Below are 72,089 nucleotides of genomic sequence, written 5' to 3'. Positions count from 1 at the left end.
TAGATAAGTCAGGTACTTTAGAGATTTTAAACGGTAACAACGATGCATTTTGAGTAATTTGTACAGTGTAATTTATAGTTTGTCTAGAGAAATTGACTAGAGTTACTTTTAGCCCACGCGCCCAACCTCACTTTGTTATTCATTTGCTCAGTTAGAGTAATTTTTCCTATATAATTTCTTAGTGAATGACTAAGTGGGTGAGAAGAGAAAATTTTTGCCAAGTTATATTTTGTTTTTCTTTTTGTTAGTACATAAGAAGTGATATTTACATTTTAGTGTTGGATATATATACATAGTAGTGTAAGATATTTATTATAAGTGTGATTTCGAAAATAACAATAATGGAGAATACTAGTGCTATATTTTCTGAGTTAGATCGTTTAGTAGAACCCGCCAAATTGAACGAGTCAGTTCAGTCATTTTTTAGTCATTTTGAGGATTTTTCTGTCCTTCATAACCTACGTGATGTACAGAAGCGTCATTTGTTGCCGTATTGTTTAGAAAATGGGGCTCGTGCTTATCTGTTAGCTTTACAATCAACCGCAGAATATGACAATCTCATGTATGCACAGATTAAGAAGAAATTAATAGATGCTTATGAAGATAGCGTAGTTTAGCAAGTTTTTAACAAGACATGAGAAATAGGGAACAGTCTGATTCTGAATCTGTCCGAGATTACAGATAGTCCTTGGCAATAACAGACGAATACAATATACATCCTGTTGGTAATAATGCTCTAGAGCAAAAAGAAAATATATTACATGTCAATATATTGAGAACGCAAATGAAACTCTAAGTCAGCATGAAGAAAAAATACATTGATAGCTCAGTTAGACGATATCAAAGTCCAGTTACAAGATCTGGTTCAACGAACTGCGCTTGCAAAAGTTTCTCACGCACACAAAGGAAAAGCTGTGTGTATACAATCTTATGAGCATTCGCGCTTGGAGCGAAGAAATCCCATTCATGCATCCTTCGCTCACTCGCTGCCTCCTGCTTCTGTCAATGCAGTCAATGTAAATGAGAATATTAAATCGAATAATAGGAATAAAGTAGACAAGAATATGTGTAATAATGTTAGAAATAGTAAGCGATACTATGTGCCTATTCAATATGAAGCTGATTTGCCGCATGTGAAAGCAAATATTGATAATAAGCTGCATTTATTTCTATTGGATCCAGGCAGCACTGTCAGTATAATTTCTGGTAATAGTTTAAGTAATAAGCATAAAATACTTAAAGAAACGACTTTTATTCGTGGCGTCACTGGAAATTCTCAAGAAAGTGATCAAATCGCTTTAGTGAAATTTAAATTAGGAGGACAGTATTTTACGTATCCTTTTCGAGTGTATAAAGATTTTCCGTATAATAGCATAATTGGCCAAGATTTCTTAAAAAATCATCTTGCAATGGTTGATCTCAATAAAAATTCTTTTAGTTTTGTTAAATTTGGTATGCCTCCAAGAGTTGAATTGCCGCCATACGTATATTTCGATGAAATTTCTAACCATATAGCGAAATTGTATAAACCTCAGTTTTTAGTTGCTCGCTTTGTTGTTTTGCCTCGTAATTCAAGTGTTCAAGTTACATTAAAAAAGATAAATGATCTTGCAGGAACTCGCAATTTATTAGTTCCCAATGAGTTAATAGATACGCAGGCAGAAATTTTTGTGCGTAAATCACTTGTAGACGAAATTCATCCGGTAATTTCTGTAGTTAATCCTACCAAAAGTAAACTTTACTTGAAAAAAGATGTTGTTTTTGGTTCTACCGAACGTGTTATCAGTGACACGAACTTCAAGAAACAAAATAGCACTAATAATAAGGTTCATCAAGTCAATGCAGTAGATACGAAATCTTTTCCTGAAGGTTATGATAAATATCGAGTAAATCTTATCCCTGAATTGTTGCCACATCAACAACACAATTATATGACTTAGTAGAGGAATTTTATTCTAGTTTTTCTTGGAATGAATTTGATTATGGTTGCGCTAAAGGATATAAGCATAAAATTGAATTAGTAGACAATATCCCAGTAAATGGACCCAAATTTTCGATACCATTTCATCTACGGGATGAGATCAAAAAACAAGTAGATATTCTATTGAAAAGTAAGATCATTGAGCCTAGTATTAGTCCATATAATTCTCCGGTAATGCTTGTTAAAAAGAAGAATGGACAGTATCGATTTATAGAAGATGCGAGATATATAAATAAAAAAATGCTTCCTGACAGTTTTCCGGTTACTCCCATCCAGGATATTTTGACTAATTTGGCAGGACGCAAATATCTATGTTCTAGCGACGTTTTTGGAGCATTCTTTAATATTCCCCTCACTGAAGAATCAAAACTTATTACAGCCCGATTCCGGGTGTTGGAGCGTACCATTTTAATTTTATGCCACAGGGGTCAAGACATTTACTAGTGGTATGAATAGGTTAGTGAAACTCACTTTAGAAGGTCTTCCACAAGATAAAATATTTGCCTATGTTGATAATTATTTTTGGTCTAGTGATAGTTTTGATGAAATTGTGCAGTTAACTCGTATGTTGCTTCAAAGAATAAATGAAATTGGTTTAAAGCTTTCCCCAGAAAAAACAAAATTGGGATATTTTTCATTAGAGGTTTTAGGTCACACTGTTAGTAAAGATATTTGTCTATTTCGAAACGAATAATTAACTCAATTTCCAACTATCAACGTCCGAAAACAAAGAAACAGGTCAAAAGTTTTTTAGGGTTGACTTCTTTTGTTCGTTCATATTTACCGAATTTTAGTCAATTAGCAGAAGCGTTACTTTCTTTGTTGAAAAAGACGCTCCTTTTCATTGAAAGGAAGCACAGGAGACAGCATTCAATAATGTCAAACAAGCCATCGTTTCAGCACCTTGTTTAATGAGATACAAGCCTGATTATCCTCTGTATCTCTATTTTGATGCCAGCAAGGTCGCTCTTTCTGGACTAATCAAAGAAAATCAAAATTTACCTGACGACACAAATCTAGTTCCCATTAGTTATTGTAGTCGTGCAACGTCTCCTAGTAGGAAAAAATTACACCCATATAAGCTTGAATTACTAGCATTATTGTACTCATTACGTTCATTTAGGTATGTTTTCTTGGGACGTAATTTTTATTTGAAGACAGATTGTCATAGTTTACCTTATTTGAAGCAAACAAAGGATGTAAGTAAAATTTCCAGATGGTTGAGTGAAACTGAATCGTATAATTTCATCATTTCACACATCAGTGGCTCCAGTATCATATAGGCAGACGCTATTTCACGTTTTTCTAACCCCGCTAGAGATTTGGAAGATGAAAAAAAGAATCAAGAAGATCCGAAAATTTTGTTCACTCGGAACACAAATTCATTTTCAATTTTAGATTAGCCAAATTCGGCAACAGAACAGCTTAAATATCTCTTTTTTAAGATAATTTTTCTTGGTTGGAACAGAAAGAAGATAGAAATCCTAAAATAGAACGCCAAGCATTATATTTTATTATTATGGATGGAATTTTGTATAGAAAACAGAAAACTTCTCAAGGTATAAAATTTTTAGTTACAGTTTCTACTTCTTTGCGTTATAAAGTTTTTAATGCTTGTCATACGTCTGCATTAGGATCATCTCATTCCGGTTATTCTAAAACCTATGATATGTTAGTAAAACAGTGTATTTCCCCAACATGAAGAAATATATATATCAGCAATGTAAAGAATGTATGATTTGTAAAGTATCGAAATCGAAAATTGGTTCTCCGTATGGAACATTGCTTACTTATCCCTCAGTTCCCCCTTTCTATCGCATCCACATAGATGTAGCTGGGAGTTATCCCCCAATAATATGTTAAATCACAAATATTTGGTAGTTGTAGTAGACAGTTGTACTAGATACATAATTGCAGATTCCCTTCCTGATGTTATAGCAAGTACTTTGGCTTCATTTCTTTATCCCAAAGTAATTGTAAAATTTGGAATTTTCTATGAAATTTTCTGACAAAGCAGTGCATTCACTAGTGGACTATTTAAAGAATTATGTGCTATGATTAGTGCTAACATGTATTTTGTAAATGTACATGGGCATTATAGTAATGGTGTTTGTGAAATTAGTATTAGAAACATAGAAGAACGAGGAGAACAGAAAAGAAATAGGATAGAATTGTCAACTAACAGTGTATTTCTTTACATGTATAGTAGGAAAAATACCTAAAGGTAAATGTACATTTCAGTAGAATAAAATATATCCATCGCTGTTCAACGATGAAAATGTAAATTGAACGAAATCACTTAACTATTGTTTATTTTGTGTAGTTAGTGTAGTACTTCAGTCTGTAAACCGAGTACCTTATTTTTTTCGTCCTCTTGTGGCCTTGTAATGAAACTAAAGGACATGTACACTCGATAAACAAGGTTACACAGCTATCCATAAGTGTAGGTCGTAGGTTATTATTTAGTGTCAATATCAAACCAAGGTCATCCAAAAGACAACGTAATATTTATTTCAAGTAAAATCAGTTAATGTAAAGCGGAACAATAACAAATATAATGAATTGTAATTATACATCAACACAGATGTACACTTAAGAATTTCAGAAACGTTGCTCATTACGTAGTATCCTTTACCAATACACTTTATTAGTTACATGTGAAACACCATCCATTTTACACTTTTAAATAGAATACAAACAGCAATATGAATCACACGCCTTGTTTTTGTTTTTAAAAAAAATTACTGCAGCTACAATAACCATAATTTGCACTATTGTTAAGTAGGACTAATAATGTATAATTGGTTCGTTATCCCAGAAATAGCGTTGGTAGAAACGCAGTAAAATAATTGAGTCCAGGAACTTAAGAATCGCACTGTGCATAATAGTACAGGAAAACCTGTCTTTAGAGGAATCGAACGGGACCCGAAAAAATTTCCGTTAAAAATAGGCTTCAGGTTAATAAAGTAAACCTATGCAAAAAAATGCCTGAATATAATGAATATACTGAGATAAATAAGATGTACGTACATTGGTCAATTTACAGTATTTATTTCTACTACAAATTGACACACGCAAAATTTACAATGAACAGAAAAATATTTTACACATGTTAACTGAATTTTTCTGATAGTCATAGAGGGTTTTCTATATGTACGGTTTCATTACCAAGTCTGCTTAACTTTCCACAGAGACTTCATACCAGTGTCATTTCGTGCGAGGTAAGGCAAATATTGCACTTCCTTTAACCTTTTGACAGAATCTTGATAAGTATTTAACCTACACTGTCCTCCCAACTCAATGCCTTATTCCTCTTCTTCAACCACCTTCTTTCACACTTTCATTAGAATTCTCAATTAAAGCATGCATATTTGTCGTGTATGCTTCGGCTTGCACATCACTGTCTGTTTCGCTAAAAATATTTCTAAACTTTTCATAGGATGTGTAAACTCTTTCTAAATGGTGCACTCCGAAACTTGAAATTTTCCGTTGAGATGCTTGTTTTGATTTCCGTTGTCCATGTAATACAGTTTCCGTATAATTAAGAGAATTTAACACGATTTGCACCGGTAAATTCATCGGAACGTGAAACATTTCCGTCTAATAAAGTGTCCGTTAAAAACAAATTTTATTGTATAAATTCTTATATTAGGTATAGCATGTATTTTTTTAAAAAAAAAGATAATATTTGCAATAACCCATCTATGTTACACGACATTTTCACAACTTTCTTTTAGTAAAGTGTTCAATTACTTATTTAGTAATTGTGTAGGGGAAATGGAAAAGGCTGAAAGTGCCAAAAAATAAAAAATCGATTTTTGCATGGAATTTGTTGTAAATGACATCGCCAATAACCTAGAGAACGTCCAAAGTGCCAGAAAAATTCCTACTAGTTTCTAGAGCAGTTGCAAGGAGCAGCACCTTAAAAAATAAAGTACAGTTTTAGGAAGTTTTTATTGAATACTGGAATTTTACTTTGTGGCACTTTCAGTCTTTTCCATTTCCATTACACAATTAGAGTTGAAAATATCCTTCGCAATTTTAGTTTGGAGCTTTAATTTCTATGTTAGCTATTCATTTTCTTTTTACTAACATTTTAAATATGTTCTTTCAGAGTTTCGTCTAATAACATACGATAATGTTAAAACTTAACCGGTTTATTTTCCTATTTTTTTAAACGTAAATGAATGAGTTACTTACTTGAAGATACCTGTGAATGTTAACATCTTACTTATGCATTCAGTTATCAACATTCTACCCTAAACTTTTATAATCCTGAAAATGAAAGTACACCGTTATTTTAGTGTAATAGCACCTATGCTGAATGAATATCTTTAAGTCAAATATAGGATAAGGGTAACGAAGAAGATAATTAATGGACTATATAAGCTTTCAACAAAGGTACACTAATTAGTGTTTGTATAAAGATATTGTATAGTATTTGCTCCATATGTTCCAAATTGCGAATTCTTCGAATATTTCAATATAAATAACTATATTAGTCGTTCATTACTATATCCGAAATGCACTTGAAAACATTATGTATAGTGATGTTTTGACACCATATGTTGTGTTACTATTCTCACATATTTTCCATTCTAGTTCTCGTTTATCAAATGACTCATTGTACAAACTATTTAAAAAAATTTTGTGACGTAGCTGAACATTTCCGATATGGGATACTAATACCCAAAATTATCAGAATAATTTTTGATCTTTCTTAGAAATTCACTGGTGCACGCATACTAGACAAAGAGTGCAACTGGAAAGAGAGTTCAACAAGAACACTGTCTCCCTTCAACATTATTTAATATGTGAACAGGTCTTCTCGGGCTAGCAGCCAGGTAAACACTGTTATATCTGGCGACGTTTCGAGGTCTGACATCATCCTCATCTTCAGGCGAATATGATGATGCAATTGAGTGTATGGAATATATATACTCATGTATGTGTGACTGAACTCTTCTGATTGGTGGTTGAAATGGCGGCTTCTGTTTGGTGCTTGAAATGGCGGGATATGATTGGTGTCCATGTTTTACTCAGTTAAAATCCTGTGTCTGTGTTAAGGTTCGTTTTTTCTTGTGTGATTGCAACGGCTTCTTTTATCCTCCTGTCTCAAACTCTTGAACATTTTGCTTTTATTTCGGCATCTGTGAACAAAATCTTATGTTGCTGTTTGATGCTATGTTCTGCCAGTCCGGATTTTTCTGTTTGGTTTAGTCTGATGTAACTGTTGTGTTCTTTGCATCTGGCTCCAATGGTTCGTCCTGTTTGTCCTGTTCACAATACGTCGCCAGGAAAGCTTCAATAGATACATTATTTTATATCTCTCTAGAAGAGATAGTGAAAAAGACCGAACAGAAGAAGGATTAGGTAGAATTAGGTAGAAGGTAGAAGGATTAGGGGCATATGGTTCGAAGATAATATGACTCTTGTTGCAGAACGGGTAAAGAAAATCAACATGTTACAAAACTTGAGAAAGGGCTGTGAAGAAGATGGGATGAAAATAAATGCTATAGAAAGACAGAAGCCATTATGATTGGAACGAAGGGACAAGTGTCAATTATAGCAGTAGGAGGGGAGAAAATATAACAGGTGACTAGTTCTTCATATCTCGGTAGTATTATTAGTGATTATATGAAATATGAACTTGAAATAAAAGCAAGGATAGGGATGGCGAAAGAAGCTTTAGGAGGAAGAAAGAATGTTTTGTACGACTTTGAATACTTTGAAAATGACTCATAAAGTCTTCGTGCGAAGTATTGAACAATATGGAATACAAACATCGAAATTACACAAAAATGATGAAAATTTATTTTAAATGTATTCGAAATTTCGGTGTGGAAAAGAATGGAGAGAATTAACATAGAATAAGAGAATGTTACAAATGGTGGGGGAGGAAAAAACAATTTTATATCTTATTAAGAAGAATTTTAGATATTATTATTAAGAGGAAGAGAAATTCCTTGGGACATTGGCTAAAAAGGAACTGTATCATGAGGGATGTGCTAGAGGGTATGGTAGCAGGAAAGAGAAAGAGAAGGCAAAGGAGACGACAATTGATGGACTATAGCAAAACAGTCAAATTGGACATGAAGAAGAAGAGGTTGATGGAGAACTGTGGAGCATGAAATTTCTCAGTTGCGGCAAGTGACCAGCAAATAATAGCAGAAGATGGTGACAATTGAGTAAAAGTGATAAATTGGATTCTTTATAGCGTATTTATTTCCCACTATTATAATTTCTGAGTAATTCTGCAGAAATATAATTTTATATTTAAATTGTGAGTCACGAGATACGTTAAAGATGAAAATGCGCTGGAATATGATAAAAATGGAATTTAAGACTCCTAACTATTAAGTACGCTTAGAAGCAAAGAAAATCTTATATTCACGAAATTTCGCTATATTGCTAATTTAATTTTGCTATTATTTCGAACAAAGGTTAGATATATTTCAGTGGATAATTCACGTCGAGATAAATAGAATGACACCTTGAGCGATGAATCATCCTCTCTAGTTTTCGAGGAAGAGACAGCAGAAACGAATTTTTGAGGGGGTTAAAATGAATGTATATCATTTGTAGCAAACCTTATGTATTGAGAGTTCTATTCTGCTGGGAAAGTTTTATCATTATTACTATTATTAACCCTAGAAAGACCGAGGTCTTTTTCATTTAGTTCATATTGGTTAATATACATTCACTGTTCTCTGTTTTTTTTTTTTTTTTGTTCCTTCTGATGAAAAATTTATTTTAGCTTTTCTGCAACTGAAATATACTGCATTGCTTATTTGTAAAAATAATAATTCATGTTCTGCAGGCCGATTTGATTCTCATTGGTGATAGTTGCTACCCATCTTTGTTTACCCCAAAATTCCTTCCATTTATTTCTCTTATATCTAAAACTTGTATTAGTTTTTAAAAATATTACTTTTCTCCTTTATAATGGATAAACACTCAGGTTTTCATAGAACGACTCGAGTGTTAGATATAATACTATTTCTCTGTATAGTATTATACGAAATTTGGTATAATATATAAGAAGTTTTAGGCAATATATTAACCCTACTTTGCAGATAGAAAGCACAATTTGTTGAAATTTAAAAAAAACAAATTTCAATTCAACACGTTAACTCAAATTGAACAAATATACTCTGAAAGCTACTTACAAACAGCGCGGGCAAATTTGACCTCCCCTGGTCCTTCACGTAGCAGATGCGAGCACCGACTTTCAAGGGTTAATTTATTTATCATGTAGGAAAATATAAAACGATTAGTAGTAAGTAGCAATTACTGTTGCCTAATCTATTTTAACTGTATGTACACATTATTTATAGCAGCTTATTATTACCTTGACGTATTTCTATTTTATCATTTAATACTATTGTTTTTGTTTGATTCTCATTGGAGTACTAATTTCTGGCATAATATTTATATACTTTTCAATTTTAAATTGCATTCTCTATCTTAATGTGCTTGGACAGCTTTGCAGGCAGTCAGTGCTGCTCTCTTAAACGTAACGCGTTGATAATATCACGTATATTTTTCTGAATATGGCCATGATACGTTAGTCAAAATCTTACCTTATTGCGACACTAATTAGAAGTAAATGGAATCTGAAATTGACCTATAGTGTACAAGTTTCGAGTTACTTATTGTTTGCCATACTTATCTTAATTGTGAAGAAATATATATTTCTAACATGCAGAAATCAAATATTAAAAGGCCCGCTGTGGCTCAGTGATAGAATGTTCACCTCTGGTGCATGAGGTCCACGATTCAATCCCAGTGAAATTTGTGTTGGACAAACATCGTATGTTTGGGCTTTCTCGGGGTGCTCCCGTTTCCTCCCACTTTCTTCATTCCACCATTTTCTCCACTTATCATCATCGTCTTCTTTCTTCTAGCCGGTATAAGTGTGGGACGTAAAACTTACATTTTTCATTTCATTTTTCTGGAATAATTCGAATTTCGGCCACTAGTGTACTTTACTCATCACAAAGAATCAAGTTATTAACACTATTGTAATATTTTCTCACCTGGTAGTGTAAATACAGGATATATCCTTCTGAAATATCTTCGAGACACTCAGCAGTCCTTATTGATATGTTATATAAAAGCTACTGACTAGTTATTCTAAAATAACTAAGACTATATATTACAATAACGTAACAGCAATGCTTGAGAAGACTATGTGGCGACGTACCTATGCGATAATAATCAAAAAAGGATAAAGATAAAATATAGTATCGTTAGGAAATAAAATTCTGTAGAATCGGCATTGCGTGTAGTAACAGAACGTCAATAACGAAGCACGTTTAATGAGTATTAAACCGTTTCCCTCCCTCTTCCCTGAAGTACGTAATATCTACTACGTGTACATTTGATATAGTTTCAAGCCTCAGTGTGAAACCTGAGCAAATTTTAATTTTACAATAATTTATTTTCCTGTCTCCTTGAGCCTCTAGGGTATAAGCTTGGAACTGAAAGGAACATAGTTTATTTCTTGTGTTTGATAATTTTGTTTCCAGAAAATTCTAAATCAATGACAGACTGAATGCGATAAATGAGTGGAAAAGTCTACTACTTACAGAAAGAGCAGGTCATTAAATTTCAGGTAGTAGCTTATTATTGGCTTCATCATATAAATTGCCTTTCTTCTTTTACGATCTACAATTCTTCTGACTAATATCGCATTTATTAAAAAAAACACATTTCGATGTATATTAGTTAATCGTAGTAAACAGTTTCGATATTAGCTGTCGCTATGTGGACTAACTAGCATCGATAGATATGGCTAGACTCCACATATAGTACACTGCCATTAGGTTTAAAAACGAACATTCCAAAAACAAGATAAAACTTTTTCTAAAATTATCGTTATACTCTCTTCAGTAAAGTAGAGAAAGTCCCAAAAATTTCCCCGTCAGGTTTGATCACTATGGCCGCCATATTGGGTAGTCGATTTCCAAGGCCGTGTGTTTTCGTGGAAACCATAGCATTTATTTTAATTGAGTATAATATACGTTGTAAACTCGCAGAGATATAAGCCATAGCTCGTTGAAAAAAAATATTCAATTAGTTGTTCTTATTGTGTGAATATTAAGCAATTCACTTTTGCGAGAAAGGAAGAAGGGAAATTTCACAAAATTTATTACAACAGAAGCTAAAATTTGAGTTTTAGGAATTCTATTGCAACAGTGTAGGCAGCAGAAACATAAAATATGTTCAAATTGTCGGCTAAACCGTTCTCAGTAAAACATTAAAAATATATAATATTAACGTCTGATAAAGCTGGGATATTTTTATTATGTATACGTAATGCGTTAAATTCTGTCTTGACCACATATTGTAGAATTTTCACCTTTGAATCCACAAGTTTGGAGTGAAATTATCAATGGATAGGCATTTGAAAGGTTTCAATATCTCTTACAAACCCCGATGATGACTGTTTTTGTGAAGCAAAAAAGGTAAAAACCCAGATGATTGAGGTTTTTTTTTTTTTTTTTAAATAGAATGTTCTGTTCTTAGCATGCCAGATTAATCGAAGGAATTTGACATGTATTCAAAATTCTTGAAAAGAAATCATTCTTAGTAGCGTTATATGGCGTAATGTTTGAGCTACGAAAAGTCCAAAAGACTAATTTGTTTTATTACGTAAATGTTTCAAACGTAGATAATTTTCACTTAAAACTAACTTACTTTTACTTGAATCACGGTCTTTTCCAGACGAGGATGTTTGGAATCTTGGAATGTCTCTTCTTGGACATCACTGGCATCTTCCTTTTTGGAAACTAGCTAATCTCCATCACTTCCACTTTATCTTCTACGTCAGTGTTGGTATATCAATGCCCTACGCTGTACAAACACATAGTTGAGTATTTTAACATACCTATTCGCCACGTACAACTTCCATCATACTCATTGGTGCAGACACAGGAGATAAGATGCACCAGATCTTCAGGAGAAGCGGGTTTCGAAATTGGTATGGAACGTAGCAAACCATTGACTATCTTACAACCCAAGCGTAAAGGGTCCAAGTTAACAAACACCACACCATTGCTGCCCCTTATGAAAGATTCGGAGTAAATGCTCGGGAGTGATTGCTGTTGTAGGCGTAATTAAAGTTAAGTTAAACTTTAAATGCATAGACTGTTTGACAATTGTCTTCACATATAGTTCGTGATGTAAGCTGAATTGAAATACATAGTTTCTTTCTGAATTCCCTAATAGTCCGTAACGTTTTGTGAGCAGAGATTTTGCCTTTTCGATAAATTGACGAAACTAAATCGCATCCTTTGAAACACCAAAGAATTAGAAGAAAGTCCTTCATATAACCTATATCAGCTTGATTAGCCCCAATGTGAAGAATCAGTTCTGGGCGTGTTCCTTGCATCATCATTTTCAAAGATGTGTCTGTTAGAGCAAGGGTAGATAGAAGAACCAAAAAATCTGTCTTCACTAATCAAAATAACTCCAATGCCTTTCTTGGCCTCTGTAACATTACATCAGCACATTAGCATCTGCCTTGATCGGAGTACCTTGCAGCTTGATTTCTGGAGATGCTAACTAAAAAGATAGATGAATCTGTTACTTAGGAGAAATTTAGTCTATCCTACAGTAACAGTAATATTATCTTCTATTTCCACATCTTTTGTGCTTGAACCTTAGCCAGATCCATGAAAAACGATGAAAGCTTTTCCATAATCTGTAACAATGTATGCAGCATATTACTGACATATTTCTTTGAACGTGACTGGTCGTTGCCATACAACATAATACAGAAGATGCCCACCATCAACTATGTAGGATACAGCTTGTCTTGAAGCACTTGTTGTTTTTTTCGGAATGTACACTAGTTTGAGGACAAAACTAATATTTTCAATAATGTTATACCTTTTTTGATTACACCACTTTCAAACAAGAAGTGAGAATAGGCAGATCGTTCATATTTGTTCATCCTACACTCGACTCGATGGTTCTTTATTTGTGACCCTACCACATCGTTACCACACGAAGTCCCAAAAGATATATAATTATATATATTTTACGCTTTACTTTGACTTGTAGAATAGTGCTCAGGAATCCGTGGGCTCCATATATATGCGTGTGTGTGTGTGTGTGTGTGTAGGGGGGACATAAAATCGCTTTTCCTAAAACTAGTAAGCATAGAAAAGAAATACGAGGAATATAAGCAAGCGTTTTCTTGTACTAGAACTGGCACTACTGTCTCCTAATGTGGCTGGGATTTGTAACATTATTTACGGACGTGTTTTTTTTTTTTTTTTTTTTTTTGTTTCAAAGTTATTTGCTAAGTGATGTTATACCGAACAAATTATGTGTTGGGATGAATCGAAAAATTAACATACGAACAGCGTGCTTTCGTGCTATAAGCTTGGTGGAAATACAGCAAAAACACACATGTGATGACAACAGAATTTATTAGAAAATTTCTAGATGTGGAATGACCATCACTTCAAGTCATGAAAAACCAGAATCAGCTACTTGAACACGTGACCTGGGAATTATGCGTTTTTTTTTTTTTAACGAACATGTTAAAGGATTTGAGTAGGAAAACTTACCGGTCAAAGCTTCTACACAAGTTGCATGAATGACAATCAGGCCGGCATGTTGAGTTCTGTGTGTGGTTCCTAATTCACAACGAAGCAGATAAACAATTCTAGAAACGCATGTTGTGGGCTCATAAGACCTCGTTCAATATGAACGTTCGCGTAAACAGACACAATTGTGTTTATTGAAGTCATAACCACACGAAATTGTGACAGAAGTGTTCATGGTGTTTATCACTGTCTGGAGTGATCTTTTAGAGTAGTAACGTTATTGAACCATCTTTTATTTAATAGATTGTAACCACTGACACAATGTTCAGATGTTGCAAGAAGTAGTGTTTTCTAGAACTTGAAAATAACCTTTGTTACGAAACATTCAATTCACGTGGCAAACGATGGGGCAAAGCCTCGCTTTGGCGTTGTTGTCAAAGATTTCTTGGATAAACATTTCGATGAACGGATTGGTTGTCTTATATGGCACACTGGATGCCCGGTTCATCTTATCTTACAGCATATATGAAACTAAAGTAAAATTATTTCCAGCAATTACACATATGCAACGTATATATCAATCAACTCGTATTGACGAAAGCAAGCGTTCAGTTTGGATTTTTTTACTTCCTTCACCTATTTTCTGCTCTTAATACTCTTCGCGGAAAGAAAAGTAAATTAGTTACCGTGTATCTGAAGTGCGTAATCATATGTGACCAATTTTTACTGCCGATCGTTTACTTTGTCAAAGCGAGTTGACTGATTTATTGCCTCGTATGTGTAAAGTCAATAGATATAACCCTCTCCTGAAAGAAACGTCTTAGGTACCATATACTAAATCTGATGCCGACCACTATCTTTCGTCAAAAGTAGTTGATTGGTATATAAGTTGAACGTTTACAATCGTTGGAAATATCCCATCTCCGGAAACTGTATTGGATGATTTTAACACTTCTTCGGTATCCTGAAATATTAATAGCGAATTTAATTTTTTCAGGACTTCAATTTTACGCATGTTTCTACAAGTCAGAACCATTACGATCACCATCTCATCACTCTTTTTGAAAAATTTTGAAACCAATATTCATGATTCTCATTAGATTATTCCTTTAGTTTGTGCATGTTAACCAAATTGTTTACATATGATAAATAGAGTCTAATATCAGATTTAGATGAATCGTAAAAAAAAATTGTGCAAAGAAGATAATTGTATTCGTGAAATAAAGTGCTTTACAATTGAGTTGTCGAGAATATTGTTTGAACATTTAATTTGTACTAATGCAAGTTTAACATAATGTGATATAATGTGATAAACAGGAAAATAAATTAACAAAAATAAATATTTTAAGTAGTAGATTATATTATCGACTATGACAAACATTAGAAACAGTGCGTTAGAACCAACGTGCATGTAATTTCAATTCACTACAATGGAATAAAATTATATAATACTTGTTTCAAAAGTTACTGGTGGCTGTAAGTTTTCGAACACTCAGTATAACATATATAGATAATCCACAGTCGCCATGCTTGAAGAACTACCTCCTAACATCACAGTTTTCTTCTGTACCAACTTTCAGCCACATCAGATAATTTACACGAAGTATTTTACCTACATTTCCATCAACACATATATACAGAGTGGCCCAAAAGTAGGCATACCGTCCCGTACTGATCAAGTCATTGCTTATTATTATCGATCAGGTAGACTTCGTTTTTGTTATTAATTGTTCTTAATGTGTGTTACTTATATTTTAAGCTCGGAAGAGCCGATGCAAATAAACCTATAAGCTACAACGTTACACTTGATCAATGCAGAAGCGTATAGCTATTTTTGGGAGGATGGATGTGTAGATAATTCAGATAGTCACATCTCTAATTTTACTGTGTAAATTTCCTTTCAAATAATAAATATTTTAAACTTAAATATTGAGAAGACTTTCCGCTTGAAAACATTTGAAGACACTAACTTTACGATGAAGTTTCTGAGTATCTGAACTTTAAGATTTTCATAGTGCATTTCTAGGTAATCACTAAAAGAATAAGTCCACATACATCCTGAATTATTTTCTTATGAAATCACCCTAAAATTCAAGTACCAATACGAATTACTACTAACAAATTTAACATTTGGCAACGGTAAGGGATTGATCATTCCTTTACAAATTCCAGTCAATTCTCAGTGCGCATAGCTGGATGATGGTCGCCATGGGCGCTGATAGCACGAGGGCGCTGAACGAGCAAGAAGAAAGGAAAAGTGTTGAAAATGAGTAAACGACGCGTCGTCCGGAAAGGTATTAGCGCTCTATCAAATCAATATTGTTGTCGGCTTGTAAAGAAATAGATCTGTTAAAAATTTACTTGCTCGCTCCAGTAAAAATTTACTTCGTAACTTCCAGTGTCGACTTGAAAGCAACGTACCACCATTAACCCGCCGCATTTGCTCTTCTCTGTTGCATTTAATCCTCTACAATTAAGTTTGCCAACAATGTGTTTATTGGTGTTTATACCCTAAACGTTCTACACCAATACATGATTAAAACACACTAACTACCGCTTTAACGTATTTGTATGTTCACACCAAACACAAGGCCTTCCGAGCATATCAGAAGTATCATCAGTCATCAGTCGTCAGTCAGTGAGAATTTTTAATTATATTTTATTTTTGCACGAGCGATGCTTTAAGCAGAATATTTGACTTTTTGCCAAGTAACAAATAACGTAACATGTTCTGCTGCAATCGGTCATGAAAATTGTTCTGTAGGGCCTATGAACCGTCTGAAAACAGTTACATTTGTAGCAATGCTGCCACGTGTTGCTCTTATGTACTAGCACATAAAAAGCAGATGAGAACACCAGGCTGCAGAGCAGATCTCAGCGGACGTTACCAAGATCTCACCATCATTCAGCGGTCATTCGTCAAAAAGTCTCTAGAACACCGCCTGGCGGAAAACTACAACGGCTATCTAACTTTACAACGACGGCAGCCGCCTCATTTCCTCTTTCGTGGCTTTTCGCTAGGAACCGGAAGCGGACCGATGCCGGCAGTCATTTTTCCTTCACTTCGGCGGCTATCCGCCAAATGCCAATAGCGCACAGATGATAGCTGGTGGCACTTTGCACGCGGTTGTGAAGTGAAATAGAGACAGCCTCTAATAGCATTGCAGAAGTGACAAGATAACAGATGCTTTGTCCTTTAGGAAGGTGATATCACTAAGCTTGAAATCAATGTTCTTTTTCACAGAATTTGTTTTGAAATAATCTACGTGAGTATCTCAAAACTAATTCGGTGAAAAAGAATGTTGATTCAAGGTCAGTGATATTACCTACCTAAAGTCAAAGCATCTCTTATCTTCGTAGGAAGTTTTTCAAGAACATTCTACGGGATCGAACTGACGGAATTTTGATCCGTCAGCGATTCAGCAAGCTTTGTCCAGGGTTCACTCCAATATTTGGATCCACATACGTGTAACTTTGTTTTCGTGTTGTTTTAAAATGTGTATGTCTAACTAATCCTGAAGTCTCTCCCTCTTCCTCTTCATAAGGAAGAATTAATAGTGGATACTGCTATATATTAAGTCAAAATGGTTCCTACAATTTTGCCGTACTATCGTCTCCATAAATGGATATAAAACAATCATTTCCACGATCGCCATGTACTATATATAAAAACAAAACATTTGAAACTTAAACAAAAAGCTGCCTTTTCCTAGGCTATTGTTGCTTAGAGAACCAATCTGAAGCTTCTAATCTCTTCTAATGTAAATAAAATAAAGAGTTTGATTGTGTGTATGTATTCGTCTGTCTGTATCTTTGTGGTCTGGGGACCAGACTATTGGAACGAGAGTTACCAAAATTTGGTCATGGGTGTCTTGATACAGGGCCCACATCAAGACGAAGAGTCTTTTCTAAATTCGAACCATGGAGATCTCACGGTTTTGTATTTACGAGGACATGTAAAAGTAGTAGAAAGTGGTCAATAATAGTGTCAAATTCATAGTTGGCGCGGTTGCTGAGATCAATGGTGAAACTCCGTTCGTATTAACTTCCAAATTCACCTCATTCGGATGCGGGCCGGGGGTCACTTACGGATGGAATAGAGAAACATGTGAAACTATTAGAAAATGACCGATATTAGTGTAAAATCCATAGTTGAGATGAATAGTTACAGTTCCATTAGCGATGACTTTGAAATTGAGCTACCATTGTATGTGGGTCGGGGATCATCTGGGGGGGGTTACTGACACACTTAAAAGTAGTTGAAAGTGAGCTATATTTTTCGCTTCAATTGTCCAGTTTGCTTACATAGATATTTTATCTGACCCATTGCGAAGAATTGGTATTTCAACTAGTATAAATATTTTACACATGAGTTACTTGACTTCCTTCACATTCACCACGTTTGTTACTTTATCATGGTTATACTTACTTAAAACATGATTTTAATCCAGTATTGCAGTACGTTTGTTTCTCCTTCATGAATCATTTAAGTACAGTACCGTAAGATGAGACATCAAGTTTTCAAGAACATATAATCACACAACAGAAACTTAACTAACTCAATGGCCTATGGAACCCGGAGATTCAATGCCGCGTTCACAAAAGCTCTCCATTGACTTCTATCCTTATCTATCCTTCTATCTAAAATTTTGTATTCGTATTTCTGAGAGATCAATCTTAATATTGTCCTCTCATCTGTGCCTAGGTCTTCCTAATGATAATTTTCCGGTTGATCTACCAGTCATGGCTTTGAAAGCGTTTCTACTTTCTTCCATCCTAGTTACATGACCTGCCCACCTAAGCCTCTTAGATTTGATGACAATAACAATGTTTGGTAAACCGTATAAATTATGTAGTTCCTCGTTATGAAGTTTCCACCATTCCTCATTTCCGTTCCTCTTGGGTGTGAATAAAAAATGCAAAATTTTAAAAGAATTGTGCGAAAACTTTCAGGAAGTATCAGATACTACTGATTTTAACTTTAATTTATGCGGAAGGGCAGGATGGGTAAATCGTATAAATTATATACTTCCTCGTTATGAAGTTTCCACCATTCCTCGTTTTCGTTCTTGTTGGGTCTAAATAAAAAGTGTAAACTTCTAAAAGAATTGTGTAAAAACTTTTTATGAAGTATCGGAGACTACTGATTTTAACCTTACTTGTGGCGGAAGGGCAGGATGGGTAATGAAAAATGTGATAAACTGGAGTCTTGTAAATACCTATTTCTTACTCCCACCATACAATTAAAACACAATTTTTATACCAAAACCCGCTCTTTCTCATATCATCTGACCTTTAATATCACCGGGATTCATGTAGCATCCAATGGGACTATATTTTTGGTTCCGATGTGATACTTGTAAACCAATGATACATCCACCATGATGATAATGAACCGGAGTGTTGGATCGTTCCCTCTCGTTTTTACCGGTGACGCGTGTATCCTTCTGGTCCTCAATAAGAATCATGAACCTAATTTTGCTTATATGTGCTGCTACATCATTAGTTTTACGTGTAGCATTTGGTGACATGAGCTGACAGAAATATTTAACTATTCCACAATTTCACTAATCTACAAAGTGCAGCGATCTGGACAGTTTTTCCTTATTCTGAACCTCAGTCGTGCCACAGCATGGGCTCATTCTTCACTGGTATTCTTTCAGATTGGGGACGTTACATCAGGGTAAGATAAATACGACTAATTGGTGCATTACCAACTTCTAGTACCAGCACTCTGTGTTGTCGTAACTGATTATTCTGATTTAAAACAAAATTTAACGAGATTGGATGATCCCTTGGATCACTCATTATAAACTCTTACATGTATCAAACCCATCGTAAGCTATCACGTTTCAGTAACAATGAGTGGGCTCAGATGAACGGTGACATTATGGTGTTATCATGAGGTCTCGAACTGCAATTCATAATTTAAAAAATAATATTTGAAAAAGAGGAACACGCTTTGCATATTAATATTAACGAGGGTTATTTTTAAGTAAGATCCAATTGTCATTAGAAACAAAACTTGTACAGATATTGTGATACATTTTCGAATATTTCCTTTGAGAATACTAAGCTACTTTTCTATAGAGTTACAATTTTTGTTTATACATTTATAATTGCGTTCGACAAATTTATGTATGCCCACGTCATAGAAATCATCAATCTGTCACCGAAGCCAATCCTCAACAGTTATTTTCACTTCCACATCGGTGTCAAACCGCTTACAGGCGGAAAACTGGCATTTCGACAGACACAACTTAAGTAGCCAATAGCAGAGTAAAGATAACTTTTCAAAATTGGCTTTGGTCATAGCAGATTGATTTCTAAGACATGAGCATACAAAAACTTGTCGAACGCCATGACAAACCGATGGAGAGGTCGATTTGTTATGGTAATTGATTTCTCCATTAGAAAAGTCGTTCACGTTCAACTAATCTCCAACTTTCTGAAACTTTTTTGTCTTCTGTAAAGTAGTGTTTTGTTTTTGATATACGACGTAGCTGTAAAGTACCGTCGAAATGTTTAAACAAACTTGGCAACTATGCAAAAATTTAGGTTATTATGCATAGAAAAAATAACCAAAAACGTATGACATTATCTTTACTAGTTTGTTTCTTTTGATATCAGACTTTAAAAAATAGCTCTCGTATTTCAGTATTCACTATACACTATAGAAACCACTATTATTCTGTTTCGCTTCTTTTTTTTCTGACTTATAACCAGCGTTATTTGCTTAACTTACACTTAATGATGTAAAAATGATATATACAGCCTACATCCGTTTCATGTATATTTTTATCGGAAATCGGTAAAATATTTCGTTTTGAAAAGTAAGTAATGTACAATTCAAATATAATTTCTATTTCTAGTCAATTTCGGAAACATTTCATGTAACATAGTTTTATTTCTTAAACATATCAAACTAATAAATATAAAAGGTGTGTGTAAGTCATGTAATGATTTCGTATGAATGCTGCTGAATTTCTGAGTCATATATGAAGACGCTATTTGTTATATATTGTTTATGTGGTGCTGTAATAACCATTAATTTGTGTGTTTCGATTGAAATGGGACATAGAGGCATTTTTGACCTCCCCCATGTTCTGTAGTGTCGTGTGCAGTTACAATATGAAGACACATTCCAATATTGAAATTGAAATTGATGATTCAAACGTCTGACTACCACCTTACGTGCATTACGAGTGTAGTTGTTCATGGAACTGAAGTGAACAGACATTTTTTAAAGAAGGTATACGAGGGTTGCACTGAAAGGTTCGGGAATGATGTACTGGGAACAACGTTAGGTTTTGTTGTTGTTATGAAGTGTCACCTTTGTTCACTGTAAATGCAAAACCGTATGTAACTCGAAATCTCTGTCGTTGCCAGTTTGAAGTGAGGTAGTCGTAATCAAAAATGAGCATGACAAGAGAGCAGTTTTATGCCATGATTAATTACGATTTTCACCAAGGCTTAACACAGCAAGAGTCTGTTCGTCGGATGACTCCTACTTTCCGTAATGAAGCCCCTTCCCAGAAGACAATTTACAGGTGGTTTCAGCAATTCAGGTTTGGTCGGATCAGTCTGAGTCATGAGGATCGTGCAGTTTATCAATCGACAGCTATTGTATCTCAAAACATTGAAGTTGTTCGTGAATTTATTAATACTGATCGACATGTGACTTGTCGTGAAATTCATGGGACCTTAGGCATTGGCATGAGCCAAATACAAACAATATTGCATGATCATTTAGATGTGAAAGCTTTGCGCTCGTTATATTCCACACAATTTAACTCAAACAGAAAAAAGACACCCGTCTTAAGTGATGAAAAGATATCTCTGAGAAGCAATATACTTATGCATAGTACTGTGGAACCTATTTCTAAAATACTTTTTCCCGATGCTAACATTGTTTTCTACTTGGGAAAAAAACTTAAAGTTAAAAAAAATCCTTCATATGTTTGTCATTGATTTCCAGTCTGACATTATTTATGAATTGGAGTTATACTTAGGTATTTACAATCTCTTTTTCCACAATATGCAGTGATTCATTGGTCTCAAATATCATTGTCTGTAGGATACACTTTTGATAACTGTATAGTATATATCTAGGCTGACTTTTTACTTATATTTGCATTCCTTCAAATTACTATTTATGGAACTTTAATACATAGAAACCCGAATGTAGTTTAAATGAAAATTTAATAATGGTACCCTGTTCTTTCCAATCACCTACATGAGAATCCGACACGGATCACATAACATAAGACATGCAAACACGTCACATTTAACAGCGTGAGAGTACAGTAGCAATAACGCTCTAATATCCATCAATAGTTTTTGCTACTTGTACTTGTGATGAGAATTCTAACCTATAGTTGGTACTTTAGGAAATATATATATAATATGAATCAATTAAATACCTAGTGAAGAGAAAAAAGTGACTCTGTACTATGAAAAACACGTAGATTAATGTTTGTTAATGATGTTTGAGAGTCTTATTATTATTAAATCCAAAAAGTGTAATCTTTTGGTGAATGTCGCTATGGATTCTATGGTCACTCTCAAGATGTGTTGACATCTTGCTTATCACTCAAACAATTAATAGAATGATACACGGAAATGTTACAAAAATTCTAAGTCCAAATTAATAACAAACTCTTGCCCCGTTTTCTTATGCAATCCAGAAATACATGTCTCGATCGATTAGTTATTTCTTGTCTTCAATCCAACTCTGTGTATGTCTCTGCTGCTCTGAATTGTCATAAGCTCCTATTCAAATGTAAGACATAAAATGTAATTAAGTAACGTATAACATAGAATACAATATATATAGAAAATATGTTATTATAAATAAGAAATGCAGTAGAAAATAATTATAAAACATAATGTTGAAGGACAAGTTTTTTTTAAACAATCATACTTGAATGTATAATATACTTTTAAAACAATTTTCCATTTATACAAGGCTACAAGCAAGTGTGGAGTGTCATCTGGTAGCCACTATTCATCTCTTTAAACCAGAGAACTATGAATTTGACACCAATATATTTTGTATTCTATTACTTCTTTTTTTTTTACTTATAACCCTTTCCCCTCCCTGGAATGGTTTCAGTGTCTTAGCCGCTACACTAGATTGCTGAGATTACAACAGTATGTTGTATATTCTACTTGTAATACTTGTAATTTACTTGTACTTTTGGGCCATAATGTATTTTAAATATACACTGGGCAGATTTTGCTAATAGTGGAAGAGAAAGACAAAGAAATAATATATTTATAATGTTAATATATAAAAAATATTTAAGTGTTTCTAGGTAATCTAATCCTGACGTGGTCGTCATGACAACAAAATAAATATAGAGAGTTATTCAGTTGGTTATGTAGACATCTTGAAAAATTTGTGTAGAAATGAACTGTGTAAGCTTCTCTTTTATAATTATTAAACGAAGTGTGCAAAAGGTAAATTGTGTATTTAATGGCTCAGTATTAACGTTTAAGAACAAGATATATCGTTCTATCTTGGTGCCAAAACCCCGGAAGAAAAAAGGTTGTGTCGTTTAGATTAGTAAAGCGGCCAACATTGAGCCTAATATTAATTTTATTATTTACAGAAGTGGCAAAGTAATAAATAGGAATGTTGTGAGTGCTACTGATAGTGATGTAACCGATAATCAAACTATCCATACTGAAATGAATTCTTCAGAGAACATGATAGACGTCTTAAGGGAAATATCCCATTAAATTAGGGATCAAGCTCAACGAAGTGATGAAATATTCCAACAAATTAGGGATCAAGCTCAACGAAGTGACGAAATATCCCAACAAATTAAGGACCAAGCTCGACGTAGTGATGAACAGTTTGAAAATTTAGACCAAAAAATGAATCAAGCTCAACATTTTGACGAAAAGTTAGAGCAATTGCAGCAACGTAACGATGGCAAATGGGACCAAGTGCAACAGTTAAATCAGATAAATCAACAAATTGCAACCAAATTTGAAAGCTGCGATGAAGAAATGGATAAGTTAGTACAGAAATTCACCGAGGTTCAAGACTCTGTAGATATTATAGAGACAGCGGTAAATGAACACGCCAATCAAATTAAGCAGTTTCATGATGAAGTGAACTCTATTAATGAAAGGTGTATTCACGAAAGTGCAGAGCGAAATGGTGGGTACACGAATGCTGTAATCCTACATCTATCAGTTGGGAATCTACGCGTCATCTCAAAACAACTTTTGAAGGTAATGAATCTTCGAGTTGTAATGAAGATAGTACCGATGGAGAAAGAGGAAGGGGGAAATCATCCCGTCAGAAACGTAACTACCACAAATATTTGAAGGTTAATACAGGTAAACCATTACGGTTCAGTGAAGTAAAATCACTTACTAAATTTAGTGGTGTACCGGAAGACATATCTGCGAGGGTGTTGCTTGAAAAATTTGAGGATGAGTGTGAGTTAATGGGTGTAGGTGAGTCTCAATTTTTAAAATTACTACCACATATATTATTGCCACCTTGTTTAACCTGGTTTAAGGCCATTAGGAGTAGTCTTCGTAACTATACTGACTTTAAGAACGCCTTACTATCTAATTATGAAACTGGTTTTATGAAAGCATATAGGGATGTCTTATTGAGAACGAAACCATTCAATCCCAAGATCCATAAAAGCGTTACAGAATTTCTGGTTTCTACATAAAATGAGTTAAGATCATTAAATCCGAATCATCCCCAATCCCGAATCATTGCTTCCATTCGAATTTTATTACCTTTCAGATTACAACAATTATAGTGTCTGCGCAGTGTATCAATTTTAACCATTTGATTATATCTTGTTCAAAATTATGAGAGTCAATCTGCAGTGCAAAATTGTAATAGAGGGGAAGATAGAGGTCAGGGTAATTCTGGCCGTAACCATTTACAATATGCTCCTGTTCGCAACTTGAATATACAACCTGACAATACTTATAACTCGTATTGTTTCAACAGTAGAATAAATGGTCACAATGTTACTGGTAACACTGTTCAACAACGAAAATGTATATTGAACAAAATCAGCTAATTCTTATTGATTTTGTGGTGCTGGTCACGAATTTGAAAGTTATTTTCGAATATTAGGTCTACTTTTTGTTTTACAGGCATGTCTAATAATAACGCTTTAAAAATAAATATATTTGCTTCGTTTGGGGTAAAATGTTACATTGATCCGGCAACACTGGAGAAACTATATGGACGCTTGGTTTCATTGTGTTCCTTATCTCAGTAGTGTTCTGCTATTGTTAGAAAAGACAGGTTTAGTGCAGTTATCAGCGTTTTGGGTGTGACGTTTGTGTAGTGCAAAACATAAAAATAAAAACTACAAGTACGCAAAAATACTGGTATTTCGAATGTATATTTTTAAATAGTTGTCTGAACTATTTCAAGTGACATTTTGAGGATTTCAATAAACAAAAATGCCGCGAAATTGTGTAAACAGTGCGGATAGCTTCTGTTACGTGTGTGGGGAAGTGACATTTGCCTTACAAAAGCAGACTATAACACCACTCATAAGGAAAGCCTATCAATATTACTTTGGTTGTAAAATTGGAGACCAAGATAAATCTTGGGCACCCCACATTATATGTAACACTTGTGCCAGCAATCTAAGAAATTGTATTAATGGGAAGGGGCGCTCAATGCCTTTTGCAGTGCCCACGATTTGGAGGGAGCCAAGCGACCACATCAGAGACTGTTATTTTTGTATGGTTCCTTCCGTCAAGAAGGGAATTTCCACGAAGAAGAAGCGGGCCTTGATCTATCCTAACATTCCTTCTGCAATGCGCCCTGTTCCACACAGAGAAGGACTACCTATTCCTGACCCACCTAAAGAATACGATCTTTTTTCTGATGATGATCAAGAAGTTGAAGCTCGTGAATCAAGTACTTCGAAGGACCCTACGTTTGTTGTAGAAGAACCTCCATGCGAACCACATATACTTACTCAAGAGGAACTAAGTGATCTAATCAGAGACTTGGACCTCTCGAAAAGCAAAGCAGAAATTTTAGCTTCACGCTTAAAGCAATGGAATTTATTGCAGGAACAAGTAAATATTTCAGTGTATCGGAATAGGGAGAAGATGTTCACTTCATTTTTTACTATGGAAGAGACACTTGCGGCATGTACAGATGTAAATGGTCTCATGAGGGCACTTAAAATTAATTACGAACCTACGGAGTGGAGGCTCTTTATAGATTCGTCCAAGGTGAGTTTAAAGGCAGTGCTTTTACATCTTGGAAATGAACTTCCTTCAATTCCTGTAGGTTACGCAGTTCATATGAAGGAATCTTATGAAAACTTGAAACGTTTACTTCAAGCCATTAAATATTACGATTTTCAGTGGCTCATTTGTGGTGACCTTAAAGTAATAGCACTGTTGCCAGGTATGCAGTTAGGGTATACAAAGTATTGTTGCTTTATATGTGAATGGGACAGTAGAGATCGTGGATCTCATTACCGCAAAAGTGATTGGAGTACCAGAGAAACTCTTCAGCCGGGAGTGAAAAATGTGCACCATGAACCACTGGTAGATCGTTACCGATTTTGCTTCCCCATCTACATATTAAATTAGGTCTTATGAAAAGTTTTGTTAAGAGCATGAACCAAGAGGATGAGGCCTATAAGTACTTAAGAGGACAATTCCCTCTATTAAGCGATGCCAAAGTTAAAGAGGGTGTCTTCATAGGGCCACAGATTAGGCAACTATCCAAAGATCACAAGTTCGACGAAATTCTCCAAGGTGAAGAGAAAGCTGCGTGGGAAAGCTTGAAGAGTGTTTGTTCACAATTCTTGGGAAGACACCGAGCAACAAATTACAAACAACTGGTAGCAAAGTTGTTATTGTGCTACGAAAATCTTGGTTGCAATATGTCTCTGAAACTCCACTTTCTTCATTCACATCTAGACTTCTTTCCCGAAGATTGTGGAGCAGTAAGTGACGAACATGGTGAGCGTTTCCATCAAGATATTGCAGCCATTGAGAAGAGATATGAGGGAAAGTGGAGTTCTAACATATTGGCCAACTACTGTTGGACTATTGCAAGGGATGCTCCAGATATAACCTACAAAAGGCAAGCCAAGCAAAGACGCTCAAAATAAAATAAACATAATCCTGTACAAGGAATCACTTGAAACTTTTGTCTACATTTCAGTGTAGTTCTTGCACAAAAAGGTATTTGTACATAATTTTCATGTTTTAATTTTAATATTGATTTTTATTACGGAATTGTTAATGTTTAACTTGACCACGGTTAGTTTATTTTCTGTATCGCTGTGAAACTGGTATTTGCGCAATTTTGAAAAGGGAAGTACAAGGGTATAGAAAGCTATAGGTAAGGGTATTTCTTAGCTCCCCAGCTTATCACATCACAGTGAAATAGATAAAAAAAAAGGGTAGGTTTTTACAAGGATTTTGCTTAAATGTTCTATAAATATTAACACATTTGTATATATACAGCTACTGTTGTACAAGGGCGTTTTTTTTCACAAACTGAGCTAAGAAAATTCTTCTATTATCATTTCCTTTCATATTATGCTTAAATGAATGTAAAAATCGCAATTTCAAAGAATTTACATACTTTCGATCAAAATTTGTTGGACAGTGTAATCAGACGCAACCTAATCGCATAAATGGAAACAGGAATTTTAGAAACAGTACCCGGAATTTCAATAGGAACAATAATCATCGCCTGTTTACACAAAATCAATTTACAGATGCCAGTAATTACACTAATAGAAATCCGAATGCTGTAACAGTGCATAATCGCCAAGAAAGTACTCAAGATTGTGGGATGCAATTTAATTTAACTTAAGCTATGAGTCAACGAAATTAATCCTAAAGTGTTTGAACTTATGGATATAAGAACTGGGTAAACTTTTAGGATTACGAAATATTGATGAAAATTAAGTTATGGCAGCCTACCGAAAACCCTAGAAAACGGTTGGATTTAGTCAAAACTTTAGTCCTCCTGAAGTTATAACGAAAGCTAATGTAAAGAACACTTAACACAGGGAACTTAGTCTTCAAAAGAGAAAAAAGAAGTATTTTATGGATATGTAACTTGGTTTAAGGTATTTTACTTTAAGTTATTTAATCTTTGAGTTTATATCTAAAATAGTAATTAAGCAATTTATGTCGATATATGTCTTAATGTTGTGCGTTTTATTTGATATTCGTATTTCATACTATTCGTGTATTTTCCTATGATTGCAGAACGCAATATTAATCGCATTATTCGTGTTTCATGTTATTGAGTATATTTGAAAGCATTTCTGTAATGCGAGAATACATATTAAAGTTAATAATTTATGTTTCCTCTAAGAAATTCGTATTTAAGCAATTCTTGCTTTTGTGTTTTTGTTCTATTTGAATTTTATGCAAATAATATAAATATTAAAGAATAAAAGAAGATATTTTTAATGTAAACGTACGAAAGTAAAGACAGTTATGTAAAATTGTTGTCACGTATTTCATAGAAGAATTACGAGTAATGAAAATCAAATTTATACTTTTTCCAAAGAACCTTGACTTTATATGTTATTATGGATTCAATCTTAATTTATACTTTCTTTCATATATTCATGTTATGATTACTTTTTGTTTAAAATAATGAAATTTTCTGCTGTTCAATTTCTCTGATTACATTTGCCTAGATATGGCATATATGGATATTAACATCTTTATTTATTATGCCCAAATTAACGATTTAAAATTGTTATTAAGTAACATCTTTATATCCCATAATGGACTTGAATTAAGGTATTGACCGTATTTCTTTAACGTGCCTTGTAATCGACGATTATAGAGTTAATAATGAAGAAATATAATTAATAATGTTCTTTTATGTAAAAATATTGAAATATATGTGAATTATGATATGAAACATATATTGTATATACGAGGGGCACTCAAAAGGTATGTAAACGTTAACGGTCCAGAGTTATTTTTTTTTCTTTTATTAAATAATTAAATAAAATAAAAGTCCGTCGAGCACCATAATATATAACAGTATGTTCTATATTCTACTTGTAATACTTGTAATTTACTTGTAATTTTGGACCATAATGTATTTTAAAAATCACACTAGGCAGATTTTGGCAAGAAGAGAAAGACAGAGAAATAATATATTTATAATGTTAATATATAAAAAATATTTAAGTGTTTTTATGTAATCTAATCCTGACGTGGTCGTCCTGGCAACAAAATAAATATATAGAGTTATTCAGTTGGTTATGTAGACATCTTGAAAAATGTGTGTAGAAGTGAACTGTGTAAGCTTCTTTTTTATAATTATTAAACGAAGTGTGCAAAAGGTACATTGTGTATTTAATGACTCAGTATTAACGTTTAAGAACCAGATATATCATTCTAAGATGGTAATTTATACGTATAGTAAATTCGTTTGAAATTCCTCCAAGAGTCAATGTAGCACTGTACGTTTTCTTCTGAGTCAAACTTTCTAAATATATATGCATACATTACAGTAAGAACTGAATTTTGTATTAACGCCTGCCTGTCGTTGTTGTGCAAACATTCATGATGATATGCTGTAGGGAAATGTGTTATATTAAGGTTGTAAGATTTAATATGAAGTTTGAAACATCGCAAGTTAAGAAACGCATATAATAACAAATATCATATTTGAAAATAATTTCGAATTAAACTAGCTGTTACTACATTACTTCAAAATCGAATTTGTGGAATGCACAGTGTTAGCGTAGCTCAAAGGAGTAACTTACATTAACCATTCACCTAACAGACGATGACGCACAGGGTTTGGCAGTCTTTTATCAGATGGTTCTATCAAATGTAACCTAATTAACACAATAGTAACAAATTTTATTGCCCTAAAAAGTGTTCTGAACAAGGAGAAGTTCATTATGCACATTGTAACTAAGTTACAAGAGGTTTATATCCTATCAGAATGGCGCAACCACCAAGTCAACTTTTGGAATATTCCATTAAATTAGCTTTCAACGTAGCTAAAGGAAACGTATGTGCATAAGTACAGAGTTCTCCGTAGCAGAATGGATAAAGTCATGGTTCGATAACTACAAGGTTCATGGTTCGAAACCAGTCTCGCAAGCTGCAGATTTTTTAAATTTTCAATTCCTCAGTTCTCATGATCTTTCTCTTCATTCGTAATCATCTGATGCTTTCAAAATGTTCCACACCTTAATTCGACAACTGTGTCATGTGATCATCGCAGTTCGAAACCTTCCCATCTTCTCTTTCACAAAATCACAATTTTCGTCATAATACGAATGCTGTCCGATCATATTTCCCCAGTTCTAAATCTGTGTATATAAATCATTCCTCTCTCTATCCATATTTCAATCTCTCTCTCTGTCTGTCTCTCTCAATTTCGCTCAGGAACTCATATGGCTTGAGATCAAACCTTCTACTTATGAAACCAAATGTAAGCTCTGTAGCAATGTGCTATCGTAACTCTGTAGGTTTGTTGCTAAGAGCAGCGTCATTTTCGATTTTATTTGCGGTGGGGAGAGTCTCCGCCGACAAAAATTTTTGACCTTTTTATTAGTGTATTACTATATATTTGCTCAAACCATATGTATTTATGAAGCTCAGGAGAGGGGAAATTACACCTCCTGTCCTTCCCAAATGACGCTGTTGGAACATTTGCTTGCAATTACTGAAAAGAAATGAAATGAATCATTGAATAACACTCATATCGGTCAGTAGATATTCTCGAGCTCTGTACGTGCATTACAGACTTTAGGAAGCACAAAACTTACTGCCGTTATTGGCAATTTCCATAGATGTCTTAGGGAGCATCTTACTAGCTTGCAGTCTTTACAGAAAGGAAAAAATGAAACTAAAGGTATTAATGAAGCTGTGGAAAGTTTGCATGACTTTTTTTAAAAAAAATAGGCTCTTCAAAGATATTTCAGAACAAACGAATGAAAAAGACTGTTTCAGAAACTTGATTCCTGTTTTTTTTTTTTTTTTTGTAATGGACAGAGTGTATTAAGTCGCACACGCAGCTTTAGACAAGGAGAGGTGGAGGAGGGAGGGAGTTGGATTGAAGACAAGAAATAACTAATCGATCGAGACATGTATTTCTGGATTGCATAAGAAAACTGGGCAAGAGTTTGTTATTAATTTGGACTTAGAAAAGCCGCGGAGTGTGCAACTTAACTGTTACGGACATCGGAATCCAGTGCAATATACTATAAACAGCTTAATTAAAATTCAGCATCAATAGCAAGCACTATGTTTCACAGTTTCAACGCTTGAATTGACTATAGATCTTTAAATTAAAAGTAACTCTATGGTCTATGGAACACGAAGATTCTATGTTGAATTCAGAAAAAATCTCCATTAACTTCTGTTCGTAAGTAGCTATATTTAGTTTCTGCTTTCGTTCTTATTTCAGCAAGAATCATCTTCACACCTGCTTGTAGTTCTTCTTAATAGTATTTTGATCGATAGGGTTTCCGGTTAAACGTTTTAGACCACTCTACTTTCCTCCATTCTGACTGCGTGACTTGGACATTTGAGCCTCGTAGACTTAATGATCCTAACAGTGTTAGGTAAATGGTTTAAATCATACAGTTCGTTGGTATGGAGTTTGTCATTCCTTTTTCCTATCCCCCTTGCTTGTGAACACTCGCTACATTATTTTAGACTAATGATTAAAAATTTGAAATAAATTAAGTTTTACTAAACAACCAAATTCATAACTCACAAGGGAGGTTCGCGAAGTGGCTCCGCTGAAATCCGAACAAGACAATTGTTTTTGCATTTGATATGCTATAACTAGACGAATCCCAAAGTTGTACGTGTCACCTGGCGGGATATCGTGATTTACGATATATTTTGTAATGTAAAAGATACAAAAAATTACCTTGCAGAATAGTTTGAGCCGAGTCATTTGTTCAGAAACGGTTGAGTAAATGGACAACTGGGCGAACACATATCCCATCATTTTTATTGGCACACTTTTGGATGCAAAAGTTTTCCCCAGTGTTCCCCGCAGGATCCCAGACGGGGTCCAACTCAAAAGTTTCAATTGACAATGGGGGTTAAATATCACATCGTTTAAAAACTGTGGTAAGATGAAAGAAGACTAAGCAAGTCTCGACTTTCTACTACAATTCTGTGTAAAATGGCGAAAAACCATTACATGGTTTTGACACGTAAAATGGTATCAAAATGCCAACAAAAATTTAATTGAAAAATCTATGACCACTCATATAAATCGGCATTATTTTCAAAGTATAACTACTTAATTTAAAATGGCTTGCCCCAGGAAACCATAGGGTCCCAGATGACATGGGCGGATAAGTTGCATATCGTTGGAAAGCTTTGTTAAATGAAAGAAGATTTAGCAAGTCTCGTCTCTGTTCGAAATTGCGGCGGGTCAAAATCTAAACACAAACTTAATTGAAAAGTCTATGGCCACCTTGACTTCAAGATGGCCGCTTAAAACCTATGTCGAAAGGATAGGAATATCAAACTGCTGAAGCTAGGAAAACCAAATTTGGTATGAGTGTTGATCAGTAGGTGACGAAAAGATACGAAATGTTGAAATGAGTTCAAAATGCCGCACTATATATCGAACGCATGTCAAGCTCAAACCACTCTTGTTGGAGAGGCGAAATGTGGTATTTACGTTTATGGTCAATAGAAGATATCCCCAAAATATCAAACACGTTTCATCTGTAATCCATATGGCTGCCAGTGTGGAAAATAAGTGTGTATATAAATATGCTATTTCTTGGAATATTTTGACCAAATCAACAACGTTTGACGCAGCACGATCTACTGAAATGATTTACATGTAATTTGCTATTGCTCGCCAATCTTGTAAATGAATGTTTTATGTATATTTGGTATTGCTTGATATATTGGGATCAAACCAACGAATTTCATACAAATGTAACCATCTCGATTACGTTACAATAGAGCTCGCAACGTAACTGGTGCAGCAAGTCCTATATATGAACAGCGTTTCATAAAATTAGAAAACTCCCAAAGGTATTCAACTTGTGTTTAGCAGTATGAATAGGAAGTTGGAGTTGTTTGTTCATCACGTATTCGTTACATTCACGTAAATGATATCCGGAGAAACGTGACGAACCTTCATTGAGAACTAAACACATATGTGTTGTTACGGAATTAAGTAATAATTGAAGTAAATCGAAATTAATAGTTCTTTGCCTTCCTATTGTTTCTAATACATAATAGAGAAAAAATAGGGATTTTAATTTGTACTGATACGAATGACATAGGTTTTAAGAGCAGCCATCTTCGATTCAAGGTGGCAATAGATGTTTCAATTAAATTTGTGTTTAGAATTTAACCCGCCGCCATTTTGCACAGAATTATCGCACAGAGTCGAGACTTGCTACATCTTCTTTTCATTTAAGAAAGCTTTCAAAGGATGTGATACTTGACGCTTTGCAATTTGAAACTTTTCAATTGGACCCCATCTGGGACAAGACATTTTAACTTATATCGTTGTACTTTGAAAATAATGCCACACATTCGTTCCTGTTTTCACATTTGTCTCACTGTTTCCGATTTATATTGGCGGCCATGGATATTTCATTTTTTTTTTTAATTTTGAGCCGCCGCCATTTTACACATGGTTGTAGTAAAGAGTCGAGACTTACTTCATTTTCTTTTATTTCACAACAACTTTCAAACGATTTTGTACCTAATCTCTTTTTCCATTTGAAACCTTTAGCTTTGACGTCGTCTGGGGCCCTGCGCGGGACCTTGGGGCAAACTTTTAACCCCACAAGTGTGTCCTAGAAAATGATGGGATACGTGTTCGTCGAGTTTTCCATTTACCCAATCGTTTCTGAACAAATTACCCGGTTCAAACTATTCTGACAGGTAATTTTCTTGTAGCTTTTACACTACAAATTATGTTGTAACTCGCGATATCCCGTCCTGTGGCACGTATAACTTTGGCATTCGTCTATTTATAACATATCAAATGCAAACACAATTGTCTCGTTCGGATCTCGGCGGTGCCACTTCGTAACCTTTCCTTGTCGGCCAGGAGTTCAAACAACGGACAAAATTAAAACTTTCTGAAATAAAATCAGACTATTCAAACACCTCAATACAATATCTAATCATAGAGACAATTGCTAGAAGCTAATTCAAAATATAAATCATATTTTCAGTATCTGAACTTTAGCTTCAACAATACACCAAATGTTTTTTTTTTTTTTTTTTTTTTTTAAGTTCAACCATAGAACTCAACAATTCAAAGATCAAGAAAGTTTAAATAGCGATGTAGTATAGGAACCTTTACCAGTAAGAAATTCTGCTGCAATGAAGATTGTACATTTTAAACAGTAATAAATCAGAAACGTACTCCCATGCGCAAAAAATATTGCGCGTATACTGTAACTCACGATTTTTCGCAATTATTCCATTTTCCTTATGTTTATGGGTAAAATTCAGTTATTAGTATGTGGAGATAATAGAAAGCAATCCATCTAAGGAGATATTTCCAAAAAATATAATAAAATAATAAAAATATAAGCAAAAAACAAAATTATGTTCGGTTTTGTGTATACTGGCTATAATGTTTTCGAGGGATTTTTTGCAGTAGCACAGCACGATTGCAGAGGGAATAACTTTAGTTGAATCAATGAACTGGAAAGTGGACAAATATATTGCATTTATTGGCTTAAATCTAGGGTGTAAATTGTCTACCAAATATAAATTAGCTTCTGTAACCAAGATGTTATACGGAAGTATAGAAACAAAGAGAAAAACTGTTGTCTTAAGTTTGGAAGTGACATGCTCTATAGCGATGAGCATTTATTTGTTAAGAAAAAGACAGGCAACAAAAGGTAGTCTGTGTGGTCAAGTGGATAGAGTGGCGGACTAGTAATTCTTATATTGTTTTGACACCAGATCGAATCCCATGCGATCCCATTAAATTTTTTCTTTAAAAAACATTGTAGAAAGTGTATAAATTTTATGTTAATAAGAACCGAAACAATATAATAATGAAATAACTTTTTGTTTTTCCTGATGACGTATTTATTTAGAATTAGTATATTATTACTAATAGCGATTGTTTTCAGTTTATGGTATGATATGCTTAATCATTCCCTCTCCGTCAGCAGAAGTAACTTCAACTCACTGCGAGTGTCTGTGAGTCAGGAACAGTAAAAAAAAAAAAAACATGTGCGACCTGCTGCCTTACACACAGCGTGGCGAACAGTCACAGCGATAGCTCGTTGTCATGAAGAAAAAAAAAGCTGATGTTAAATTACCGTTCTAGTGTTTCAGTGTGTGTGTTTCTTTTTAGAGTATTGACTCTCTCTCTCTCTCTCTCCTTTTGTTTCATATCCACAAGTGCAACAAATGCAATCATAAGTCTGTGTAAGGAAATAAAGGATGCTTTCTTTAAACAAAACTAAATTAACAGCTCTATTTGTGAGGAACACGAATGCTTCTAAAAGATGCCATGGGTATTAATTATAATCATACCGAATTATACAGTAGCGTGAAAAACTGATAATAAAATGATGTAACATGTATAAGCTTTTTTTTCTAGCGTGACAACACATTAAACATAACAAATTAAATTTTTGGATTACAAATTATCACCTTATGTGTCGGTATAGGCCTATTCGTTTTCACAGTCGAGCGACGAAAGAAGAAAGTTTGGTGATAGTTATAAAAACCGAATACCAGATTTCAATGAATTCAAGCTACAATGTTCCTACATATCGAAAAAATTATTTTTCGATGTATGTCCATCTATTCGTCTCTCGGTTCGTCACGCTTTTACACGCACTCAAATAGAGGCCATACTGTTCAACGTATCTGGACCGAATTCTAGACATAACGTTTTAATAACATACTATCTTTCGAATTTTATATCTTTCGACACCTAAAAGTAAGGGTAATTTACTGAAGGATTAAAATTTAAAATAATTCAATTTTCTCAAGAAAAAAAAGCTGGGACGATTTTATTTACTTTTTATAAATATATATTTTATTAACAAATATCCACCGTATATGAATATTTTTTCTGAGAAAATATATATGGTGTAATTTACTGTATGGTATGCGTTCTTTTTCCACAATTTTCTCAACCACATTTCATAAATAAACGTATTATTAATAACCTAACAATATGACAACTCGTTCGAAGGAGTAGTTTACTCTTAGGGTGAGCTTTCCCCCGATGGTTTTCCCATTAATGCCTCAGGCAATTTTGTTCATATTTCGTAAAGAAATGTTTCATTAATAAACTAAGATACAGCATAAATCGTTTATTCCGTTAACATACAGAAGAAGTGGTTTTCTCAAGGGTTGAATTTTTTTTGACAATTTTCTCAGTAATAACTGAGACAAATTTCTTCTAATTTCAGTAAAAATATTGTCTGTAACACTCTTACAATATGCATAACTCGCTTGTTCCGAAAAGAAAAATCCAAACGAGAGAGTTTACTTTGACAGTGAAATTTTTCCCGACGATTTGCTTAAAAATTATTCGATATACTGTCAAAAAATTACAGATAGAAGAGTTTACCTTTGGGGGTAAGCTTTTAACGATGACCTTCCTAAAAATAACTCAGGAGAGTTTGTTGTTCATATTTTATAAATACATGTTACATAAATAACCTAGCTATATGGTATAATTCCCTCATCCGGAAAATCTAGAAGTGGTATAATACTGTTGACAGTAAGTTTTACCCTGCGATTTTCTCAAGAACGACTCAGGCGATTGTGTTCGTATTTCATAAATAAATGTTTTATGAAAACACTAACAATATAGCATAGCTTGTTTGTCCTGAAAAGATCCACAAAGGATAATTTATTCTTGGGGTGACTTTTTTCATGATTTTCTCAGAAATTACTCAGACGCTTTTGCTTATAGTTCGCATACAATTATATCCTTAATAATTCTAATATATGGATCAAGTGACCAATGGGTACTTTACTTTTGGGCCTGAAGTTTCTTCTAGCAAAGTTTTCCAAAATATTATTTTATTCGCAATTTCCCAAATAAATGTTTCAATAATAGTTGCAGCCTAACACGAGTCAGTGTAAGAAATTCAAGCGAGAAAGTACAGTGCGTTTGCTCCGTACCCTTTCTTAAATGTATTTTTAATGTTACACCTAGTCACAATTTTCCGAACAAAATCGAAACCTCTTTTTAAATGTGCCTTGTTGTGGTCAAATGGTTCAAGTGCATTGGTTCTGGATTTGATTTCCAGTGAGAGCTAGTATATTTTCGTCCAAGAGATGTTACACGTCGGTGCAAAGAAAAAAGTGTTTAAGCCTAACCAAGCTAATCAACAAAGAAATAATACAATGTTACGAAATTATCGTAGAAACATTGTTAATATTAGGTAGGTGCGACTGAAATGTCCAAACGATGATTGCCAATTCCAAAGGTAAAAAAGTGAAAAATACAATGCCAGGTTAATCAGTGGCCTCTAGGTAAAGCTATCCTACTAACATAAGAAGTGATTGAGATGTTAGGAGAATTCAGAGGTGAGAGAGAGTTTAATACTGCGAATCATGGATAGTCTTCACTTTCGTTTGAGGGCGAATATTGAAGTCCGTAGGCCTACATAGGTTTGCATTGAAATGAACATTCTTTGTTTTCGGCCGGCGGGAGCTCAGGTGGTTCAGATTCCACTTTAATCAGTATATCCACGTCTCACATAGCCTCGCTGCTGAAAGAGACGATAAACTCAAAATCACATCACACATCTTTGTTTTCGCCTTTGTTTTAGCCCATAAATGTCTCTGTTCATGAGCTCCTTAGTGGATATGCGGTTAGCGCATGCGCCTTTGGAGTGGAAAACACGGCTTCGATTCCCGGCGAGAGCTCACGTGGTTTAGAGTCCACGTTAATCAGTAGGCCGAAGTCTCATATAGCTTCGTTGCTGAACGAGACGATAAACTGAAACTCAATGTCTTTGTTCATAAATTTCTTTGTGTATGGTTTTGCATATATACGTGGCATGGATATTAAATTTTGATTTCTACGCCATATGTATCTAATTACATACACACCTATAAAACGAACACAACAAACTTGGAATATCTACATTGTTTGCGTATGGAAAATCATCACGTTCTGCTGCACAGGAGAGCCGTGTGTATGGAATTCCATACAGGTGGCAATCAACCTATTAAGAAATGTATAATAATAATAATAATAATAATAATAATAATAATAATAATAATAATAATAATAATAATAATAATAATAATAATAATAATAATAATAATAATAATAAACAGAAAACGATACGATCATTTACATAATTTATAAACATAACTTAACATTTAATAAGCATATAACTGCAATGGAATTAAGTTGTTTCTCTCTCTCTCTTAACGCAACAGCCCTTATTGTGCTAAGGCGTAGAAGAGAACTTGTAGCACTCACGATTTGGGGCGGTGTGCGGTCAGAACATCGGATCCCTTTGTTGTTAGTCCTAGCTTTCTAGACGGATGCAGTTATTCCCGATAGAATATACAAGCAAATAGACTTTTGCATTTTCCCTCAATGTGATACTTGTGGTTGCTTAACCGTATACAGACAGCTGTCCATGGAAGAATCGTTGATAATAATAATAATAATAATAATAATAATAATAATAATAATAATAATAATAATAATAATAATAATAATAATAATAATAATAATAATAATAATAATAATAAATAACAGAAACTCGACAAATATTCTTGCAAATAATAGGAAACAGTTTGCGTCACACTATTCACTTTGCTAGACACACCAGTGTGCCGCTTTATACCAATTGTGCCACACTGGAATATAGGGTATGGCTTTTTAATTTTTTCCAACTATTCCAACTGCTTCAATTGAAATGGATCTATAACAATAAGAGAGTGAATTTAGTCTTCTTACCCTTCGATTTAGAAATAAGGTTCGCGAGAATTTCATAAAAGAATAATATACTCAGAATTGTATATAGTAGTTTTATTCGAAATTACATACTTCCTACAACTGTTTTTTGATTGAAATGATTTGAAATGAAACCTTTTAGTTTTACGTCCCACGTTATGCCGGCTAGGCTAAAGGAGGAAGTGATGATAAGAAATGAATGAAATGGTCGAATGAAGAAAGTGGGATAAAACGGGAGAACCCCGAGAAAACTCACGCACACAGTGTCCAGCACAAGGTTCACTTGGCGCGAGCATAGATCGAACCAAGGACTCCATGCACCAGAGGTGAACGCTCTACCACTGAAACACCGTGGCCTCTGAAATTGCTTAAAGGAGAAAGGGACTACTTTATGAAAACTTGATGACAAACACATTTGTTAAAAAATACATGCTTTTCGTGAAATATTGCTTATAGACATGGGCGGATTAAGGCTTTTGGGGACCTAGAGCCGACTATTTTAAGGGGGCCCTATGTTAAGAATAGTTCCAGTGCATAAATTTTCTTTGCTGCCTTCCACAGCCTCATAGGTTTATGGAACTACCAAGAACTATGCTGTAATATTTGAATGTGCTCCAAGTTTACAATAATTAGTTTAGTTAAATCCATTATTAACAATTAAATAATTGCATTCATTATTAACAGTTAAATGCTGCTGATGGAAAGACTTAAATCTAGCGATACCGCGAGCGTAACGAGCGGAAAAAAAATTAGCATCGGTCTGGAGCCTATAATATAAGTTGATTACTATATTTTACTGTTAAACAGAGGGATTTTAAAGAGCCCTCTGAGCTTGGGGTCCCGAAGCCTGGGCTCCATTGACTCCGCCCTTAATCCGCTAATGCCTATAGATTATAAATTAAAGGGGACGGGCAGGGTCCGTTCTAAAAATTCCGGCCCGTGCAGACCGCTAGCCCCTGTGTATATGCTATCTTTGGAAATACAGTAGAGTTTCGTTTATCCGACATAAAACAGACAGGCAGAATGCCGGATAATATGGGTGTGTTAAGGAAAGACCTATTAAAAGTCAAACTATGATATAATTTTACATATTACTCATCTAATAATCATGTTTTGCAAGAAACAAATATAATGCATTGACTCGGGGACGTATCCAGCGTGAGGTCCTGGAAGCTGTCCCTTTCCAAACCTCAAACACTTTTTAATAAACCTACTTTTTTCCTTTTGAGGTTCTTTTATATCAGATTACTTTGAGTCAGTGTTCAAACTGTGGGCAATGCGTTGTTGTTGTAATTCTAACAAGTAACAATTCCCCAGTGTAACACTCCGATTTTGATAAAATTTGGCAGGTAGATACTACACATAAAGTAAACAAATAAGTGCTTTTTTATTTTTTGCGGAAAAACGGTTTTAGGGGGCAAAAGCCCTCACCCAAAATTTTGAAATTTGACGCCCGAAAGGCAAAAACAAGTGGACCAAAGTGAACGAAATTGTGCACAGATATTGCAGACGTAAAATTAGGGAATACGTATTTTGTATTTTCCTGGAAAAAACGGTTAGGTGGGGCACAGACACCTCCAAACCTTTGATCATGAAATATCAAAAGTGCTAGTAACATGTAAGATGTGTGTAAAGGACATGAAGAATTGCAACGACACTTTGTGTATGAACAATACGCAAAAAATAAACGAATACGGTTTTTGTTTATTTTCTGCGGAAAAACGGTTCTAGGGGAAAAAGCCCCCACCCAAAATTTTGAAAGTTGACACCTGAAAGGTAAGAAAAAGTGAACCTAAGTGAATGAAATTGTGCATAGATATTTTAGACGAAAAATGAGGGAATACGGGTTTCGTATTTTCCTGGAAAAAACGGTTAGGTGGGGCACAGACTCCTCCAAACCTTTGATCATGAAATAACAAAAGTGCTAATAACAGTATGTCAGAAGTGCCCAAATTTACATGAAGAATTGGAACAAAACTTTGTGTTAGGACAATAAGCAAAAAATAAACAAATACGGCTTTTTTATTTCCTGTGAAAATAAAACGGTCTTAGGGGGCAAAAGGTCCTACCCAGAATTTTGAAATTTGACGCCCGAAAGGAAAGAAGAAATCGACCGAACTGAATGAAATTGTTCACAAATGTTGTAGAGGTAAGATGAGGGAATACGTGTTTCGTATTTTCCTGAAAAGAAAAATACTGTTGAGTGGACCGTGGTGTTGAGTGTCGGAAGGAGTGGACCGAAGCCAATGAAATTGTCTATAGATATTGGATATGATAAATAAAGCCTCTCCTGTTTCACAAGTGTCTCCATCAGATTTATTCAAATTTGGCAGCTCAACAACAATCATAAACAGTATAGCGTATTTTATAGTATTTCACGAGGCAACTTTAACCCTTACAATGATTTTCCGCATAAACAAAAACACGTGCCGATTAATTTCCTGTTTGCTGTTGATGTGCCAAAATTGATAGGGACATCTTAAAAACACGAAAGTCCTTATTTTACATACAGTCTATACAATATCTACGCACAATTTCATTTGCTTCGGTCCACTCCTTCCTGCACTTTTACGGTAATATTTTTTTTTTTTCGGAGTGGCTCTAGGCTCCAACACTGTTTTTCCGTACAAATTAAAACACATTTCATTTATTGTTTTGCAAATTGTCCCTATACGAAGTTTCGTTGCAATTCTCCATACTTTTAGGAACTTCTGACGTATACTTATTTGCACTTTTGATATTTCGTAATAACCAACTAAGAAGATCCGTGCCCCACTCAACCGTTTTTTTTCAGGAAAATACGAAACACAATTACCTCAACTTACGTCTAGAATATGTGTGCACGATTTCATCCAATTCAGTGCACTTCTTGTTGCCTTTTTGGTCTTAAATTTCAAAATTTTGGGTGGGGAATTCTTCCCTCTAAAACCATTTTTTCGCAGAAAAAAAACCGTATTCGTTTGTTTTTTGTGTATTGTCCCTACACAATGTGTCGTTCCAATTCTTCATGTAAATTTGGGCACTTCTGACATACTGTTATTAGCACTTTTGATATTTCACGATCAAAGTTTTGTAGGGGTCTGTGTCCCACCCAAACGTTTTTCTTTTCTTTTTTCCAGGAAAATACAAAACCCGTATTCCCTCATTTTACGTCTACAATATTTGGGCACAATTTCATTCATTTAGATTCACTTTTTCTTGCCTTTCGGGCATCAACATTCAAAATTTTGGATGGGGGCTTTTGCCCCCAAAAGCCATTTTTTCGCCAGAAAATAAAAAAAAAACAGGTATTCGTTTAGTTTTTGCGTATCGTATATACACAAAGTGTCGTTGGAATTCTTCGTCCTTTACACACATCTGACATATTGTTACTAGCACTTTTGATATTTCATGATCAAAGGTTTGGAGGAGTCTGTGCCCCACCTAACCGTTTTTTCCAGGAAAATACAAAACACGTATTCCTTCATTTTACGTCTGCCATATCTGTGCACAATTTCGTTCACTTTGGTCCACTTGTTTTTGCCTTTCGGGCGTCAATTTTCAAAATTTTGGGTGGGGGCTTTTGCCCTCCTAAAATCGTTTTTCCGCAGAAAAAAAGAAACATGTATTCGTTTATTTTATGTGTAGTATCTACCTGCCAAATTTTATCAAAATCGGAGTGTTACTTGTAAGAATATACCGTAATGCCATTGAAACCAGGTGGAATTAAAGCACACTTTTAAATGGGATTATAATTTCGTTTCCGTTTTGTTTATAACATTACTGTATTAGAACGCTACACTCATAGCCATTTGCTATTTTTTTATGTGATATACGTAGCAGACAGTTTTCCTTACATGTCTCTAGAAAATATTTTTTGATTTCGTTTGTGTTACAATGCAGTTTGACCGGTTCATAAATGAAAAGTAAGAAACGTTTAAGAGAAATACAGAACTGTTGCATTGTTATTATTATTATTATTATTATTATTATTATTATTATTATTATTATTATTATTATTATTATTATTATTATTATTATTATTATTATTGATATTTTTGAAACATTAGAATTACATGCTTACGAGAATTCGTGTTGGGCCCCCTCCGAAAAGAAAAGCTGGATACATGCCTGCACTGAATGATAGACGTATGAGTCATGGTATAGAAGGGCGTGCTAGGCAATCGAGTCCGGAGCATTGAAAACAGACCACAACTTGCAGTTCTTCTTGCCAATTGATGCTGCTTTTTACCTGCTATGATATGTCGGATAATAATGTGGAATAAACGAAGGTCGAGACCATGGCGTATTGGTGTTTCATGCACCTAAACCTGAAAAATACTTGTGCCGAAAACATCTTTCACTCACTAGCTAAATTTGTGGGTATGATCGCACATCTTCCCTTATAAAGTATAGTCTTATAAAGAATATATATAGCATGCTAAAAACCTACAGACCAAATTCAATAATTTTCTATAATTTTCTTTTTTTAACAACGGGAAACTTGTTTAATTCATCACGATTAATCACGTTTGAGACTAAGATGTCTGTTTCTGTCTATATATATTTTTCATACTTTATTGGAGACAATTTTTTTTTCAAGAAAAGAGGATGATAAAAGAAGCTATACAACAGCATACACTAATTCTAAATAAATACGTCATCAGGAAAAACAAAAAGTTATTTCATTATTATATTGTTTCGGTTCTTATTAACATAAAAATTATACACTTTCTACAATGTTTTTTAAAGAAAAAATTGGATGGGATCGCATGGGATTCGATCTGGCGTCAAAAAAATATAAGAATTACTAGTCCGCCACTCTACCCACTTGACCACACAGACTACCTTTTGTTGCCTGTCTTTTTCTTAACAAATAAATGCTCATCGCTATAGAGCATGTCACTTCCAAACTTAAGACAACAGTTTTTCTCTTTGTTTCTATACTTCCGTATAACATCTTGGTTACAGAAGCTAATTTATATTTGGTAGACAATTTACACCCTAGATTTAAGCCAATAAATGCAATATATTTGTCCACTTTCCAGTTCCTTTGCTTCAACTAAAGTTATTCCCTCTGCAATCGTGCTGTGCTACTGCAAAAAATCCATCGAAAACATTATTGCCAGTATACACAAAACCGAACATAATTTTGTTTTTTGCTTATATTTTTATTATTTTATTATATTTTTTTGGAAAATCTCCTTAGATGGATTGCTTTCTATTATCTCCACATACTAATAACTGAATTTTACCCATAAACATAAGGAAAATGGAATAATTGCGAAAAATCGTGAGTTACAGTATACGCGCAATATTTTTTGCGCATGGGAGTACCTAAAGGAATTGTAATTAATTATATTTAATGCTTGTTACTTTTACCACTTCAGATGTGATTTTTACCACCACAAGAGAAATGATTACATTAGGTAGTTATTATTATTAAAAGCATCTAATAATAAGAATAATAATATAAGTTATAGCATAATAAAAATAAAAGTAATAATAATAATAATAATAATAATAATAATAGCACTGATGAACATGAATTAATTTGCGTGAGATCCTACGGTCCAATGTTGTACAAATTCTGATTAACTATCACTGCAACCTGAATCGGTGGAAGATGATTGACAAAGCTGAATTTTATTTTTATTTACAACAGATTAATTTCATAATAATACCACTGTCCAAACGTAATGTTATATGAACGAGATGGATTGACACAAAAATATCATGAGTATTGCATTAAAATATTTTTGAAACTTATTTAAATAATTTTATTTCTGAAAAGTGAGAACACAAATAATCAAATTACAATAATTCTAAACATAGTATGAGTTTACAAAATTATGATAAAAGCACCAGAGATTTAAGAATATGCAAAAGAAAGTCCAAGGACTAATATTATTATTAGTAATACTATGCGATGTACTTAAAATATTTTCTGAGATTGTAGCAATGGCATACTGTAATATACACTAGAATTTTATACAAGTCTGAATATGACATTTAGCTATCGTAGAGATTTAATATTAAAAATAGTCATTTCATTTTAAAATTAGTGACTTTTACTCTAAGAAATACTACTAAAAATGCACACAGTCTAGTATTATTGCTAGTAAGCATTAATCCTTATTACCGCTAAGATTAAGTTTTCAGTTATGTAAGAATTGTACATTTCAAAATAAAAGTGACAAATTACCCTTTTCGTCATATACCTAACATAGTGTCAGGTTTGTAATAACAGTCCAGCACACTGTGGATCCATATGTTTTTCTTTGTGAGCTGAGAAGATTCTACTATTTTGTACTACCAGAGTCTAGCATAATGCGGAGACCAATCAGTACTATACTGCCTCGCGTAATGTGTACCGTCATCACACAAGCTGCATCGCGAGTCAGTAAAAGTATACGAACATTCCTTATTAGTGACTAATAAATTCGAGGGGGAGTCTGAAAATAACTTTTCCCTCTTCTTTTCCCCAGGAAAGCGAGCAGCAATGGAGTAAACAAGACAGCGGTTTCACGCGCAACACACTCTAGATTCAAGTTCGCCTGCGATCTTGCAGATAGCGCCGTCGCAGCGCCTGCACAAAGTCTCTCAGTCTAAGACTGGTAGCTAAGGAGAGAAAGTACGTTTTGCTATCGTGGTCCGTGCCAGCGTTTGTCCGCTATGAATGGGCACGTGGCGTATCGGGAACAGAAATCCATAAACGTTTCGTCGAAGTCTATGGGCTTGATGTGATGTTGAAACAAATGGTAAGGAGCTGGTGTGGGAAATTGAGTGTGGGGCGGCAGCAAGTACTGGGCACACCGAAAGCTGGAATTACGTGCACGGGGAGTACAGGCTTTGAAGAAGACTCTCGGCGGCAGTCGCTTTGGAAGCAATGCTGAAGTCACAGAAGCCGTTCGACGCTTTTTCTGTATGCAGAGAATAGATTTATTTTATTCTTTGGAAGATTTTTGAAGCGTATGACAAATATTTCAATATACATGGTACTTATGTGGAAAAATTAAAGTACGTCTTATCTTTAATGCTACATGATATTTTTTCCCTTGCATCCCCATTTCTGTCCACAGTCGCCTGGGGAAACTTATTTTCGGATTCCCCGTCATAGTATTACATGTTTCAATACATCGGAAGTCTATTATTTTTTTATCTGTACAACTGAACACAAGTCCAGGGATTTTATTCTTCTGATCTAATGTTACGAATCATGGAAAACGATGGAAACGAAACTTTTTTTATTCGTTGTTGTAGTTATTTGTTGAAGTTTCACGTCCCTTTCCAGCGCTGAGCTTACATGAGACGAGAACCTATAATTTGATATGGAATTCGAACAAAAAATAATGGGTTCAAGTTCCAGTATTCTCACCGGGAATCAAACATAAGACAACGTCACCAAAAGTGCGGGCGCATTACCGCGCGTTCCACTAGACGAGCAAACAAGACTTAGTTTTATTCGTGCCTGACATTCTGGTTTAGACATATTTTTGTAAGCAGTCTCCTTGATTATATGGCCTTGGAAGTCTTAAGTACCATAAGACGGGGTTACTTTGCACAAGATTTTAGGAAACGTACCTAAAATTATAAGGCAGAAAGTACCAGCATTAGTAGACCTAATCTCCTATCTAAGGGATTAGTTTGAAACTGACTTAACTTTGACGGAAATTTTTGTAGGTGACACATTTCAAATTTTGGCTGTTTTTACAGTGACTGCTTTCCATACCACTACAAAACAAACCCTATGGGTAATTAGAACTAATGTAACCGTCAACAATAAAGCCAAAATACAGTTAGATGTCCTATCTTAAGGTGGCAGTTGAAACTTTCTCATTCCAGTTCATTGTTTTACGGACAGATGACTGTGCAACTCTCTTCTAAGTTTGCGTAGAGTTACTCTGATGTGCAAAGTAACCCCGTCTTACGGTACCATAGTAATCAGTTCTTTTAGTACCCCATTTCCTTTCGTATGCAACTGAGTAACTCACGTGTGTTCGATGTTCGATTCCTGGTTGAAAGTGCTTTCCTCATAAGCCAATTGAAATATTGATTCCCATCCCACATTAAATATCATTGAGAATCATTTTTCCGTGTCATTAACGTCATACTAAATGCCTGACTACTGCATGAAATATATATTAGTCTAACTCCTTAGTATGATGTTAGTAACGCGTCAAAACGACTCCGAATATGCCGCACATGTCTCTTTATGTAGCTTGTTTCTTTGTAAGAAAAAGAATGTTAATATCGAGTTAATCTACCTTACATTAGTTACTAATCAGTTTGACAACCCTGAAACTGCTCTTACATTGTATATTACACAACAATCTATTTTACATTTACGTGAAGTACGTATAAGAAAACACAGTGCTAAAGGCTATATCGGTAAAGAATTGAAATCGATGGATTTGTACGAAACAAAACAAACAACGAATTTACGGAAAATCAAATAATTTACTTTTCATATCCACAGGATCATTTTGATTTTAATTTCAAGAAATATATTATGGGCAATTGTTTTAAAATATCCCAGCAGGAACACATAAATCAAGCCAAAAATGGGTACACAACAATACCGATGATATTTAAAATATCTCAAAAGAAACTCAAACCCCCAAAAATGTAATGTCATACCATGGTATTTCAGCTCCTACAGAGAATGATGCTACATCAGTGGTGCGTGCATAGGACAGTGGATAGAGGAAGGCCATACGTATTAAAGAAAGGGAACTAGATCACGCAATGCGACAACAGCACGGAATGACTGCCCCTTGTTCACATGGGGGTAACGGAGTGTACTGTTTTGATGCATGTGCACTCTAATAGATATGAATCTGAGTACTTGGACGTATCGGCGCCTTCTGATGTGGGCAGAACTGGATGAACGCATGCCATTATCTCGGCTGTCATTGATTAGCAAGCATAAAAAACATCCACTGCAATAAACACATCGGACCGTATGCAGAGACATTGTGATGTGCGATTAGTGGTATACTAAAAGTTGACTACTGCAGGAATCATATGTTAGTTGAACTCTTTAGTGTGACACTAATTGCATTTCAGAACGATTCTGCATAAAGCCCATGGACACCATCGCTAGCACGCTGATTGAAAAAATGCTGTATTTTGGATAAATCCTCCTTCAATCTATCCTATAGTAATGGCTGCGTACATGTTCGGAAATACTGTTATGAGCAAAATTTACCCTGCTTTGTTGAAGGATTTGAGAACAAAGACCGAGTTTGAACGTTTAGAAAGGCATTATCTAGAACCTGAGATCTCGGCTTTCACGTATTGAGAGCAAGTTGAATAGCAATAGCTACATAATTGTAGTTTTAGGATTCAACTTTCTCATCTTTCATGCAATTTTACTTGTTATATTTTAGCAAGACAATTCCCAGTCACATTTGACGAAGGTAGTGTAAGCCTTTTTTGAAGAACGATGAGCATCGTTACTTGCTTGGCCTGCACAGGTCGCACATCACACATATTTTTACATTGTTGGTCGGCAACGTAGTCGTTACTGTTGTACAGGCACCACTATTGATGTTTGCGTATTTGCATGCAAAGCGCGTACAGACAGATTTCTTAGAAATATATTCAGAATCTCTTTGATTTCACATCACGATGTGTAAATGCTCCGATTGAAGCACGTCAGGGCATCATATCTTATTGAATTCTACAGATCAAACTATAAGAATATCCATGTAGCTATAACAATTTGTTTACTGCCACATAATACTCTGAAGTTTAAATTTAATTTCAATTCAATATATTTATTTCTTGGCGTTGTATTTTGGATTTACGTAATGTGTATTTTCGTTATTATTTCATATTCATTATTATTTATAGAATTGTATACAAGTATTTATGATCAACGAACGATATTAATAACTTGATCATAAAATATTCATCGCAGTTCTCCTGGAGTCGAATTGCAAACAGGTCTTCTCTGGTTAGCAGTCAGGTAATTACTGTTGTGTCTTGCAACGTTTCGAGGGCTGATAAGATGGGAGAACACAGAGACACAGGGTTCCAACTCAGTCAAACATGGATACCAATCATATCCTGCCATCTCAAGCACCAATCAGTAGTCGCCATTGCAACCACAAATAGAAGAGTCAAATCACACACACATGACGTATATATTCCACTTACTTCATTGCCCCATCATATTTGCCTGAAGATGACCACAATGTCAGCAATTGAAACATTGTAAGATACAACCCGAGAAGACCTAATTCCAGCTTGATTATAGTACTTACCTGGATATTCCATGCATAAAATTAAAATAATCTTTTACCATCTACATGATAAAACGTTTAGTGTATTTAATTAGCAGGAAGATCAACAATGTTCAAGAAGTGTTGACTTTAGAACATCTGAGTGCTAAATCGTTTACGAACATAATGTAATAACAACATAACATTATTGTACAACAGAATTTAGTTAATGTTTTCTTCAAATTCTTCCTTCAGAATTTTTTTCCACAAACTTTCCTTTTTGGTTAAGTAGTAATTCCAGCAAAGTTTGTTAAAGACAGCGAATGCTAAAGGAAAGAGAACCAGCGAAACAACATCCAGAATTACCTGCTTCTTTAATAACTGACACAGAGAATGGAAACCCTTCCTGAGCGTTCTATACCTGAGCAACTTCTTTGTGAGTTTCCTTGGAAAACCCTGTTAAAATATGTAAAATGTTTAAGTACATTTCAGAGAAGATACGTAAGAGTACATACGTTTGGAGGTCCCCGCCCAAGTTCGATCTCAGCCCCGCCAAGTGAACTTTGTGATGTACAAACACCGTGTGCGTGGGTTTTCTCGGGGTTCTCCCGTTTCCTCTTACATTCTTCATTCCAACATTTCATTCATTACTCCTCATCACCGTCTCCTTTAGCATAACCGTGGGACGCAAAACTCAAAGATTTCTTTCATCTCATATATATATATATATATATATATATATATATATATATATATATATATATATATATATATATATATATATGCTTTTCAGCTTCTTCGTTACAGCCTTTTGAATGGCCTAGAGTGAGCGGTGGTATCGCTCTTTCCTGACTCTTTACAGTCGGGGGAAGAGGAAGAAGTCTTGAGTAGTGACATCTGGGCTGTAGGGTGGCTGGGAACACTGTAATGCCATGTTTGGTCAGGAAGTAAGTGACAGCAAAGGCGGTGTGGCTTGGCACATTCTCATGATGAAGTTTCCATGATCCAGCGATACCTAGGTGGACGCGGGCGATCCACACACTCAATCTGCTGCCAGAGGTCAAAAGATTTGGTACTTTAACTAACGTTCTGTAACTTTTTGCTGTTGAAGGCCTTGCTCACCGTTGCTCATCTTCATCTTGCTCTCTTCCTTACCGAAAAAAAATATGCCACTTAAAAATACTTGGTCGACCCATGGAATCACTCCTATAGGCACTCTTCATCATGTCATGGGTCTCAATTGTATTTTTTTTTTCAGTTTAAAGCAAAACATCATAGCGCCTTTATAACAAAGAATTGATGGTGGAGATGTTGAACTCGATTTGCACTCCGTGAAGGTTTGGAGACGACTCGTGATTGGTTCACTGGAAGTAAGATTTCCCCACCCAACCAGTGCAGTAACATCCGCCTTCTTCACGAAAATTAGGCGGGAAAAAATCTTAGTATTTCCGGGACAAAGCCTGTATATCTGTTGTATGAATTTTCCTATTAAATTATATTTTAAATAACGTTTGAATCATGAAAATTGATGAACAAACGAAAATGTTCTATCCTTTCTTTCGTCTCTGTTTAAAGCTTTCCAAAGCATACTCATAAACGGACATTTGCGCAAGATATGAGAGAGAAACAAATTAATTTCAATTGAGTCCTTACTAACATCCTTCAAGGAGCAATTAGGCAAATATCGAGTGAAGCAGCATTAGTAACAATTTCTAAGTCTACTGATAAAACCGACAACTGTAGTATACGAAACTATGCTAATGATGACAGCTCAAACCTTATGCATACCCGTATACTATCTCACTGTTCACTATTGAGAAATGTAGGAGACAAGATTACAGATATAGACCAATTTACATTGAACACAATAATCTGTTTCGCAATGATTGGGCCTCGTAAATTGTTATAAAATCTTACTACAATTTTTAATTATCGAGATCTGATTAATATATTTTTGGAGTGCACTGACTACCCTGACTACCGCTAGCGACTAGAAGTGTTTTAACTTATAATTCCAATAACTCTTGTGTTTAGGAAGCGATTTGAAGCATTTAAACGATTTTGTAATGTTAATTTCCCCCTTTTTCAAAATGTATCACAAATTGCCCATGTGTAAAGATAAATTACTTAAAAAGTCAAATATAGCAGTCGGTCATGAACGGAATGCAAAAGAAAAAGATGGAAATAACAATAATAATAATAATAATAATAATAATAATAATAATAATAATAATAATAATAATAATAATAATAATAATAATAATAATAATAATAATAATGTTCAGAAACTTAATTTGCTTGATTAACTCAAAGGTCATCATTTATGTTTTTTTTATCAAAAGTGCAATATTCTTTTCAATGCAATTCAATAATAAAGAAATACTCGTTCATGCATAATCCTGATAACTTTAGATGATAATTATAAAGACTATTTTTTTCTTCAAAACGTCAATGATTGTCAAGTAAAGCGATTAAGAAAATTTTTGATTTAATATATCTCGGGTATTTGTAGACCCAGTTTAAGAATTCAAAAGAGTATTTAACAGAAAATCAAGATGAAAATTTTGTTAGTGTTTTGATGGAAGCATTAGTCTAAAGATAAGATTAAAAATATATTTTTTTAGTTTTCATAGCTTTTACAACTTTAAAACACTTACATTTTACACATTTACATGATAATTAGAAGTGTGTGTATTGATAGTGGAATCTTCTATTAAATTTGTTTATTACAAATAATGATTTATTAAACACAGTCCAATAATCTTAGTTTACTGCGAACGAACCTTGGACATTTTTACACTCACGAGTAATTACTAAGACTAAATTTGTTTCACGTTCCATATTTACAGCTCGCTTTTACCATGCAGAATTTTAAACCTTTCACTTTTTCATATCATCACATCATCAGTAGTAACACTATCCAGGTATCGAAAACTAGTCACCTGTTCTATTTTATCCCCTCTTACGTCTATATTTAGCACCAAAACTTCTTTCCACTCACTATGGCTTTTTAAAAACATTTCTTTTAATCCTATAGACTATTATTCACAGACCTTTCTCAAGTCTTCTAACATTCTCAAGTCTTCTAACAAGGAACCCTAGGTATCTATCAGAGCCCGATTTTCACGAAACCTTGCATATAGAGAGAGTACCTCGGGAAACTCGCACAGCCAAAATTGTAGCTGCAGAGTCCAAGACGTTGGGACACTAGGACCCGAGAAAGATCAAAAGTGGGACCTCAGTACATTAAGGACATGGTGAGAAAATGCAGTTTTTCTTTAAAACTAACTATTGTAGCAACACGAAATGAGCATACATGGATACGAGATGGTCAATATGATCTGTTAAAAGTTATAAAAAGAATATCCGCCATCTTGAAAGAGGCCATGTTGAAACTGGTGTGATTGGTGTAAATGAGAAGAATTGAATCCGATGCATTAATTTTAACGTAAATAGCCACAAAAACCTGTTGGTGAAGTCTGTTGTTGGATTACAATATTCTTGTGCTTCTGGTCTGTTGGTGAAGTCTGTTGTGGTATTACATTATTCCTGTGCTTTAGGTACAAGATGAGCAAAGTGTATCTTATGACACTCAAGCAGATGCAGATTATGGAGCGCTATGAGTGGGATCAGTGGAGTTTACCGATAGAAATATAATTTTAGCACTACATCATTTATGTCACAGTCATCATGTAATTGGTGTGGATGTGGTGATATGACGGGTTCAATCTTCATAATAATGTCATGGTTGACATTAACTTGTAACTTTTTATCAGATTTGACTTAATTCGAACAGAAATCAGAACGTCATACCAGTCCACCTATAGCACTCCAAACCCTGCATCTGCCAAAGTGTCATGAGATACACTTTGCTTATCTTGTACCTAAACCAGAAGCACATGAATAATGTAACCTCACAACAGACTTCACCAACAGGTTTTTGTGGCTATTTACGTTAAAATTAATGCATTGGATGACCCTCTTCTCATTTACGCCAATCACACCAGTTTCAACATGGCCTCTTTCAAGATGGTGGATATTTTTTTTATAACTTTTAACAGATGATATTGACCATCTCGTATCCATGTATGCTCATTTCGTGTCGCTACAATGATTAGTTTTAAAGAAAAACGTGCATTTTTTCACCATGTCCTTAATGTACTGGCGTTCCACTTTTGATCTTTCTCGAGCCCTAGTGTCCCAACATCTTGGACTCTGCAGCTACAATTTTGGCTGTGCGAGTTTCCCGAGGTACTCTTTCTATATACAAAGTTTCGTGAAAATCGGGCTCTGATAGATACCTAGGGTTCCTTGGAAGAGCCGTCTTCATTTTGTGGACTCTTTTTATTTACCTGTTGAATCGGCCACCTGCCTGCACTTAATTAACGGTCCGCTTGTGTTTATCTTTTCCTTCTGTTTATCCACCTGTTTATACAAGTCTTTATCTGGCTCGATAATACCTTAAACCAGTGGCGTATTTAGAGGAGTGGCAATCGGGCTCAAGCCCCGCCCCCAGCCGAAATACAGTAAATTTGTTATATGCAATATTTCATCATAATTAGTCGGGACAAAAAAGCAAAAATATATGTGTTTATTCGCATATTGTGCATAGCCCCCGAAACAAAGTCATGAATACACCACTGCCCTAAACACTTTGCTTTGTTCTCCCTTGATACATTTCGCTATAACCTTAAATGTAACAAAACTATACTAAACACAACTATTTTATATCTAAGTGCGTATAAATAACATTAAATGTTAAATAACTCTACATAGAAATCAGTCTAGTCGTGCTCTTTTAATTCAATTTGTTGCAACAATTTATCCCATAGTTCTTGTATTAACAGCCCACTTGTCATGTTCATTAATTTATCACCTCTTTTTTCCATTTTTCTTTTATTCTTTCTTCCATGTCTTTATTATTATTCTTTTCTTGGGTTCAATGAGAGCCACAGTTAAAGTTTTTCCGAATAATTATAACAGATCTACTGCATTAAAGATCTCTGCCAAAAAATCGGTTTAGCTGTCAATCGGAAGGAACACAATAAATTGCATATTTGACAGTTGAATGAGTTGTATTTCAAGTATATTCTGACTAGGTAACAGCATTGTCGTATTGGTTACGTTTGGAGTAAATCGCTGTATTTTAGACACTGCCTCCAATTAGCCTCACAACGTGCTGTGTATATGCATACAATGGAGTTTACACGAGAATAACAGTATTGAATAAAAACGTTTGATTTTTGCTTGAACCATTCAGCTTCTGAAACACACGAAAAGCTCAAGCAAGCTTACTGTGAAAATGCATTACCTCGAGCAACATTGTTTTGGTGATTCAAACAATTCAAAAAAGGACGAGTTTCATGCGTTAAGCAAAGTGGACGTGGTATTTCGGCCTCTGCTGTGACAGAAGAAAACATCAATAAAGTTGCTGTGTTTGTTCGTGAGGATCGAATGATAACATTACGTAAACTAAGTGAAGTCTTGGGAATTTCATATGGCACTGTTCTTCCAATAATGTACAATCACATCCGTATGTCCCATAGGCTACCACGATCTTTGACTCCGTAACAGAAAGCTGTGCGAGTTAAGACTTTCCGTGAGGTGCTGCGTTCCTTTGATGAGGAAGTAGATGAATTGCTTCAGTCAATTATCACTGTAGGCAAAGCTCCGTGGTACTCATTTTGAGAACTCTGAAGCACTAGTAAAGAAATGAGAAGCGATTCGGAAGGACATATCAAAAATTGCATGTATCATGTATTCCAGAAATGACAGGAACGCTATAAAAAGTGCTTTCACTCAAAGGAAGGCCACTCTCACAGTTACGAACATTTCCTTCTTATACCAGTCTCCATACTCACCGGATTTAACACCAGCAGATTTCTGGCTCTTCCTCAAGATGATAAGGGCCTCAAAGGTAACCGTTTTGTCACCGTAGAAGACATCCAAACCAACGTGATGGCTGAACTTAAAAACATATCAAAACACCGAGCGAAGTAGCTCAAGTGGTAGAGTGTTGGCTTCTTTTCGGGACGTTGTGGGTTGGAATCCCGCTGCCTACATCCTGACTGAGGTTTTCCAGGGTTTCCCTTAGTACGGGATGGTACCTATTAAAAACAGGCCCTGGCCGATACCTTCCCAAATCCTTTCCATTGTTATTGTTGTACATCCAGTGTAAAATGGCCTCTGTGCTGTATCTGGTGATTGTTAAATAAATAAATAAATAAATAAATGCTCTGTGATAAGTAAGTAATTAACCTATAGTAGCGTGAGATGGTTCGATCTGACTGCAAACATCTCCAAAATGAAACTAGAGATGTCACTAATTTTCGAAGGATTTCTACAGGATGATTATCCAATCATGTGCAGTGGGATATACATACCTCTTCCGTGTCATCATACATGTGGATAAAGAACAGGGTAAATGTAATCCACAAATAAGAAACATGACAAGGAAAAATTCAATAAATACTTATTTTCGTCCCTGACCATGCCATTCTATTAAAATTTGTTTCGTACACAACGATGACAGTTTCGTCTATATGGCTCAACTTATAGACATATCTAATTACATTATGCTACTCAAAACAATACTTAATACTGTCTAGTGAACATTTAGATATGGAGATTATGTATACCCTGCTTTCTATGTTCACAATATTCTCAAAATACACAAATTCATTAAACGGAATGTAATAATCTGGTATTACGGCCCCTTTATAGATAAATTGTCCTAGTGCGCAAGTTGTTAAATGCAGAAGGAATGTTTTCTTAAATAAGATAAGTGTGAATAGGTGGTAATATGATTGTTAACAGTATCATTCCGGAAAGAAAAGCCCTTGTTTTTCATTACTGGCTACTCTTGAGAATCAACTTATCGATTTCTAACTTTAAAACAAAGCTAGTCCTATTGAAGATGATAAACATTGCTGTCATATTCCTTTTAAAATCAAATTTGTTTCTATGAGCAGCTACTTTCGTGACTTTTTAAAAATAGATCAGAATTTTAATGCTTCAATTTCAAGGTACAACCTCCACTATCCACTTGCCGTGATATCTAGTATAGTTCCGAAAGCCTAAAAACTACATAATACAGGTGCACCAAAAGTAGTGACACCTTTTGAGTGATCAGTGCATTCTTATTGTAAACAAGAATTGCATCAAACAAAATTGTAAATACAGAGAAATTTTGTAAACAGAGGCATTCGGTAGTCCTTTGCAGTATCTAATCATTATTGTTCATTTGAAAGTCCACCTGGCAACCATGAACATCGATGCATGCTTGATCCGGACACACACATTTCTGCACGCCAATAGCACACACCAGGACTCTGATGATCAAGTCCAATCACAGCATTTGGATTTTCAGAATACCAGTACACGTAGTTGTGATAGTTCACTGACCCTGACACACGGAACTTTGCCTAGTCCATCCAGGTAATTTGTTTCCAGAAGTTGGGATTTTCGTCCACCATCCCCAGGTACCACTCAGCAAACTCGATGCGGCGAAAGGGATCGTCCTCATTGAATGCGTGCAGCAGGCGAGGATGATACGGGCGCACTGTCAGATTCTTGAGAACCCTGGCACCGATGTCATAGGTACATTTAAGGTGCAGGACAAATGTACGCAGGAATTCGTGTCGATTTATGCGGTGACCTTGCAACTTTCACCTATATCTGAGGCGCATTTGTGGTATTGTTGACGGATCTAGGCTTATCTGGCCTCTTGGCTTCAATCACATCACCAGTAGTATCGAATGTTTCGTTTACCCTTGTTATTGCTTTCCACAGTGGCGCAAGACCTTCATTCGTTGCTGGAATTCCGTAACGTTGTGTTTCACAGAAAATAAGCGAACGTATTGGTTACGTTTCTCAAGCATCGGGCGATCCTCCGTCTTGTAGTGTTGCCAACTAAAGAAAGGGAAAACACCGTTACACCAGCAAACAAGTTAAGAAACAAACGAACAAGAACAGGATATCTTATAAGTCTTTACTACAAGAATTTGGTGTCACTTCTTTATAAACAAGCAGAAATAGATCAACATATCTTTCTCTATAAAATCGTTAATAGTGTTGTTGATAATCCTGAATTCCTAGGTTCATTTTGTTTTAATGTGAAAACAGATGTTTTGCGTATTAGTTTAGCCTTGTATTATGGTATCTCACGTGGTAATTTTCAGCCATTTTCACCTATCATAAGGCTCAGTAAAACATCTTAAAGAATTAATACAATGTAGCTCAAATATTGATTTTTCCCTACATTTTCTGCTGGTATTGTATATAAAGGTTTTCTTTTAATTTTTTGATGCGTATCTGGGTAAATATATTTAAAAATTTCTAGATTGCAAGTGAGAAGTTTCAGATATAGAAGCAAGGTGGAAACAAAATTGATAGTAACTTATTTGTAATTATAAATTGTAAAAGCAGAGAAGAAAGAATTATTTGTATGATTGTACATATTACAACATTTTTTCGATTATTGTAGTTAATATTGTAATAAGCACTTTCATATTACGTATTATTTTTCTTTTCTCTTTTTTTTAATAGTATTCGGATACACGTCTTCTACATCTATCGGAATTGGGGGGATACTCCTGTTATAGGTAATAAATAAATAAATAAACACCAATCCTTACAGTCTAACCTGCCGCATTTAACAAGTGAATCACTACTTCTGGAACACTTTGTACAATGAGAAATAGTGTTTTTCTGAACGATCTATGCGACTTGTAACATTTTCATAAATCGCGACTTTGTCGGGGGTAAAGTGAGCCAACACATGACGCCCGGGGATGTACGTCTCAGGTGGCTTCCCATGCACACAAGGAATTTGAGTACTTTCACTTTTAGTATAAATATCGATGGTCTAAGATATCTCTTTCAGTTAGTGTCTGATGAATACAACGTTAAGTTTTCAAAACCATTTTACTGTAATTTAGTTTTTAATAAACAAGTGTATATAATAATTAACTAACTCTATGGCCTATGGAACTCGGAAGTTCAGTGCCGCGTTCACAAAAGCTATCCACTGACTTCTATCTTTAGCTAATTGCATCCAGTTTCTACTTTGTATTCCTATCTCTGCGAGATCCATCTTAATATTATCCTCCCATCTGCGCCTAGGTCTTCCTAATGGTCGTTTTCCTATGGGTCTTCGAGTTAAGACTTTGAAAGGGTTTCTACTTTCTTCCATTCAAGCTACATGACCTACCCTCCTAAGCCTCCTAGACTTGACAACCCTAATAATGTTGGATAAACCGTATAAACTATGTAGTTCCTCGTTATGAAGTTTCCGCCATTCCCCAATCTCGTTCCTCTTGGGTCCAAATAATCTTCTCAGGATCTTGTTCTCAAATACTTTCAGTCTATGTTCTTCTCTCAGAATAAGCGACCATGTTTTGCAACCATACAGAACAACAGGCATGAGTATTGTTTTATATACTTTAAGCTTACATATAAAACGATATTCATGCCTCTGGTGTATATACTCTGGTCAGAAGTGTTTATGATTTATTTAGTGAGTTCCAGAGTTGTAAGCAATGATCTGTCCAATATTTTCTTTTTCAAAAATTAAAACTCTACGTTTGGCTCTTTTAGGGCTAGTCTTGTACACTTGTGTAATAAATTATCCACGTGCAGGAAAACAAGCTTAAAAAATTATTTAAGAATTATAGCTATGTTTAATGGCAATATTTTGTTCATTTCAAAGTTTCATATTCTTAATAACTAACTAACTCTATGGCCTATGGAACCCGAAGGTTCGATGCCGCCTTCACGAAAGCTCTCCATCGACTTCTGTCCTTAGCCAATTGGATCCAGTTCGTACTTTGCATTGCTATTTTTGTGAGATCCATCTTAATATTATTCTCCCAACTGAGCCTAGGTCTTCTTAATGGTCGTTCTCCAATTGGACTTCAAGTTTAGACTTTGAAAGCTTCCCTATTTTCTTCCATTCTTTCTACATGACCTGCCCGCATGAGCCTCCTAGACTTGCAAACCCTAACAATGTTCGGTGATCCGTATACATTGCGCAGTTCATCGGTATGAAATCTCCGCCATTTTCCTTTCTCTTGGGTCAGAATATTCGAGACGAGAAAATATTTTAAATTGAATAATAACACGAATTCCCTGCTTTCAGTCGACATTTAATTTCTTCCCGAATATGGTTTTCGTCTGTTAATATTGATCCTAGATATTCGAAAGTATTAACTTTAGCGGAAGTATTATTTGATATTTTAACGCATCCATCAGCATATTTGTACAATGAACATAATTATATGTTTCCTGCAATAGAATTTGACATTATATAATTTATTGTAAAATGTGTATAATACGTTTATTCGTCGATTTCTTTTTCTGTACTAAATCTTTAAAATACCCTAAAGGTAAATAACAAACATTTCTAAAATAGATATCTATGGTAATAAGTCAAAAGATATTATTAAGAGTGGGTTTTGAAATAAAAAAGTATGTTTTAATGGTATAGAGGGGAGTAAAAAATAAGTGTTTGGAAGACATGCTTTTTCTTTGTTACCGGTCCATAATTAGAGTTAGAAGTTTGGTAGTCTACGATACTTCCTTAAAAAACAATTTTATATAGTGCATTTCATAAGTTTTTTTTTTGTGTGTGTGATATGTCTTTGAAAACTTGATGTCCCATTTAAGGTTTCTCAAACTTTTCAATAACGTGGAATCATTGTTCATTCGGAAAGTTATCTGCGGACGCTCTGGCAATGCTATCTGATGTTTCACATAGTATTAAAAAAATCTATATGACCAGAAGAAGCACCCCAAGGATATTGCGTTTGAAGGAGAGGAAGATGTGAATGATGAAGGAAAAGGACACAGTATATTGAAAAGTGAAGTAGTACAAGCCATCAAGGACATGCGAAAGAGGAAGGCCACTGGAGACGTCGACATACCAACAAATTTACTCAAGGGATTAGGAGACAATGCATTGAAAGTACTGACTTCCCTTATTAACGAGATCTACCTGAGTGGAAAATGGCCAAAGGCTGTTCTTGATGTTACAATGATTGCATTACCCAAGAGAAAGAAAACAAAGTAGTGCAGCGACCATAAAACCATTAGCCTTATTTCCCACACTGGAAAGATAATTGGGCACATACTAAACAGACGACTGGAAAATAAGACAGAAGAGAAGTTGGAGGAACATTAGTTCGGATTTCGGAAAGTCGAAGCACCAGAAATGTCATTGGGTTATGATAATTGTCTCAGAACGAGTGTTGGTCATAAAGAAAGAGTTGTGTTTGTGATTCATAGACTGGCAAAAAGCTTTCGACAGGGCCAATTGGACGTAACGTTTGCAAATACTTAAAGAAATAGGATCAACTGGAGAGACCGACTATTCATTCACAACCTGTACATGGGACGAAGAGTCAAGATGAATTTGAATGAAGGAGAAACCAATAGTGTGGCGATTGGAAGAGGAGTCAGACAAGGATGTAATATGTCGCCCTAATTTATTCAACATTTATAGTGAACGGTTAACGAAGGAAACATTAACGTTAATTAGAGATTTCCAAATTGGAGGGCAGATCATTAACAAGAGCAGGTATACAGGTAAAATGGTTATTATAGCTAGAATCGAAGAAGGAGTACAAGAGATGATTTACAAAATGGCTGACAACTATATGGAAATCAACATATATATGGAAAACTATATGGAATGGAAATCAACATCGGAAAATCGAAAGTCATGAGAATATCACGTGGAAATTCACCCTTACGGGTCAGAGTAAAACAAGGAATACTTGAAGAGGTTGACATTTCAAATATCTAGGAAGTATTTTGTCGAAAGACACGTATTGCACCAGGGAGATAAGGTCAAGAATTGCATAGCCAAAGAAGCATTCAACAAGAAAAGGTCATTCTTAACTACAGCCTTAATATTGGACTAAGGAAGAAATTGGTCAAGTGTTATAATGGAGCATTGCACTTTATGGTTTAGAGACTTGGGCATTACGGGAGTTAGAGAACAAATATTTAGAGAGCTTCAAAATGTGGTATTGGTGGAAGATGGGGAAGATAAAATGGACAGAAAGAGTAACAAGCGAAGACGTTTTAAAACGAATGGAAGAAAAGAGGACGCTTCTAGCTACCATCCTTCGTAGAAAGACCAATTGGATTGGACACATCTTCAAATTGTCTTCTTCACAGTGCCGTAGAAGGAAAGATGGAAGGAAAGAGAGAAGTGGGGAGAAGAAGAACACAACTGATTGATGACTCGATAACTAGAAGAAAATATTGGGAGTTAAAAGAGGAAGCTGCAGGCAAAAGCTGAAAATTAAAGAGCAGAGAAAAGAAAAAACTATTCTCATTAGTCTCAGAACCTGCCAATAGTCTGAATACATAATAATAATAATAATAATAATAATAATAATAATAATAATAATAATAATAATAATAATAATAATAATAATAAAATATACTCATTAGAATTACTACTGACAAGAAAAAATCAAGAAAAGTAATACAATAAATAATTTATTCTAAAGATACATGAATGTTTCCTAGTGAACGAAATTTCAAATGAAAATACAGTAACTGTCAAGACTAAACATTTTTTTTAAAAGGAAATCCACTTCCTGAACAATGTTCTCAAATGTGGAGTCACTAATGTGAGGAATAAAATTATTTGTATTTTTCGATAATTGTATTGAAATCCAGAATAAGTTTTGTCACCATCAATTTTACGTCCGATTCCACATTAAGACAATTTCGCTTGAAGGTTTTAATACCGCAAAGAGCAGAAGAGATCTGCTCACATAAGTAAATGTAGGGAAAGGCATCTAATGTTGCAATGCCTTTTTAAGCAACTCTTCGTACTCACATATTTAGTAAAGTAGGAAAACATTTAAATTTACAAACGTAGATATAATTTATAAATGCTTTCTCTTTAGTAACTGAAAAATTCTTCTTGCATAACAGTTTTGATTTCCATTTTATCACAACATATTTTAATTTTTAGGCGTACCCGTTTGAGAATTACTGCTGTACTAGGATTCAATATTCAATGTCAAATTTTATTTATTCCTACTTTTATTGATTTGTTATCTATACGAAACAAGCGCCCACAAGCATAATAAATTATCTTATTTCGAAATGTTACCTACACGTAATGATTTAGGTGTCTTTCAAGGTTCACTAAAATAATTTCTTTCTATGTTATAAGTTACTAAAGGGCGTTGTGTCAGATAATACAATAGATAGAAAATACGCGCCAAAATTCTGTGATATTCTTCCATAGTTGATGAGGGTGAGTTAGATTACTTATTTTGATATAATAAATAATAGTTTCAAGATAGTAGATACTCTTTTCAATTCAACAATTTGATTGCAGTTTTATGTGCTTGTGCGTGGCGACAAAGAGAGGTATTTTCTTGTTTACATTGCTAGAGAAAATCGAGAGTATTGCAATACATTTATCTGACTAAAACTTGTGTTACGTTTTAAAAATGCCACTTTTCTCCATTGGTATAAACACTTTGGCTTTCATAGACCTTGTCGAGGGTTAGTTATAATACTGGTTTTCTGCATAGTACTATAAGAAATTTGGTATATTATATACAAGTAGTACAAATAGTACAAAGTAGTACAAATAAAAAGCACAAATCCTAGAAAAGTTCCTTTCTTGAAATTTTTGTTCAACACTTTATCTCAAACTCAACAAATATATTTTGAAGGCTTCTTAAAACCAGCTCGAGTAAATTTAACCCTCCTCCCTATTCTTGGTCCTTCATGTAACAAATGGATGCACGGACTTTGTAGGGTTAAGTAAGTATAACTTTGATAAAGAAAGAAATATCTCTTGAGCTTCAAACAGGTCATATAATCCATGTCTAAAATACTTTTCAAACATTAGATTGGTCTCTATTATTTTACTATTTATGTTGAAGATAGAATGACAAACTTGTTGGAAACATTTACATGGAACATTTACTAATTTCGAATACTAATTGTTCCTTAAGAATCCCATTAAAAGTGAGAGGCTGAGACTTCAAGGCTGATTAAACCTGGATATTTAAAAAAAATTAAGAAAGCAAGGTTTCACGCAAATATTGGACTGATTCCTGGACAGACCTTCTATTATTATTAGAATAACTCACCTTAGTATCAGCAACAACAAAATTATTCTGGGCAAAAAGAAAAACATTTTGATAAATCTAGGCGAACACACCATTTGTTGTCTTTGTGGTCGTGATCACGAGTGTAATGTTATTAGTAACAACAGAGGAAAGTGGATTGAATGTTCGTTTTCTCTTTGATGATATCACTTTGAGTGTGGTAACCTTAATGCTGATAATGCACAAGATGTGCACATTGACCACGGCGTCATAATTGGTTTAAAAGAAAAATATATTCCCAAGTGTTTGTATTGTGAACAATCTTATTCATAGTAGTGTACAGTCAACCTGGGCCTAGTTTCATGTATTTTTCTTTTGTTTTGCATCAAGCCTATTTACTTTTGCCTCCTGGTTACATAGAGAATTTGCTTCACCTGTATAGTATTACTTATTTTATATGAAGTAACGTTTATATTTTGTTTAATCGAACTAAGCTATTTGATCGTATTTATGTCTTAACTCAATCATTTGACTTTTTGAACATTACAGGAGACGAGAGAAATCACAGTCGTGCTATTTTTCACTATAGCCCTTCAATATTAAACATATCTTATTGTTTCTTCATACTTCTACTTTTCTTAATATTCGTTAGGAAGTTTCACAACCAATTACCTCTGGAAAATGTTTTTTTTAAATATTCCTATCTAATATGTTTCTTTATTACATAGTTAAGAACATATTCACGGAATTAACCCCTTACGTTCCAGGTGACATTTTCTTATGTGCGTGCTGAAATACCAGATTTTCATTTAATATTAAAAGACTGTCTACATCGTTATATAGGGCATAGTTAGTGTGCACGCGTGAATAGAGCTTTCACATTACTGATAAAAATAATTATTTGCATTGCGGAAGTTTTGTAGTAGAAAAAAGGAAATTCTAATATTCTGAATTTATGCTGCTTCAAGTTAGCAACTTTGATCGGAGATCAAAGACTTTTTTTAAAAACCTTTTTCAGAACTCGAAATAGATTTCGGAGTTGTTAATTGTTTATAACCGAAACAAATATACGAGTGTTGTAATCGAATGCTTCCTTAGGCCCGCCATCTACTGAGACAATACATTTTGTTGTCTTTTCTGTTAGTAAGGTGTTGTTGCCTAAGGAGAAATAGTAGTGCCTTGTACCCAATAAAAATTTTATCATCTCCACGATTAATACGACCCAAAATAAAGGATACATCTTCATGATATCCCTATGGATGTGACTGGAACAGAAATTGTTAATAAAACAAAAGTGACCGAAGACCCAAATATTCTATTAATAATACGTCTCTAATAGTTTCGGTAATGTAACATAAAGCTTAATGAAAGTAATATTGCATGGCCGAAATTGTTAATATGTATTATTATTATTATTAGTAGTAGTAGTAGTAATAGCAGTAGTAGTAGTAGTAGTACTAGTATTTGGTAAGTTTCTTTTTATTGATACTGTCGAACATCTCCAAAGCAATTAACAAGCTGAAAATATTCCTTGAATTGCGTGCTGTTTATCACATACTTAAGCAACCACACATGGTTTTAAGATCAGTTTCAGTCTTTGGACTCATCTCTTTGTGTAAAGGTAATGAATGGCTTTTGCGCATTCAATGGTAAATTTACAAAAGATTAAATGTATAGATTGTGTATTTAGTATTGTTAGTTCTTTTAGTCCTGTGGGTAATCACTGCAAGATTACGGAATTAGGACACATTAAAATAATTTCTAGCATTTTTTATGTAACAAGCAGAGTTTTCTTCTCATATTTAATCAAACGAGCGTAAAAAGCTTCTTTCTGTCGAGTTAACTAGTATTTATATGTATGATCATCCATCTGCGTGGTCCACGACAGCTCTCGTAATCTTTAACCTAAAATTTCGGAAATCTAACTTTCAACACTCAGTACTTTGGATTCAATAACCCCGTGGATTGGTGGTGCACAGCAGCGTAAACAAAGCCATACATACACAATCCACAAATGCGGACTCTACCATTAAGCAATGGATGTGCTGGGTTTTCTACAAGATGAGTCCATAGTAAGAAATAGGTAGCACTTGACAACAATAACCACGGAATACTTTGGTAGAAAGTTAAAAGTGTTAGAAAGCACTTGTCCACTTGCCGTGAAATGTCGATCGTCGCTATAGGCACTAGTGTGCCGCTGGCGGCAGGGTTTCTTCGATTCGAAAAATATATCTAGCGAGTTCATTTTGGTTCACGCTGCTTCGATTCATCGCTAAGAATCGCGAAGGAAGCAACACGAACTATCGCCAGTAAAACACTTGCATGCAGTTATTAGTATATATAATTTTTTCCTGATGAATGCTTCCTAAAATGAGTTCCAAGGGTCAAGAATAACCCCTGCTGCTATATCGTGAAATGAAAAATCTTGGGATGAGTGGGTATAATTGTACGAATTTAGATGGTAACTTTCGCCGATCATTTGAAAGTGAATATAGGAGAACCACGAACTAATGTGCGTAGACGCGAGCCATTTTGTTATAAATTACATGGCAAGTGGATTTTGTCTAATTCTCGACGGTTATCATCGAATATACACGGTTAAAGGAGACTCTGATTACCCAAATTAAAAAGATTTCAACGATTTAACTCTTTATAAGGGACGTTTATTTCATCATCTCCGTGGCCAAGTTGGAAGAGCATGAGCCTAGTTATCAAAAGATTAGTGGTTCGCCTTAATTTACAGACTCGCCTTAATGTAAACAAATTACGCATATAGGGGGATTTAACATTTTGGGGGGAATAATCTTGTTGTTCATTGGAGTTTCGACTCATCTCTGCCGCTGGTGGTATAATTTTCAAAACGGAAGTGAGGCTACCGCGGTTCGTCGCTGCGGAGCCACCAATGTTTGGCGATATGTCGCTAGTTACCAATCGGTGGTCCACCGACGATTACGGTGTGGGGTAGTTATTATACCCTGTAGAGAATCCCCTCAAAACCCGTGCATATTAATACAATATGTATATTTGAATTGCATGTATTTGATTTTCTTCATGGTGATATCGAAAGTCACTCATCGGTTTCAATTTATCTTTTCCAGACTTTGGATAGTCCTAGCTCTGAAATTATGCACTTCTCAACATTGCCCATATGAACTTTCTATATTTTGTCGGGATAGTTAACACCATATATATATATATATATATGACAATTTATCTTGATCATCTGCTGTAACGGACAAACCGAAACTTTGCTCAAAGTAACTATAAATAGGTTGACATCTTTGTATGTATTAAACAGAAAGACTCTAAAAACAGTGTTGCAAATCCAGTATATAAGTTATATTTCTTTAAATGGCAATACTTGAGGTTATTACATATTTAAAATCAACATATCAAAGTACACTTGAAATGTCACTTTTATTATTCAATGTTGTTAAGGATGTTTTAGTATCACAAACATCCAAAGTTCGACAACTTCTAACGTACATACAGCATAACGGAGATGCTCAGGATTACGTAACACCCTCGAAAGTATTTTAGTGTTGGATAACATGGTGATAGTATGACTTATTTCGAATGAAAAATAACGAAGTTACCAAGGTTTGAAAATTTTAGTTTTTTGAAAGCCTTTATTTCTAAAAAAAAAAATCCTTACATAAGTATCATATCTAGTTACTTGTATGGTTCTCAATTAATGTGTAAATTATTTTGCTGCTTACAGCACTTTGATATCTCAAACCGCTCCGGAGATGTGATAAACATTGTTGAGGTTTGCTACACTGCTTAAATCGTGTAATTGCGAGAACTTGTTGTAGTTAGAGCTACTAAAAGCTATCGCTGTAATGCTATAAAAGAGAAGGAAAACGACAATCATGTTAAATATTTTCCACAAATACATCATTTTCAGTAGCGTTGCGAAGTGTTCTCTATCTCTTTTGGTTTGTGCGTTATAGCGGATGATCAAGATAAATTATCTACCCAGTATATATATATATATATATATATATATATATATATATATATATATATATATATATATATATATATATATATATATATATATAATGTTTGATATAAAATATTTCCGTATTTCTGTTTTATCATAACTTTTATAATTATCATTCCTTTTGTAAGCAGTAAGTTTCGACCATTCTGGTTTCAGTGATGGGGGATAATACCTCCTTGATTGCATCCACATTAAACAATCTAATCAGTATTTTACGTATTATTAAGAAGAGGAGCTAAATATGTAACAATTCACAGGGGACAATGAACAAAAGCTACTACACATGCAATGGCTATTATAATGAACGTAAAAACGTAGTACTGATGCACGAAATATTTCTTTTCCATATATGTTTCCGTTTCGTCCATCAGATTAACTGTTATTATAATTTGATTGTTTCTGTTATTAACAGCTCAAAAAGAAGTATTATACGAAACTATAAGTGTATTCATTAGTGAGAAAGGAAGTAAATTGCTTCGTTGCAAAATTGGGTTTTCTGTGCAAGCAGACAATAGTTAAACGTTCTACTGGTACTGGTTACAGCTACAGTCAAAAGTTTGTTTGGATTTCGCTTTAAACAGTAAGCTTTTGTCTCCTTCATAAATGTGATGTGAGAAGGAAGTTAAGATTTTTTCAACATAATAATCGTCAGTCAAAAAGTTCAAGTACTTAATATCGTATTTTTTTCCTTCGTTTGCAACTGCATTATTACGAAGCGAATCCAGAAAGTAAGTTTCCCACAAGTCCGATAGCTAGGAAACCGTATGTTGCGCGAAGCGACTGCGGGTACATGATAGTAAAGTCCTAACATGGCGCATGCTCCGGCAGAATATCCCTAATTCTCTCAGTAGCGTCGTGGTAGTGATTGAAGATTAACGTTCCTATTCCAGCTCCGGCCTCGTGTGAAGTGCGAGCAGTGATAAAGTTCTTGAATGCACAGGGCATAGCACCGATTGAAATCCATCGTCAGCTGTAACGTTGCAAAAATGTCAACGCTGAACCTGTGCGCCTTGCTTTGTTTTCTAGGTTTAGTTGTTTCAACACAAAACTTCTTGATCAACAAGCACTCCGTGACAGTGGTGTGCAATAAGGAGCGGAAACTTTATTACTGCTCGCACTTCACATGTGGCTGGAGCTGGAATAGGAACGACCATCTTCAACCACTGCCACGACGTTACTGAGAGCACTAGACAAGTTCCACTAGTGCATGTGCCATGCTAGGACTTTACTCTCTCACGTACACGTAGTCGCTTCGCGCAACATACCGTTTCCTTGCTATGATACGCGTGGAAAATTACTTTCTGGATGCGCCTCGTAACTGTGTCGTCAATTCCAAAACGGCTCTTGTCCATTTACAGCAAATCCCAGAAAACTTAGAAAAAATGTAGGATCTGCCTATTTCGTATAACTGGGAATACTTCACTGTGTTCATGTAAAAATCTTAAACATCTTAAAATATTTGCAGTTTTACAAACCGCATGGCTCCAACAATTTTCCTTGGAACAAACTATTTGCTGAGCAAAATAATATATTCACATTTAAATACTCATATCTTGTTTGTATATAAGATTGTAAAAGATAGTGTCTGATGAAGCCAAATTGTTAGCTGCCAAAACTGTCACACGTATATAGTTTATAAATGTGACACTGTATTGTTTAGCTCAGCAAATAGTTTGTTTGTATTTAATTATAAGGTAGGTTTGCGCAATTTCGCCATGTTTGCAATTCTGCCAGGTACCTACATTTCCGAACACGTTGGCATAAGTCGGTAGATGGGACTAGTGTATAGGTACCATTTGGTTCCATGGTGAACGTGTTTTGTCCCATTTCGATTGGTAGGAGCTGGGCGAGGAAAGCAGGCAGTCAGTGTATGTAATAGACGTAGTGCTGTTAAAAGATCGAGAAAACTGAAGTGCGGTCTTTTGTTCCAGAACGAAGGTTCGAAGCTTTGTGGTAAGTATTGCATTGTTAAGATGATTGCTTTATGTCTACAATGATATGTGTAACGCTGTGTGTTGTACATTGGGAGTCATGTCTCCCAATTTGTGTAGTCTTTGAAAGAGCTTGTAATTTCTCCTTGCAGAACAAAGGGTGGTAAAATTGGAACTTATGGTAATGTGCACGACGTAATAAAGCAACGACAGTGATAGCTCCTTTTCTTCGATTTTGATATCTCCTTTCCTTCGATTTAGTTGCACATAATATCAGACAGACGGAATAAATGTAAGTACTGCAAATGTTCAGCCATGAATTTAAAGAACGTTGTGATCACTGTTACCCAACATCAGCTATCTGTCAACGCTGCAAGTTAACAATTTAACATACCAAGTCTAACATTAGGTGCTTATGTACAAGCACGAAAGCAAAACGTACACACCCTGTCAGAAAACCTGCCCTATATGTAGCAGAGGAAGAGGTCTTAGTCGAGAGGACTGGACGCAGCATTTCCTCTCATACTTAAAAAAAATATGCCTACAAGTTTTGTACACAAACCACAATGTCACATCCTTTCAATAATATAGGAGTTGTAGCAAGTGGAACACGACTTCGTGGACTTCTGTACGGCACCCTGAAGTGGTGAAATGAAAACATCAGAATGTGAATGAAGCCAGGGCTCAGAAGTTAAATATATGAATATTTTACTACTGATTATGTATTATGTTTATCATAATATTCATGGAGTGAAAACATGAACTTCAGTATTTGTTTTGTCGAGCGATTTGACTTGTCATCTTTGTTTAGAGAAGGGTTGGCAAAATAGTGGACAGGGTGTTTGCAATTTCACCAGTCCGACGCTTTTTTCTTTTGTATTTTGGAAGTAATATACTATTGCGAACGGATGTTAGTTTTGTCTCAGAGATAACTCAAGCCGTATGCTATCCATTTCCTGTGCGGATGTACCTGCCATATTTATCAGAAATTTGCAAGAGTCGTTCAAAACTTAACGTGGCGAAATTGCGCACACCTACCTTATACCAAGCAAAGATTCTACTTGTGAAAAATATTACAGTGTTTTTCGTTTTTCTGGGATTTGATATAAATGGACAAGAGCCTTTTTGAAACTGGACAACTGAATTGTCATGAGTATATTCATTTATCCCATTATGAGTACATATTTTTGTACCTTACTTTAGTCCATGAAATGAGTTGTTATATGTATTTTTAGTGTCAATCGTGAGTTGTCGCTTTTGTTCTTTAAGGTATTGGCAATTTAAGAGTATTTTTAAAAACGAAATGTGTACTTCTATTTGGTTTGGGTAAACCACAAACCTTGTTTGTACTACGATATATCATGACGTACATGTATGCACATGATCAATGTCTCATATTGAGATAAATATCGAACAATGTAATGGATATTACAATTAATAACTAAACTAAGGCTTAGTGAATAAACTATACAGCACCAGGCAATTTAGCATTCTAAGTATACTCTTCAACCCGCGCACTATCTAAGTATTTTATGTGGCGAGGACTACCAAGGGTGGTCATTTCGTACCCACCTGTTAAGATCAAGTATATCTCGTAGGAGAAACAGATTAGAAACTCTCGCAAAAGTATAAGTGACTGAATTGCACAGTACACGGGAAGAGACTAACAACAATTTATTATACTTCCATTCAGGAGTGACACTTCTAAATGTCAGTTACATCTCCTACCAACGGAGGGTACTTTGTGCCCACCAGCTTAAAACAGTATATTTATGAGACACATTAACGTCAAACACTCACAAAAATGCATTGAGTGAATTGAACAGTACATGGGATAAGTCTAACCGTCAAATTCAGAAACACGGAATACAGCTATTTATTACACTGCCATCTAGGAGTGACACTTCTAAATATCAGTTACCACCAACTTAAAATAGAACATTTGTGAGCTACACAAACGTTTGATTTGAACTAACGAAAAGTATGCGCTTTATCTAAATATGTTGATCAATAACACATATATTTTTCAATTTTAAAGAAAAGATTAAAAGAGTAATTACAAAAGAGAATACTGTGGTGTGTACAAAGTAATTCAGTTGGTAGTACGAAAGTTAATATTCCTTTCATATTCGATAAGAGCAAGACTGTGTATAACTTTAAAGTAAATTATGAAAGATCATTACTTTATTGCGTGAGCATCATATATCTTACTTTTCTGGACAAATAAAAAAACAGTGAAACTTTATGTGACACGATCACACCAAAATAACAAAATTAGATGAAATTTTATAGGATCGTCGGATCTGTAAGTCTGTATCATTGAATTTCGATGCATTAATTTGCATGAACCGTAACTATTGATTCCACCGAAAATAAATAGCGCTAAATATATAACCTATCTCCATTCATGTTTTGTTCATCAGGAAGATATATTCGTGATATGTTCACCAGTGGTTGCAGAATGCTAACGAAAGGCAATGTAGTCGTTGGTTCCAATATGTGCGCCTTAAATATCGATTCATTTTTTTTAGAATAATACCTTATTTAAAGATAAGCTTTTCAAAGGCGAGGTTGATTAGATACTATACCATTATAAGAAATAGATATTATTGAGCCACATCTATAAGAATTCAGTGTCATGAAAAGATCAGTATAGAATAGAATGACTTTGCAATGTAAAATTGTTGCATGCAATCTATGTATTGCAGGCGATCTTGTACTACCTACTCCTATAATCTTTTAACACCCGATGTATAGATACAATAGTATATTTTTATGTCATGTGATTGTATGTTTCAAATTTATGTGTTCAGCGAAAAAGAATTTACAATACCTGACTTTTTATTGAGTATGATAAACTAAGAATATCAGAAACATGTAGATATTGGATACATGTAACAGTGACAACGAAGCTAAGATAGATGCAGCAATGCACACCTGAGGTATCTTAATACCAAATTATACAACACTAATGATATGTTATATTTCGAATAAATAACGTTACTGGTTGTTAAAAAAGTTGCCACTAAGACAATTGCAGATTTGATGTGCATTATCCTGCTCTCCTTGCTTGTACCATGTAACATGTCTTAAGTAAATTAAAAATAATAAAACACCCAACACGTCGTTTTGGGGCAGGATGTAATTATATAGAGCACCCCCACGTTTAATACTATTTAAATAGGTCGTTTTCTTAGCAAATAATGTGCTAATTGAAAAAAATAATGATAATCTGCAACAATTTTGAGTACATCTCCTAAGGATAATGTCAAAAATTGAAATTGCTGCAAAGGAATTCTAATACATTCAACCTTACAGCAATGAAACGCTACTTGATCATTACTTGGAAGATTCAAATGAGTATAATGATAACGTTCCCTAAAT

This window comes from Thermobia domestica, chromosome 3 (assembly GCF_964235325.1).
Source record: "Thermobia domestica chromosome 3, izTheDome1.hap1.1, whole genome shotgun sequence".
In the NCBI taxonomy this organism is placed as follows: domain Eukaryota; kingdom Metazoa; phylum Arthropoda; class Insecta; order Zygentoma; family Lepismatidae; genus Thermobia; species Thermobia domestica.
The sequence above is the reverse complement of the archived record's forward strand: the minus strand, read 5'-3'. Positions refer to the sequence as shown.